Consider the following 72,089-nt stretch of genomic DNA (forward strand, 5'->3'; position numbering starts at 1 on the left):
TTCCATTGTAGTGTCCATTAAAATTTCCTGGATACAAGCGGCACAAATGTAGCCGAGATTTAAATGCACATTAAATTGTTTGCGGAAAATTGCGGTCCTTTCAAAATTCTGGCCAAAGGTGAACAAAGTATTGCCATCCACAACAAAGTCCTGCCAATCTCATGTTATCGAATTCTTTAATTAGCAGGGACTTCAACAAGTCTGTTGGGAAACAGTTGATTACAAAATTTTCAGTTTTATGTCTAGAAAATACCAAATGTTTGTTTCAGAAAAAAAATTTGCAATGAAAATTTATACCCCTCATTCTGTTTTACACATTCCCAAAATGCACTATTTTAAGGCTTCCATATAATTAGACTTCTAATTGGAAATTTTGACTGTCAGAGAAAACAAGTATATACGGCCGTAAGTTCGGTCAGGCCGAATCTTATGTACTCTCCACCAAGGATTCCATAGAAACTTCTACGAAAGACTGTCATCCACAATCGAATTATTTGGGTTGTGGTATCTTAAAACTCCCCAGTCAAATCCCCAGATCCCCAAACAAAAAAGAATACCCTCAAGCAAGAAAACTCCATTAATCTGACAACACTGATTATGAGGGCTCTCTTATAGAATCTGGAGCCATAAATTTATCTAGGAGATAAGGCCGTCATTCCCTTTAAAGTCTCCTGAACCAAATGGTTATGTGCCCTCAGCAATATCCTACGGGAAATGGATCAATCACAGGACAGGTACAGGACTAGTCCCTGGTGTATGATCCAGTCCTAGTTCTGGGCAAGGCGTATGGAAGGGGTAAATTTGGTTCATTTTGGTTATCCGAATCGCACCAAAAATGAAAAATGAATTATTCTGGTAATTCTACTTCACTAAATGCGTAGATCCAATAAGATTTGTATATAAAGCGAGTATGGAAATCATTAAATTATCATTTATACCCTCCACCATAGGATGGGGGTATATTAACTTTGTCATTCCGTTTGTAACACATCGAAATATTGCTCTAAGACCCCATAAAGTATATATATTCTGGGTCGTGGTGAAATTCTGAGTCGATCTGAGCATGTCCGTCCGTCCGTCTGTTGAAATCACGCTAACTTCCGAACAAAACAAGCTATCGACTAGGTCGGATGGTATTGCAAATGAACCATATCGGTCCACTTTTTCGTATAGCCCCCATATAAACGGACCCCCAAATTTGGCTTGCAGACCCTCTAAGAGAAGCAAATTTCATCCGATACGGCTTAAATTTGCAACAATGCAAAACTTGGTCCATATCGGTCCATACTTATATATAGCCCCCATATAAACCTATCCCCCGATTTGGCTTTCGGATCTTCTAAATTTCATCCAATCCGGCCGAAATTTGATACATGTTGTAAGTATATGGCTTCTAACAACTATGCAAAAATTGGTCCACATCGGTCCATAATTATATATAGCCTCCATATAAACCGATCCCCAGATTTGGCTTGCAGAGCCTCTAAGAGAAGAAAATTTCGTCCGATCCGGCTGAAATTTGATACAGGGTGTAAGTATATGGTCTCTAACAACTATGCAAAAATTGGTCCACATCGGTCAATAACTATATATAGCCCCCATATAAACCGATCCCCCAATTGGCTTGCGGAGCCTCTTGGTAGACCAAAATTCATTTGATTCAGTGGATATTTGGTACGTGGTGTTAATATATGGCCTTAAACATCCATGCAAAAATTGGTCGAAATCGGTCCATAACTATATATCGCCCCCATATAAACCGATCCCCAGATTTGAGCTCCGTTGCCTTTTGGAGAAGCAAAATTCATCCGATCTGTTTGAAATTTGGTACGTGATGGTAGTATATGATATTTAACAGCCATGCCAAAAGTGGTCCATAGCAGTCCATAATCATATATAGCCCCTATATAAACCGATCCCGAGATTTGGTTTTGGAGCTTGTTGGAGGGGCAAATTTCATCCGAGTCAGTTGAAATTTGGTACATTGTGCTAGTATATGGCTGTTAATAACCATGCCTAACTAGGTCCATATCGGTATATAGTTATATACATCCCTCAGATAAATCGATCCACAATCACACAAAAATTGGTCCATATCAAGTTCATAATTGTATATAAGCGACCACATTTCAATTCTGGCTCCCTACGTACAGTGCAAAACTCCATATCGATTCGTAATTATTTGTAGACTCACCTACACATACCTTCTTTGTCTAATATATACCACGTATGGATTAACTCACAATTTAGAAAACGATTTAAGATACCACCACCCAAGTAATTCGATTGTGGATTACAGTCTTTCGTAGAAGTTTCTACGCAATCCATGCTGGATGGTACATAAGATTCGGCCTGGCCGATCTTACGGCCATATATACTTGTTAAAAATTGCGACAAACTGGATCACCGGTACCAGTCCTATGATAAGTCCGCCAGTGGCAATTTGCACCATTTTCCCGTAGGGTATTTCTACATAGGCTTTAACCAGGATCTCGGTCGTCTCAGATCGGACATAGGGATTGCACTTAGGTTTGTTTGGTAGGCAATTTTAAATTGCCTACTTTTAGGCTTCACAAAGATAGATTCGTACTATATCGACCGCTGTATGAAAGTGAAGTTCTCATCACTATTTCTAAAGCGATTTTTATTAAGCACATTATTTCCAATAATAACACTACAAGCTGGTGGTGGACTTTAGTCAAGTTGCTTGGTTCAAAACTACTTTCATTCTTTCCTGTTTCACACAAAATCTCCAAGTCGACTTCGTAATACCAAGTGCTGGCCTGGACTTTACTAAGTTAGAGCTAAATAGTGATTGGAACTCGACATTCCTCAGCCCGTTTTGAATCATGCTCACTTCGACTAATCCTTCATATCATAATGAGCGGAATAGTTTAAGTGAAGCTGTAATAAAGTGAGCTTGCCACTAAAACCTAGACTAATCAGACCACACCGTGTAATTTAACCTGTCAATGAAGACTGGTTTTTTACCTCTACTCTATTGGGCTTACCTAAGGGCTAAATAAAAGTCATTCACATTTGAAGGATTTTCAGAAATAAATTTTATATAATACACAGATATTTATGACATGTCAACAAAATCTCTAAACCAAACCAATAAATAACATATTTGAGAACTGCAACAACAATCAAATGCTTGTCCCTTAATTTATCCCAAGCGACGATGAAAATCCACTTCTCTTGATGCGAAAGGAATTTGTTCGTTTTATTGCTACCAAGGAAAATCTGGTAGTTATTTCTTGTTGTTGTTGTTATTGTTTTCCTTTTCTCTTGTTTTTGTTATTGAGTTTGGATATCAAAACATACACAATACAGTAACAAAGTGTTGAAATTATAGTCACTACCAAGAGTCTTGACTAGAGAGTAAAGCTAAATAACCCCAATTCGAAGAGCATAAGTAAAGTTCTATGTAAAAAAAACCATATTCTGAAGAAGAAACAGCTCTAGAGCTATAAATTATAATTTACGAAACATGACCCATGCTCCCCGGGTTTTTTTGCTAGCTCTCATCCCTATCCTAAACAAAAGCTAAAGTGGTTCAGTTAGAGGTTATTTGCCAGTCAACTGCTTTCGCTTATTGTGATCGTCCATTTCACTTAAGAAAGAGGGCGGCGGGGAAGAGGTATGGAATGTAACAAATTTTGACACTTGCTTAGGAGCAAGAAAACCAGTCAGCCAAGAAAGAAACAAGAGCTCAACCTAATAAACTAGAGCAGGGCCAAGTTGTGTAAAGCAAAGTATAAACACTTGTTAAGTGTTGAAAGTCTTTAAAAGTGATTTGTTTATTAATAAATTGCATATAAAAAAATTTATTATGATTTATTGCTTTTTACTCTCAAGCCAAGGAATATGGAATATGAAACTGGCTCTGTTTCTGGAGACGAAAGATGGGAGGAAGGGCGAGGAAAGTAGAGTCTATCATAAAAAGCTTAAACATTTAAAGGCTTTTGCTTGTCCAATAGAGAACCTATAAAAAATATTTTTTTAAAAAATATTGCCTACTTTTAGACTGTCATATAGCCAATTGTAAATTGCTAGCTTTTAGGCTTCACATTTATTTTAAACCATCTCATATTATGTACAAGCACATAAGAGCCTTTAATAAACCACTCGTTTGCAATAAATTAAAAAAAAAACGCTACAGCTTTCACTGTTTCCAGTTGCCAGTTAGATAGAGCCTACCAACCCATTCATCCCTTCACCGAGCCAGACATAATTTATCACCGGCAATGAAATGAAATGGAATGAAAATATCCACTCATAAAAACTTGACAACATTTATGGAATCAATTAATTTAGTTATGTGTCAACGAGTGTGAAAATGTGACACATCACTCAACGGTTTTTGCACTTTTAAGTCAAACATCCATCCGGACATTTAACAGTTCAAAGTTGACTTGACCATCAAGCGAATATAGTGCTGGTGGCATCATTGCAAAATTTTACAAACAGATTTTATTTTGAAAAATTACAAAAAAAAACAAAACAGGAAATCTGGTGTAATGGTGCCATATTTTAGCAAAATAGAGAGCTCTACATAAGGAGAAGTCGTATGAACATTTGATAAAGTTCGATTTTTATCAAATTTCGTATTAAAATTCGATATTCCTCAAATTTTCTATGAAAAGTGAATTCGATATTCATTAAAGTTTATATAAAAATTCCATATTCATCAAATTTTCTATAAAAAAATTTATATAAAAATTCGATGCTAAAAAAATGTTCTATATAAATTCAGTATTCATTAAATTTCAATTAACAGTCTATGCAAATTTGTTGTTAATGAAATTTTCTATAACAATTCGATACTCATAAAACTTTCTATAATATTTAATAAATTTTTTATGAAAATTCGATATTCATAATTTTTTTTTTTTATGAAAATTCGATGTTCATCACATTTTCTATGAAATTTGGATATTTTTCAAATTTTGAATGCAAATCCTATGTTCATTAAATTTTCTATGAAAATTCAATATTCATAAAATATTATATGAAAATTCGATATTTAATAATTTTTTTTATGAAAATTCGATATTCATTAAATTTTCTACAAAAATTCGATACTCATGGAATTTTCTATAAAATGCTATATTCATAAAATTTTCTGTAAAAATTCGATGTTCTTAAAATTTTCTATAAAAATTCGATGCTAATAAACTTTTCTTTATAAATTCAATATTCATTAAATTTCAATTAAAAGTCTATGCAAATTTGTTAATGAAATTTTCCACAACAAACCGATACTCATAAAATTTTCTATAATATTTAATAAATTTTTTATGAAAATTCGATATTCATAATTTTTTTTATGAAAATTCGATGTTCATCACATTTTCGATGAAATTTGGATATTCTTCAAATTTTGAATGCAAATCCGATATTTGTTAAAGTTTCTATGAGAATTCAATATTCATCAAATATTATATGAAAATTCGATATTTAATAATTTTTTTATATGAAAATTGGATATTTATTAAATTTTCTATGAAAATTCGATACTCATTGAATTTTCTATAAAATGATATATTCACAGAATTTTCTATAAAAATTCATTATTCATCAAATTTCTATAAAAATTCGGTACTAATGAAATTTTCTATGAAAAATCGATATTCGATAAATTTCTCAAAAAGATTCGATACAAATTCAATACTCTTCAAATTTCTATGAAAGTTCGATATTTTAAAAAAGTCCATGAAAATTTGATATTGATTAAATTTTCTATGAAAATCGATATTCTTATAATTTTCTATAAAAATTGGATGCTAATAAAATTTTCTATATAAATTCAATATTCATTAAATTTCTATTAAAAGTCTGTGCAAATTTGTTGTTAATGAAATTTTCCACAACAAACCGATACTTATACAATTTTCTATAATATTTAATATATTTTTTATGAAAATTCGATATTCATAATTTTTTTTATGGAAATTCGATGTTCATCACATTTTCTATGAAATTTGTATATTCTTCAAATTTTGAATGCAAATCCGATATTCATTAAATTTTCTATGAAAATTCAATATTCATCAAATATTATATGAAAATTCGATATTTAATATTTATTTTTTTTATGAAAATTCGATATTCATTAAATTTTCTATAAAAATTCGATATTCATTAAAGTAATATAAAAATTCTATGTTAATCAAATTTTCTATAAAAATTCGATACTCTTAACATTTTCTATAAAAATTCGATGCTAATAAAATTGTCTATATAAATTCAATATTCATTAAATTTCAATTAAAAGGCTATGCAAATTTGTTGTTAATGAAATTTTCCACAACAATTCGATACTCATAAAATTTTCTCCAATATTTAATAATTTTTTTATGAAAATTCGATATTCATAATTTTTTAATGAAAATTCGATGTTCATCACATTTTCTATGAAATTTGGATATTCTTTAAATTTTGAATGCAAATCCGATATTCATTAAATTTTCTATGAAAATTCAATATTCATCAATTATTATATGAATATTCGATATTTAATAAATTTTTTTTATTAAAATTCGGTATTCATTAAATTTTCTATAAAAATTCGGTACTTATTGAATTTTCTATAAAATGCTATATACATACAATTTTCTGTAAAAATTCGATATTCATAAAATTATCTATAAAAATTCGATGCTAATAAAATTTTCTATATAAATTCAATATTCATTAAATTTCAATTAAAAGTCTATGCAAATTTGTTGTTAATGAAATATTCCACAATAAATTTTTTATGAAAATTCGTTATTCATAATATTTTTTTTTATGAAAATTCGTTGTTCATCACATTTTCTATGAAATTTGGATATTCTATCAAATTTTGAATACAAATCCGATATTCATTAAATTTTCTATGAAAATTCAATATTCATCAAATATTATTTGTATGAAAATTCCACATTTAATAATTTTTTTTTTTTATGATAATTCGATATTCATTAAATTTTCTATAAAAATTCGATACTCATTGAATTTTCTATAACTTGCTATATTCATAAAATTTTCTGTATAAATTCGATATTCTTAAAATTTTTTATAAAAATGCATTATTCATCAAATTTCTAAAAAAAATCGGTACTAATGAAATTTTCTATGAAAATTCGATATTCGTTAAATTTCTCAAAAAATTCGATACAAATTCAATACTCTTCAAATTTCTATGAAAATTCGATATTTTAAAAAAGTCCATGAAAATTTGATATTAACTAAATTTTTTATGAAAATTCGATATTCATGATATTTTTTATTAAAATTCAATGTTTACAAATTTTTTATGAAAAGTCAATATTCATCAAATTTCAAAATTCGATATTCATAAAATTTTCTTGGAAAATTCGATATTTAACTTTTTTATGAAAAATTCGATATTCTTTAAATAGTTTTATGAAAGTTCGTTATTCATCATAATTTTATGAAAATTGTATTTTTTCTATGAAAATCCGTTATTTATTTAATTGTTTTACGTAATTCGTTATTTATTAAATTGTTTTATGAAAATTCAACATTCGTAAAATTTTCTATGAAAATTCGATATTCATAACATTTTCTTGGAAAATTCGATATTTAATATTTTTTTATGAAAATTCAATATTATTCAAATTTCTATAAAAATTCATCACTAATGAACTTTTCGATAAAAATTCAATCATCATCATATTTCTATGAAAATTCGATATTCATTAAATTTTCTATGAAAATTCGATATTCATTAAATTTCCCAAAAAAGATTCGATATTCATAAAGTTTTTATGATATTCATAAAATTGTCTATAAAAATTCGATATTCATCAAATTTTCGATAAAAATTCAGTACTCACCAAATTGTCATGAAAATTTGATATTTTAACAAAAGTCTATGAAAATTCGATATTTATAACATTTTTTTTAATGAAAATTCGATATTCATAAAATGTTCTATAAAACTTCGATATTCAACAAATTTTTTTATGAAAATTCGGTTCTCATTAAATTTGTTTATAAAAAGTCGATATTTAAGTTTTATATGAAAAAACCGATATTCGTTAAATTGTTTTTTGAAATGATGAATAACATTCATTTATAAAAATTCGATTTTTATCAATTCAATTTCTATGAAAATTCGTTATTAATTAAATTGTTTTACGAAATTACGAAAAAATTATTAAATTGTTTTATGAAAGTTCGACATTCATAAAATTTCCTATGAAAATTTGATGTTCGTCAAATTTTCTATGAAAATTCGTTATTTATATTCGATGTAAATCAATTTTTTTTTTTTGAAATTCGAAATTTATTAAATTTTCTATGAAAAATCCATATTCCCAAAAATTTTCAATAAAAATTCAGTATTCATTAAATTTTCAATGAAAATTTAAATTTTCTATAAAAATTCGATATTCATAAAATTTCCTATGAAAATTCAAAGTTCATAAAATTTTACTATGAAAATTTTCTTATAGTATAGGGACATTCGTAATCATCATTTAATCCTTCTTTAACCCAAAATATTCTTCATCCACTATTTTGGGTTGATAATAAGAGCAAACAGGATATTTTTGTAGAGAATTACTATCGTACTACAACAATGAAATGTACTAAAGGGGAACATATTGCTCTCGTTGATGGTTGTCTATCTTTGGCCCAAAATTTTAACCATGGTCGGTGTTGCTTACTGCCAACATTTTTATAACGTTATTGTTTTTGTTTTTTTTTTTTCGGGTGACCGTTGTGGTAGTAGAGGCTGTGGTTGGTTTTTTATTCGAGATACTGATGTTATTTTTTTTATTTTTATTTCGGCTTAAATTCCAATTTAACTGGATTAACAGTAAAAACAGTTGAATGCCAGCCAAAGCACCAACATGCAATAGTAGCAGTAACATTGAAACCAGATGTACGAACTGTCAGATTCTCATTTCTTTTTATGAGAAAGGGTGTGAACGTATGTCCTTTTTTTATATATATGTGGTTGGTAAAATGTCTGGCCCATAGGCGGTATAATTTTGAGAGTACTATGAGGAATTGTTAGTCGTGTTTTTGAAAATGGTTGGAGTATTTTAGTAGTGAAATAGTTTATGCCAAAAAGTATTGTCTAGTTTTTGGAGGCTATAACTTGCAAAGCTCTTTACAAAAATTCTATCAAAGCATTCTTAGTGAAACCCAATGGGGAATATAAAAATTATTTTGAAAACTTAGCGAATTTTTATTTAAAACTGTTATGGAAACAATAGTATAACATACGCCAACACACCTCTAGAATTTCTTTTTTCAAACAACCAAAAAAATGTATAAGCTGTAACTAAAACATAATCATTATTTGCAAATGTTCGTATATGTCCACATATATTCGTGAATGCTACTAAACAAATGCCGCATACTAATCCACAAAATATTCCAACGTTCAAGTGAAAACCATAAGCCTTTTTAATATATTTGTTGCTGTTTGAAAAATATGTCTATGTGTGTGTGTGTAAGATAGCGTGTGCGCTAGTTTAAGGTTTTAGAATTTTTAAACATAAAACCCTTAATTTTCATATCTTATCAATCTGTACAGTTATAATCACAGTAGAGCCTTTCTCATCCTAATTCATGGCTCAATGGTAACAATACTATTTTCCCACTGTTGTGGTACTGAAGCCATTTTACTTAATCCCAATAAATGTTTTGTCTAAGATAACCCTAATCGTCTACAATTTCACACATACTCAAACAATTCAGTGAGCAAAAACAAATACATACACTGTGGAAGAGAAATTGGAAATCACAAAATTTCGAAATTGGAAATCACAAAATTTCGCTTGTTGTTTTTTGTAAATACAACAAGCGAACTTCTATTCAAAATATTGTAAGAAGCGAATTTTTATAGAAAATTGCTACAAAGCAATTGTTGATGAAATATTGGCTTTAAAAAAAAAAACAAAAAACAAGTATATACGGCCGTAAGTTCGGCAAGGCCGAATCTTATGTACCCTCCACCATGGATTGCGTAGAAACTTCTACGAAAGACTGTCATCCACAATCGAATTAATTGGGTTGTGGTATCTTAAAACTTCTTAACATCGTTTTCTAAATTGTGAGTTAGTCCATTCGTGGTATATATTGGACAAAAAAGGTGTGTATAGGTAAGTCTACAAATAATTACGAATCGATATGGACTTTTGCACGGTACGTAGAGAGCCAGAATTGAAATATGGAGGTCGCTTATATGTGGGCTATATACAATTATGAACTGGATATGGACCAATTTTTGTGTGCGTGGGGATCTATTTATCTGAGGGCTATATATAACTATAGACCGATATGGACCTAGTTAGGCATGGTTGTTAACGGCCATATACTAGCATAATGTACCAAATTTCAACTGATTCGGATGAAATTTGCTCCCCAATCCAAATGTTGAACGTGGTGTTAGTATATGGTCTCTAACCTCCATGCAAAAATTGGTCCACCTCGGTTCATAATTATATATAGCCCCCATATAAACCGATCCCCAGATTTGACCTCCGGAGCCTCTAGGAGGAGCAAAATTCATCCGATCCGGTACAAATGTGGAACGTGGTGTTAGTATATGGCCGCTAACAACCATACCGAAATTGGTCCATATCGGTCTATAGTTATATATAGCCGATCCCCAATCACACAAAAATTGGTCCATATCAGTTCATAAGCATAATCGGTCTTTTTATACCCTGCGCCACACTGTGGAACAGGGTATTATAACGTAGTGCATATGTTTGCAACATCCAGATGGAGACGAGATAGACACATGGTGTCTTTGGCAAAAATGCTCAGGGTGGGCTCCTGAGTCGATATGGCAATGTCCGTCTGTCCGTGAACACATTTTTGTAATCAAAGTCTAGGTCGCAGTTTCCAATCGACTTCAAATTTGGCACAAGTATGTGTTTTGGCTCAGAATAGAACTCTGTTAATTTTGGAAGAAATCGGTTCAGATTTAGATATAGCTCCAATATATATATATATTTCGTCTGATATGGACTTATATGGCCCCAGAAGCCAGAGTTTTACCCTAATTTGCATAAAATTTTGCACAAGAAGAACAATTAGTACTATAGTGAAGTGTGCAAAATTTTATTGAAATCATTCCCTCTCCCATATCTAGCTTTCGCCCGATTTACACTCATATGACCACAGAGACCAATTTTTAACTCCGATTTAGTGGAAATTTTGCACAGGGAGTAGAATTAGCATTGTAGCTAGGCGTGCTAAATTTGGTTGAAATCGGTTCAGATTTAGATATAGTTTCCATATATATATGTTTTTCTGATTTCGACAAAAATGGTCAAAATACCAACATTTTCCTTGTTAAATCGCCACTGCTTAGTCGAAAAGTTGTAAAAAATGACTCTAATTTTCCTAAACTTCTAATACATATATATCGAGCGGTAAATCATAAATAAACTTTTCGAAGTTTCCTTAAAATTGCTTCAGATTTAAATGTTTCCCATATTTATACCCTTCACCACTACTGTGGTACAGGGTATAATAAGTTTGTGCATTTGTATGTAACGCCAAGAAGGAGTAATCATAGACCAACCTTTTAGTAAACGAATCGGCTTAGAATTAAATTCTGAGTCGATTTAGCGATGTCCGTCTGTCTGTCTGTTGATGTATTTTTGTGTGCAAAGTATATTTAGTTGAAATTTTGCACAGGGAGTAGAATTAGCATTGTAGCTATGTGTGCCAAATTTGGTTGAAATCGGTTCAGATTTAGATATAGCTCCCATATATATGTTTTTCGGATTTTGACAAAAATGGTCAAAATACCAACATTTTCCTTGTAAAATCGCCACTGCTTAGTCGAAAAGTTGTAAAAATGACTCTAATTTTCCTAAACTTCTAATACATATTGTACAACTCCAGGACAGGTATCTATAATTGGACTGTAACAGCGTTAAGTGAAATCTCCCAGAGAAGTAAAATTATATCCAGAGAGTAAACCCAGAAATGAAAAAACAGAAAAGAAACAGGTTTCAGAATCTAGGTGGACAATTTTATTCAGCAGAGATCCTAGCTTCTTACCGCTTACAATGATGTTGCAAAAGTGAATCTGCATTGTAGATCATTAGGTCGACATACTTATTTAGTACAATTTAATCTAGATAAGGACAGCTAGATTTCGAAGAAATTGAGTGAAAGCTTTCCCTTGCTATAAAGGTAAAGCAATAGTGTTGTCGTTAGAACAGAAAGTTAAACTCTATGGGGATTCCTAGTACTTCAAGCAATATTTTCTAAAACTAGATACATTTACAGTAACTTAACTATAAATAATTCATTATCAGTTAATTCAAATTATATTCGAAAAAAGGTATTTCAAGTCTGGTGAATATATATGATAAGCTGTTGAACTAGCTTCAACATGCCGCCCGTCTTGCAGCACTGCAATATTAGAATTGGCATGAGCCAGAGATTGTCCAACCAAATATGGTACTTTGCGCAATTGGCAGGTTGGAGGACGCTTGTATGAGACCAGCGCGTAGTATTTTTGGTAAATGGTCGTTGGCAACCACAATCTCCACATTGGTTGGTTTATAAAAATGAGGGTCGGCCTGGTCGGTCAGGTGATTGTAGATAGACTTTAACTTGGGTTCAGTAGTCGAGGTCGGTAGAGCGATGCGGAAGTTTGATCGAACTGAGCACATGATTTGGATTTTAACCAAGGGGTCGTGGTAAGACTCGAGATTTATGGTACAATATTCCGTATTATCCCGTATAGTAGTTCGGAGATGAAGTCGATCGACCAACGAGCGCAACACGATCGTCTGTAACCGTCCAGAACTTAGCAGCATCCGAGCCTTTGTTGGACCATTGGGAGTTACAATGCGGGCCAAGGCAGTCGGCAAAAATACATGGGTTCGACGCCTGGGAGTCAGGCGTTCGGTAAAGTATGACTGGTTCCGATGAGATGCCTTGTTGGAAGAGGCTTGCGTCTGTCTTAGGCACTCGCGTGATTGGGAATCTCTCCGGGAAAATTTGGAACGGCTGCGTGTAGATGAAGAGTTGTACTTCGTACTTGTGTCGGTGTGAACCATAGTATGATGGTTTTTTTGACATACTACACATCTGCTTCTTGAGCGACACCATTCTCTTCTGTGGCTGGTACTGAGGCAGTTAAAACAAAATCCATTTTTCTTAATGAAGTCTCGTCTTTTCGCGACAGGCATCCCTTGGAATCTATGGCAGTACTGCACGAAATGTCTTTCTTTGCAGATTCGACATTTTGGTAAGCTAAAAAATTAGTGGGTAATGTAAGATAAAGATAGGGTGTGAACGGATTTTACTAGACCTAACGGCTAAGCAGTTGGAAGAATGCAAAGTTTAACGAGCGGACGTATCAATGTACCATTTTGTGTGCGTATCTCAGCCACGCGAACCATTGAATCTTTCCCAGGGAATACTTTCATTACCCTACCCAGACACCATTCAGTCGGAGGGAGATTGTCCTCCTTGACTACGACGAAATCATTCTCTTTTAAGTTCAACTGAGCAGATTTCCATTTATATCGACGTTGCAATTCGACAACATACTCGTTTTTCCACCGCCGTGCGAACATTATTTGCAGGGATTTAAGTTTCTTCCAGCGGTTTAAGAGAGTTAGATCTTCTGAGTGTTCTTCAGGAATGGCCATAAGTGGAGCTCCTCTAAGTAAATGTCCAGGAGTTAGAGGAACCAAATCAGTTGGATTTTCAGTCATTGGTGATAGTGGCCGAGAATTAAGAACACTTTCAATTCGTACCAGCAGAGTTGAGAATTCTTCAAAGGTGAACTTCGAGTTTGATGCAACCTTTTTCAAGTGGGTTTTCATGCTTTTTACAGCAGCTTCCCACAATCCACCCATGTGTGGTGTATGTGGGGGAATGAAGTGCCAAGAAAACGAATGCATAGCGTATTTTTCAACAACAGATTTTTCGGCCGACTTCAGAAATTCTTTGTATTCGTTACGAAGGGATCTAGCTGCACCCACAAAATTCGTCCCATTATCAGAAAAAACTTTCTTAGGAAATCCTCGTCTTCCTACAAACCGAGTAAAAGTAGAGAGGAATGCCTCAGAGGAAAGCTCAGAACATACTTCAAGATGAATAGCTCTAGTAGACAAGCAGACGAAGATTGCAGCATACCCTTTCTGTAATTTAGCGTTTCGGAGCGTCGAGGTCTTCAAGTCAAACGGACCGGCGAAGTCAATGCCGGTGTTCGTGAATGGCAACGAAAAGGTGCACCTTTCAGGAGGAAGCGCTGCCATAATCTGGGTTCGTGTTTGATGCTTATACATAACACATACTCTACATTTACGAATACATTGACGAATGATGCTTTTTAAGCGTATCACATAAAATTCCTGTCGGATAGTTCGTAACATTGTTTGATGTTCAGCGTGTAACAGTATTTTATGGCTAAATTCAATCAGTAACTTGCAGTAAGTAGACTTTTCAGGCAAAATAATTGGAAATCTTTCATTATAGCTGAGGTCGGAGTTTACTAAGCGACCATTAACACGAAGCAACTCATTTTGATCAAGAATGGGATTCAGTGAAAGAAGACGACTTTTTTTACTGATGGACTGACCTAGTTTTAGGGCGTTATACTCATCAGGAAAATTCGCTATTTGGGCAAGACGGACAAGACGATATTTGGAGAACGTAATTTCTTCAGCGGTAATGAATGCATGATTCATATTTGTGGTAGATCGCTTCTGGCATTTTCTCGCGAATCTAAACATGAAACAGACAACTCGCAGTGCACGATCAAGAGATGAAAACCGATCCAACAAATCTTCGTGTTCCGTTTGCGAGTGACAGGCAGCAACCTTCCGTTCAAGAGTTGGTTCCTGCAATGAAATTTGTTTTGGCCAAACTGCAGGAGGCTTCACTAACCACTGCGGTCCATGCCACCATAAGTGATCGGTTTTCAATTCAGCGGCAGAACAACCCCTAGTTCCAATATCTGCTGGGTTATCCTTTGTTGGAACATGTCTCCATTTTATATTTCCCACATTATCTAATATTTCTGAAACTTTATTCGCTACGAACGTTTTCCAATGAAACGGCGGTTTTTGTAACCAAGCTAACGTGATTGTTGAGTCAGACCAAAGGCAGATATCAGAAACAGTAAACCTTATATTTTCGCAAACAGTTTTTATTAGTTTTGACAGAAGTGCCGCTCCACACAATTCAAGTCTTGGCAGACTAACAGTTTTCAGTGGCGCTACTTTACTTTTTGAAACTAAAAGAAACGACGTTGTATCAGAGTGATCAAAAGTTGATAAGACGTATACACAGGCACAATACGCCTTCTCCGAAGCGTCACAGAATCCATGAATTTGAAATTCGCATTTTGGCGTGTAATGAATCCATCGAGGAATTCTTATGGTCTCGATGTCAGAAAAATTCTCTATAAAATTCTTCCATCTTTCAAGGGAATGAGGCTTAACTTCCTCATCCCAGTCAGTTCTATCCATCCAGAGTTGCTGCATCAAAATTTTGGCAAGAACGATTACAGGTGCCAACCATCCTGCTGGATCAAAAAGTTTTGCAACTATCGATAAAATTTTGCGCTTGGTTATCGGCACGCTTGGAATAGATATGGTGGAAACTTTGTAAAAGAAATGATCAGACATGGCATTCCACCGAATACCTAACGTTTTCATGTCGCTCGTCTCTTCCAATTTTAAGAAGTCTTCTGCAAGAAGATCTTCCCGGGGCAAATTAACAAGGATTGCAGGATGGTTCGCTGTCATTTTCTTTAAAGGAAACCCCGCTGTGGCCAATAAATCAATAAGTTCCAATAAATATTGTTGAGCCTCAGCTAAAGTATGCCCACCTGAAAGAATGTCATCAACATATGTTTGGCTCTTAAGGATAGACGAAGCGTTTGGATGAGTAATCTTTCCATCTGAACTTAATTGTAGAAGCGTTCTTATCGCCAAATAGGGTGCACAGTTGACGCCAAATGTCACAGTCCTTAAAGCAAAATCTTGAATTTCAGTATTGGGAGAACTTCGAAATAGAATTTTTTGAAATGACCGGTCTTCTTCATGAACATAGATTTGCCGGTACATTTTCTCTATGTCGCCGTTAAAGACATATTTGAAAAAACGCCAACGAAGAATAACACTCATCAAGTCAGTTTGTAATGTCGGACCCGTAAACAATATATCATTTAAAGAAACTCCTGTTGAAGTTTTCTTTGACGCATTAAAAACCACTCGTACCTTAGTGGATGCACTTTCTGGCCTAATTACAGCGTGATGTGGTAGATAAAACGAAAAGTAACGATCACCTCGATAGATCTCATTAGGAGAATCAGGTTCCATATGGCCCAAACTCAGATATTCCGACAAAACTTTCGAATATTCAGCTTCCAATTCAAGTGACTTTTTCAGTGTTTTCTCCATCCGTAGATATTGTCCCATAGCTGCTCGACGCGATGAACCCAATGAAATTTCAGAGGAAAGATCATTGCGAAATGGCAACCTAACCATATATTTCCCATTTGGTAATCGAGTTGTCGTCTTTCTATAAAACTCTTCGCACCAAATGTCACTGACAGAAACAGGCCTTGCAGACGGAATTTCCTCTAACTCCCAGAATTTCCTAATCTCGTCATTTATTGAATCATGTGACGTTACTAAGGTCGAGCATGATGTCACAGCTCGTGGTTTTGGTGGTCCACTAATCAGCCAGCCAAACACAGTCTCCTGCGCCATTAGGCCACCAGAAATATTTTTCAGGACCCCGGATTTAATAATAGACGGTAACACATCACTTCCTAAAAGCATATCAATCTGGCCAGGGCGGAAAAAATGCGGATCCGCCAAATCTATTCTTCTTAAAGTTGCCCAATCAGAAACGTGAGTAAATGACACTGGCATTAATTGACTCAAGCTTGAAACTACAATAGCTGACGCATGCAATACAAATTCAGACTTGCGAGACCTTAACGAAATCTTACAAGTTCTTGAGGAATTTTCCAGAACAGTTCCTCCTAGACCTGAAATCCTAGTGAAGGATTTATTTGTTGGTATGGATAGTTTATTGACAATCCTACTTGAAATGAATGATTCTTGCGAACCCTGATCGACGAAAACACGAATAGTAAAACGTAATCCAAGATGTTCAATATCAATCAAAGCTGTAGGCAAAATCGTCCCCTCTCCAGACTTGGCAAAATAAGATTGAACATTAAAGTCAGAGGCATCAGGGTCGCGTGAAGTAGTTGGTTCGTCTTCCAACTGTGTCTCAACATGAAAAGTTGATGCCTGGTGTGGTAGATTTCGTTGATTGTTAGTGACAAATTGGTTTCCGAATCTTTGGGTCCCCCTGCTATTATTTGCGCTTTCAGATTCGGGGTGTAACAGACTGTGATGACGTTGCTGACACTTTTGGCACACATTTTCGCTCTGACAATTTTGGGTGACGTGACCGTACGACAGGCAATTTTCACAAATTTTGTTGGCAGATACGAAATTTATTCTTCTAGTAAGTGGCCATGATTTAAATTTGGGACAATATCGTACAGAATGATTATTTTTGCAAACTTTGCAAGGTCTATAATTTGAATCAGAGCTGGTGTGATAATTCTGGGATTTATCACTCGATGGGTTAGAACTTGGAACTTTCCTCATGTCACAAATTGACTCCATCATGTCCAGTCTATTCGAAATAAATGCATCCAACTGCGCCCATGTTGGCATTTCTTTATGATTTGTAATTGAATTTTCCCACGCAGTCAATGTTTCATCTGGCAGCTTTGACGACACCCAGTATATGAGGAAAGGATCCCACGACAAAACAGAAATATTATAAGTTTTCAACACAGACAAACAGTTGTTAACCGTATACTGCAAATTTCTTAATCCTTTCCCTCTCTCTGAACTTACGCTTTCAAGTTCAAAAATCTTTCGCAATTGGTGGTTAATGAGTATACGTTTATTTTCATATCGGTGTTTCAAAGCATCCCAAGCAAGTCCAAAATTATTGTCAGTAAGAGCAAATTGTTTTACTATCTGGTTTGCTTCGCCCCTGGTTTTTGCTCTTAAATGAAACAGTTTTTGCGCCGGCGACAGTTTGGGATGATTTATGTAAATTGCGGTGAAGATGTCCCTGAAGCTCGGCCATTTGTCATAACCGCCATTGAAAAGTTCGGTATCACACGGCGGTACCTTTAACGAAAACCCAGAATCCTCACAAGTTATCCCTTCAATCCTTTCTGACGACTGTGCTGAGCCTTCCATCCTCCTTTTCTCAATATCCATTAATGTTAGTATGGACGTTTTACAAGCTTTATACGACTTGCAAGACTCAGTAAATTTTGAATGTACCGATTCTCTTTCCTCATTAGTATATTTCCCATCTTCAGTCATTTCGGCTCCATATATCTGTGTTAATGTATTCCAACGCCGTTCCAAATCTTCAAGATCAACTTGCAGACTGGAAACAGTATGTTCCGAAATATCGATACTAGCAAATTCCGCGCAATATGTCACCAACTGGTCGGAGAAAAATATAAACTTTTTCGTGGCCATATTCTATTTTATTCGAACGGAAATGACAACACCCGATAACAAAGTCAGTTAATTAGCAAACTTCAGCCAAAGCGCCAGTAATGCCAATAAATGAGTTATAAGTTTCGCAGTAAACAGTAATCTATGTAAATTAACAAACTCGAAGAGTTACAGTATGCCAAATCGTCCTGGTCTCAAATAAGTAAAAAACTACTATGAAGGTGGTTGAGCTCCAGATACAAGTTTATGTCAGAGAAATTTTTTATGCCACAGTATATCACTATCTAATCAAAGAGTCAATACTCCATGAACCAGATTATCTCAGACAATCATTATTGCCCTCAGAGCGGCATGAAATAATAAGAGTCAATTTGCCATATCGGCGTTAATTAGTAATTAACCTACAATTCAACCACTTCATCAAATACCTGGTAGATATAAGCTCAAAGTATAATACGAATAAATTGATTGGACTAGATAGATCCGAGTTCAGCCAAATTGAAACTATGATCTAGATCTTATTTATCGAATATATCACTTATCCTCGGGGAAGTACAAAACGAAATTACTCTCACAAAGATAAATATCAGTTAAAACCGTCACAACACATCAACCGAAAGGTGTCTATTACAGATCATTAATCCAGTCATTCAAGGTGTTAGCTAAACAACAATATGTGTTTTTCAAGGAAAATTTGCATCAACCCAGAAACCATGCGAGTTCAATAAATAGAATTAAACCCCAGAAGCACAGCCAAGACAAAGAATATACCAGGTGTAGTGGTAGATATAATCAAACACAGAAAAAAATTCCGTATTTTGCACTAAATGCAACATTAAATTTAACTTATTATTATTGAAAAAAAATATTTGCTAGCAGTTAAATTTTGTTTTTATCGAAGTTTTCCACAGCTTAATGAAATCTTACTTTTTTTAAGTATGCCTCAAAAATTTTATCAACTAAACGTGAGTATGAAGTTCAATGACCATATACATAAGTTCAATATGAACTAAAACTAGTAAGAATGAACTACTGCATGGTTAAAATGGACATGATTTGGCGCCAATGATTGTCTGCTTAACTTTTAGTTAATTTTCTCTGATATGAGAGAATGTAATTTCGTGAACTGCAGTTAAAAAGTACAAGAGGCCATTACATTTTCCTGGTTTTAAGAACGCTTTGAGGAAATCTCAAATGTGGAGTAAAAATTAGGTCAATTTTCGTGCGAGATAGTTCAGTTTTCTATAAAACAGCTCACTTTTTTTTTCTTGTGAACCAATTCTGTACGGTTCTTCTTCCGCTAAAATTTATCCCGAAGAAAATCTGGATTGTGCACTCGACGAAGCGAATGAATAAATAAGGGTTTCACGAAAACGCCAACTTTCCCTCAAAACGCAGTAAATTCTTTCAGAGTAAATAAATCAAATCGCATCGGTCATCGACAATATAAATATATCGTCATTACACTCCATGCACTGAGAAAAAACTCACAATCGTATTCCAAGAATATAAGATCGTCGGGTTCAATATCAAATTTTGACGTTATAGGCCATTCACATTAGTATCCAAATCTACTAAACGTGGATTTGGAATCCCTTTTTCATAAGACAAAGTGTAATATAAAAGCGTAATGTATGAGGTTTATCTTCACTTTATCACGATTTTCCCCTTTCCAAAGCCAACAGCACAAATTTAAATTGTCAACTAAAGATCAATTGCCCAATTGATTTAGGGACTCAGAAGACTCAAATATTCAATTCATCACAACTAAATAGTGGGATATTCAAGAGCCGACGTACCAGTTAATTCTCGACACAATATATTAACTCGCAAATCAGAATAAAAACTTTCATCAGGTATCGTGACAATTCTATATTCAAAGACTTCTATTGTCGTATAAAAACTCGAAGAAATCGTATCATACCCCGCTTATAAATCAGTATTAAGTATTATAAGGTACAATATGGTGGAATAATTACTTACAAGCACTCATTTTCCCTGCTGGACATGCCAATTATAATCATCTCCTCATTTCTCGTCACTCGAACATCCCAATAAAATGAGCACCGTTAGATCAAGCCTCAACAACTCTTCACGTTTAATCAATATATTTCTCGGATATTCCATAAATATTCTCAACTCTCCACAGAATTATTCTTCCTTAATTTCCACACAAACTGTACAATTTCGATTCACGTAATCTTTATACTGGCCTTTTTCATCCAACAAAATACTCTTCGACTTAAACTTTACAAACTCAATTATCCACTTCTTTATTGCCTCATCTCCGTATAAAATTGCATGACAGACGATTGCGGTTACTTGGCAAATTCTCCCTACCTACTTGGTGATGCGTACGAAATCGTACGAGAGCATGTAGAGATCGATTTTTATCGTCATGCGCACTTCAGTTACGAGGGGGAGGAACGATGTGATATTCGAACGATTGAATAAATAGCCGATGAGAAATCTCTCCACGCCGTGACTGCGCTGTCTACACAACGACAACCAATATCAGTGCGCAATAGACAATTTCCTCTCACCGGAGATTTTAAATTTCAAGAATGTTGAAGATTCACGAAATGCCCAAACTACGCGTTAATGGAAACGTAGGTTGTTACCAGTATGTGATGTCGATAACTTAAGAGGCACACTCGGCAATAGATGCAATAGCTCTCCTAAAAATATTAATGGAGAGCTTCAATAACATTTGAAAAATACTAAATGTATGATAGCCTGGCAAATACGAATTCAATAATGGCGATATCTTGGTTGAGCCAGGAACGGATTAATTCAGTAGCATATGAGTTCATTTAACAATCGAGTGGGGGTTCTCTTCCCGTGCCACATTTTTGTATCACAATTTGATGTGATAAAAGAAATGGACAAAATTACTTTTGGGTTCAATAATACAAACCAACATCGACAGTGGTGTGTTTCGGTTAAATCAGTCGTTTGCTATTATTCTTACGTTGGTTTGTTTTCATCATAGTTTCAAAGAGAGAAAAATGTTGTATGCATGTACGTCGAAGCGCTACAGATGTTAACTTGCAGAAATTCAACAAAGTTCGTTGTAGCAACAATTTCCTGAGATTTTAACAGACAAAAAGACGTGTGCTTTTGTGAAATCCTCAAAAAGCGAATGTACAAAGAAGCGGGTTTTGTATGTAAAATTGAAATGTAACAGGGTTTCAAATTTCGACTCAAACAGAAAATCATCAAACAATAATCGCGGAATTTTCCACTAATTCTTCTAACTGAAAAGCCCTAACCGTTCACACACTAAATATCTTACATACCTGTTTCCCATGATAAAGCAGTATGAAGTACAGATAAAGCGGATGACTTTCAATTGTTCTTCTCAGTATTCTTAATTAAAGCGGTGGACGTAATCCCAAAGAATTGAATCTTCCTTCTGGTAATTTTGGAGGCTCGAAAGGACCATGTACAACTCCAGGACAGGTATCTATAATTGGACTGTAACAGCGTTAAGTGAAATCTCCCAGAGAAGTAAAATTATATCCAGAGAGTAAACCCAGAAATGAAAAAACAGAAAAGAAACAGGTTTCAGAATCTAGGTGGACAATTTTATTCAGCAGAGATCCTAGCTTCTTACCGCTTACAATGATGTTGCAAAAGTGAATCTGCATTGTAGATCATTAGGTCGACATACTTATTTAGTACAATTTAATCTAGATAAGGACAGCTAGATTTCGAAGAAATTGAGTGAAAGCTTTCCCTTGCTATAAAGGTAAAGCAATAGTGTTGTCGTTAGAACAGAAAGTTAAACTCTATGGGGATTCCTAGTACTTCAAGCAATATTTTCTAAAACTAGATACATTTACAGTAACTTAACTATAAATAATTCATTATCAGTTAATTCAAATTATATTCGAAAAAAGGTATTTCAAGTCTGGTGAATATATATGATAAGCTGTTGAACTAGCTTCAACACATATATATCGAGCGATAAATCATAAATAAACTTTTGCGAAGTTTCCTTAAAATTGCTTCAGATTTAAATGTTTCCCATATTTATACCCACCACCATAAAATGGTGACGGGGTATAATAAGTTTGTCATTCCGTTTGTAACACATCGAAATATCGATTTCCGCCTATATAAAGTATATATATTCTTGATCAGGGAGAAATTCTAAGACGATATAAGCATGTCCGTCTGTCCGTCTGTCTGTCTGTTGTAACCACGCTACAGCCTTCAATAATGGCGCTATGATCCCGAAATTTGACACAGATTAGTTTTTTGTTTGCAGGCAGGTCAAGTTCGAAGATGGGCTATATCGGTCTAAGTTTTGATATAGTCCCCATATAGACCGATCTCCCGATTTTGCTTCTTAGGCGTCTAGAAACAGTATTTTCTATTCGATTTGTCGGAAATTGAAAATCTAGAGGTATTTTAGGACCATAAGGAGGTGTGCCGAAAATCGTTCGTATCGGTCCATGTTTTCATATAGCCCCCATATAGACCGATCTCTCGATTTTGCTTCTTGGGCGTCTAGAAACTATATTTACCATCCGATTTGCCTGAAATTGGAAATCTATAGGTATTGTGGGACTATAAAGAGGTGTGTCGAAAATGGTCCATATCGGTCTATGTTTTGGTATAGCCCCCATATAGACCGATCTCCCGATTTTGCTTCTTACGCGTCTAGAAACAATATTTTCTATCCGATTTATATGAAATTGAAAATCTAAAGGTATTTTGGGACCATAAAGAGGTGTGTCGACAATGGTCCGCATCGGTCCATGTTTTGATATAGCCCCCATATAAACCAAACTCCCGATTTGGAGTCTTGGGCCTATAAAAACCGTAGTTTTTATCCAATTTGCCTGAAATTGGATATATAGAGGTATTTGAGGACCATAAGAAGGTGTGCCAAAAATGGTGCTCACCGGTCCATGTTTTGGTATAGCCCCCATATAGACCGATATCCCGATTTTGCTTTTAGGGCTTCTAGAAAATATATTTACCATCCGATTTGCCTGAAATTGGAAATCTAGAGGTATTTGAGGACCATAAAAAGGTATGCTCATCGGTCCATGTTTTGATATAGACCCCATGGAGACTGATTTCCCGATTTTGCTTCTTGGGCTTCTAGAAACTATATTTTCTATCCGATTTTCCTGAAATTGAAAATCTAGAGTTCTTTTGGGACCATAAAAAGGTGAGCCGAAAATGGTGCCCATCGGTCCATTTTTTGGTGTAGCCCCCATATAGACCGATCTCCCATTTTGCTTCTTGGGCTTCTAGAAACTATATTTACCATCCGCTTTGCCTGAAATTCTTGAGCTACAATAAACTGTATTTATTACATGATTTGCCTGAAATTCGAAATTTAAAGGTATTTTTAGACCACAAATAAGAGTGCCGAAATTGAGGTATATCGGTCCATTTTTTGGTATAACCCCTATATAGACTGATCTCTCGATTTTTACTTCTATATTTTCTGGCCGATTTGTTTGAAATTGAAAATCTGGAGGTATTTTAAGATCACAAATATGTGAGTAGCAAATGGTGCCTATCGGTCTATGTTACATATACACCGATCTCCCGGCTTTATTTCTTGGGCTTCTAGAATCCGTAGTTTTTATCCGATTTGCTGGAAATTAGTAATCTATAATAAAATTTTAGACAAAGGAAATTTCTTTTTCTTATAAAGTGTTTTCGTTTTTTCAACGATTGTCTAAAATTAAAACTCAAACAAAATTGGTTCTCATAAATCCAGAATCTTATCTGGTCTTCATAGGTAGAATCTTTAATGTTTGTCTTCGGGAGCTGGCTCGTTTGGGAGAAGATTTGTCATCAAACCCCCTACAATTCTATATATTATCAAGTAACCCACTACGACGAAGAGTTTTCATAATAAACTATTATACTTGATTTATGGTGGTGGGTATTTAAAATTCGGCCCGGCCGAATTTACTGCTGTATATACTTGTTTTTTACTAACATTGTGTTCCACCCTTCTGCATTAGCCGACTTAAATTTGAGTCTTTAGATTTTGTATAAGTCTATCAAATTCTGTCCAGATCGAGTGATATTTAAATGTATGTATTTGGGACAAACCTTTTTATATAGCCCCCCCAACACATTTGACGGGTGTGATATGGTATCGAATATTTTAAGGTGGTGAAGGGTATAATATAGTCGGCCCCGCCCGACTTTAGACTTTCCTTACTTGTTTAATTTAATAGATGAACTTACTTACAATTTAGAAGACGATGTTAGGAGGTTTTAAGATACCTTGACATCGGCAAGCGTTATCGCAACCCAAGTAATTCGATTGTGGATGGCAGTGTTTAGAAGAAGTTTCTATGCAATCCATGGTGAAGTGTACATAAGCTTTGGCCTGGCCGAACTTACGGCCGTATATACTTACAGAAATTTTAATTTGCATTTTCATGGAAAACATTCATTGAAGCGAATTTGTATAGAAAATTTTCTATGAAGCAAATTTTGGTAGAACATATTCGAGGCAAATTCTTACAGAAAAGTTCCTTTGAAGGGAATTAAAAGAAACAATTGATGAAAATAATTTTCATAGAAAATTTGTTATGGCTTTAAGTTTCATACAGAATTTGATATGAAGCAAATTTTTACAAAATAATCTTTGAAGGGAATAAAAAAAAATATATATATAAAAATTATTTTCATTGAAAATTTCTCTGACGATAGTTTTCATAAAAAAATTTTGCCATGGCTTGAACTTTCATACACAAATTTGGTATGTAGCAAATTTTCATAGAAAATTAGCATAAAATGAAGCAAAATTGCATTTAATTTTCTGTAAAGCAAATTTTTATAAAACATTTTCTAGGAAGCGAATTTCTATGAATGGAATTTTCATAGAAAATTTTTCGTGAATTGAACTTTCTGGGAAATTTGCTGTTGGATATTGAACATAAAAAATTGCTAATACTTAATTTTTTTATAAAAAAAATTGTTAAATAAATTTGTGCAAATAATATGTTATGAAACGAAACTTTTTACCCTACTGTATATTAGACATTTGTTGAAGTGCTTATCTAGTATTAGAGCATTTGAATGTTTTTTGTTTTTTGTTTGCTCTAAACAGATACTTGTGTGGGCTTTTACGTTGTTTGTATGTATGTGTCTCATCGTCTATTTTTTGTGAGTTGTTTGGTATATCTATCAGGATTTTTCTGTAGCTATTGGTATTGGGCAAAAGTGTCAGTTAACTTACTCACATTCACACATATACAAACACCCACACACACACGCGCATTCTCTTACACACAAAATGATGCTTTAATCCTAACAAAATTACTTTGGTAATGCTATTTTGACATTTCATTTTAACTTGTATAGAAAACAGACAACATGGCAACTGATAATGATGACAACGACTGTGTGACAATGACACCCGACATCCAAAAGCAGAAGCCATTATTAGACATCATTGGCCCATTATTGGCTGTATTAATAGGCGAAAATTTATGAGTTTGTAAAATTGTTGCCTATAACGATAGCAACATCTTATGGTCTTTAAATGGTTCTCTATCCCAATTTCTTTGGGTTAAGGAAAAATCGAAACATGAAATTTTAAATTCTTTGCTTGTGGCCCCATTTTTTGGAGAGTTGTTTCATTTTGGAGTGTGTGTGTGTGTGAATGCGTATGCTAGACTGTGATAAAAAATAAGCTTACCATTTTCAGCATATGGCAACTTATATAAATTACATGGAATATTGACAATTACGAGTATTCGGAGTTGAGAAACTAAATTTCTATTGCTATTGAAAGAAGGAGTATTTTAAAGACACACTCAAAAAAAAGTGAACTCTCTATTTCACTAAAGCCATATTAACTTTATATTAGTTCATAGAATCATTATGTTTGGAAAAAGTTTATTTTAGTCAAATAATTTTTTGCGTATGTTAGTTAAATGAACTAAAAAACGGGAAAAAGTTATACACAAATAAAGCATAAAGATTTCCTAATTTCGTATTTCTTACAAAATAGTTCATTATTTCTTTAAATTTGTAAATTTTACCAAAAATGTGTCCATCGTGAACTTCGTATGTCACTAAAGACATTCTTGCAATTTTGAACTCCAAGATTTCTCTTAAAACTACAAAATTTTCTTTAACTTCTGAAAAAATTTAGTTATGTCTAATAAATTTTCTTGAATTTGTCGAAAAATATTTACTTATTTTTGCCATATCGGAGTGATGCCAGCGCTTGTAATACCGTTTAGTTAAAATTTTCTAAAAAAGTTCAAAATTTTCTAAAATTAATCGAAAGTTATCTTTCGTGGTGGCTTCACTGTTTTTTCAGTGCATAGTTTGGGTAATACTCAAGCAAAATGAAAAAAGGCGATTTTTAACATCTTTAATAGTTAAAACATCACACAAAATTTATGTAAAAAACTCGCCAACGAAAATTTTGTCAACTTTTTATTGACTTTTAATTAAAAAATTTAACCGAAAAACTCACTAACACTAGTTTACACTAAAAATGTACACTTGATGAGAGTCTAATTTTCTTATGTATTTTGATCTGCTGAATTCAAAACAAAAAAAAATTTAAATTTTTTTATGGAACAGTTTTTGAGATATCCCGTTATTTCATCTTATTATCGTCATCTTTAATACCTTTCATTTGAGTATCAACAACGATATAATCGGACATTTCTAACTCGAAATATAATTTGTTTAGTGAAAAAAGAGCGAAAAACTAAAAATAAAAATAACTGTCCCATAAAAAAATTTAAAAAAAAATTTTTCGAATTCAGCAGATGAAAATACATAAGAAAAGTTGCCTCTCATCAAGTGTACATAAAATTTTTTTTTTAACTAGTTTAATTATCTGAAATGACATAATCAATTATTTATTGTATCATTATGCATTTATTGATAATTTATTGGCAATTGTATGAAATAATTTTCCTTGGAATTTTCATACGATTCATCGATTTTTTTAATGAATTTTCTGTTTATATTTGGATTTTTCTTTGAATTTGAGCCAAAATTTAATAATTCCACTCTGTCTATAGAAACTAATTATTTTCGAAAAGAAAATTAAATAATGTTTTAATTCAATTCAAAAATTAATTGAATCAAATAATTTCGTGATTGAAAAATTTTATCTGGGGTCCTACAATATTAATTTACAGTCTAATATCATCACTGTTACCATAGTTGTTAGAATTCTACCAAAAATTTTAGATTTTTTACTGTTTGGTAGATTGGTAAAAATATTTTGATAGATTTTGCAAAACTTTCCTCTCCAACTAACTGGTAATTAAATTTCTTTATATATAACAAAATTTTGACCAAATTTTCCATAGACATACTTTTTTTTAGAAAATTTTCTATAAAAATATTTTTTTTTTAGAAAATTTTCTATAGAAATAAAATTTTTACTAAATTTTCTATAGAAACAAAAGTGTGATAATTTTTTATACAAATAAAATTTTAACCAACTTTCCTATAATTTTTTTTTCTATAAAAAAAATTTGGGGAAATTTTCTATAGAAATAAATTTTTAGACAATTTTCTATAGAAATAATTTTCCATAGAAAAAAAAAATTTACAAAATTTTCTATAGGAATAACTTTTTTTATGGATGTATATTTTTTTTTAGAAAATGTTCTATACAGATATATTTTTAAGAAAATTTTCTGTAGAAATAAAATTTTGACTAAACTTTCTATAAGAATAAAATTTTTACCAAATTTTTGTTAGAAATAAAAATTTTAGATAATTTACTTTAATATAAAATTTTGACAAAATTTTCTACAAGACTAAAATTTTGACAAAGTTTCCTATAGGAATAAAATCTTATCCAAATTTTCTATAAAAAAATGTAACCAACTTTACTATGGAAAAAAAATTAACCAAATTATCTATAGAAAAAAATATAACCAACTTTTCTATAGAAAAAAACTTAACCGAATTTTCCTTAAAATAACATTTTGAATAGAAATTTTTTATAAAAATAAAATTTTGGAAAATTTTCTATAGAAATAAAATTATAAGAAAATAGGAATAAAATTTTTAACAAATTTTCTTTAGAAATAAAATTTTCCATGAAAATAAGTTTTTTAGAAAATTTTCTGTTGAAATACCTTTTTGAGGAAATTTTCTATAAAAATAATTTTCCATAGGAAAAAAAACTTGACAAAATTTTCATTAGGAATAACTTTTTTATGGATATCTTTTTTTTTTGAAAATGTTCTTTACAAATATATTTTTAAGAAAATTTTCTATAGAAATAAAATTTTGACTAAACTTTCTATAGGAATAAAATTTTACCATTTTTTTCGTTAGAAATAAAAAATTTAGCAAATGTTCGTTAAGATAAAATTTTGACAAAATTTTGTATAAGACTAAAATTTTGACAAAATTTCCTATAGGAATAAAAAATTTGTCCAAATTTTCTATAAAAAAATGTAACCAACTTTTCTATAGAAAAACAAATTAACCAGATTTTCTATAAAATAAAATTTTGAATAGAATTTTTTTATAGAAATAAAATTTTGGAAAATTTTCTATAGAAATAAAATTATAAGAAAATAGGAATAAAATTTTGAACACATTTTTTTTAGAAATACAATTTTCCATGAAAATATGTTTTTTAGAAAATTTTCTGTTGAAATACCTTTTTTAGGAAATTTTCTATAAAAATAATTTTCCATAGGAAAAAAACTTGACAAAATTTTCTTCAGGAATAACTTTTTTATGGATATCTTTTTTTTTTGAAAATGTTCTTTACAAATATATTTTTAAGAAAATTTTCTATAGAAATAAAATTTTGACTAAACTTTCTATAGGAATAAAATTTTTACCAATTTTTTCGTTAGAAATAAAAAATTTACCAAATGTTCGTTAAGATAAAATTTTGACAAAATTTTGTATAAGACTAAAATTTTGACAAAATTTCCTATAGGAATAAAAAATTTGTCCAAATTTTCCATAAAAAAATGTAACCAACTTTTCTATAGAAAAAAAAATTAACCAGATTTTCTATAAAATAAAACTTTGAATAGAAATTTTTTATAGAAATAAAATTTTGGAAAATTTTCTATAGAAATAAAATTATAAGAAAATAGGAATAAAATTTTGAACACTTTTTTTAGAAATAAAATTTTCCATGAAAATTTGTTTTTTAGAAAATTTTCTGTTGAAATACCTTTTTCAGGAAATTTTCTATAAAAATAATTTTCCATAGGAAAAAAAAACTTGACAAAATTTTCTTTAGGAATAACCTTTTTATGGATATCTTTTTTTTTTTGAAAATGTTCTTTACAAATATATTTTTAAGAAAATTTTCTATACATAAAATTTTGACTAAACTTTCTATAGGAATAAAATTTTTACCAATTTTTTCGTTAGAAATAAAAAATTTAGCAAATGTTCGTTAAGATAAAATTTTGACAAAATTTCCTATAGGAATAAAAAATTTGTCCAAATTTTCTATAAAAAAATGTAACCAACTTTACTATAGAAAAAAAATTAACCAAATTTTCTATAGAAAAAAACTTAACCAGATTTTCTACAAAATAAAATTTTGAATAGAAATTTTTATAGAAATAATATTTTGAAAATTTTCTATAGAAATAATATTATAAGAAAATAGGAATAACATTTTGAACACATTTTTTTTAGAAAATTTTCTGTTGAAATACATTTTTGATGAAATTTTCTATAAAAATAAGTTTCCATAGGAAAAAAAAAACTTGACAAAATTTTCTATAGGAATAACTTTTTTATAGATATATTTTTTTCTATACAAATATATTTTTAAGAAAATTTTCTATTGAAATAAAATTTTGACTAAACTTTCTATAGGAATAACATTTGTACCAAATTTTCGTTAGAATAAAATTTTCGAATAAAAATTTTAGCAAGTTTTCGTTAGTGATAAAATGTTGACAAATTTTTCTATAATACTAAAATTTTTACAAATTTTCCTATAGGAATAAAATTTTGTCCAAATTTTCTATAAAAAAAATTTAACCAACTTTTCTATAGAAAAAATATTTAATCAATTTTTTATATAAAACAAATGTAACCAACTTTTTTATAGAAAAAAACTTTCTATGAAATAAAATTTTGAATAGAAGTTTTTTATAGAAATTTTATAGAAAAAAAATTAATTATATTTCATGTTAGCCTGATACCGAAACAGGCAATTGACGTCCAAATGCATTATATCTCATTATAAAATTATTATTTTATTATACTAAAGGCTGTGGAAAGATTCATTCTCCCGAAACGAAACATGTACAGTCCAGGCGTGTATAGATTTGTATCTGGCGTTTTCTTTTCAATGGCTCTATTAACCATGTTCCTTAATCTATATCTGTCCATAAAGCTCGAAAAATAATTTTATAATGAAATAAAATAATAAGAAAATAGGAATAAAATGTTGAACAAATTTTCTTTGAAAATAAAATTTTCCATGAAAATACGTTTTTTTTAGAAAATTTTCTATAGAAATAAATTTATGAAAGAATATGAACAACGTTTTGACCAAATTTTCTATATAATTAAAATTTTGAACAAACTTCCTTTAGAAATATAATAAAATGTTGATATAAAAATTCTATAGAGATAAAATTTTGAAAAAAAAAATTTTTAGAAATACAATTTTGATATAAAAATTCTATAGAAATAATAATAGATAATAATAATAAAATATAGAAAAAAAAATTGGAAAAATCTTCTATAGAAATAAAATTTGGAGACATTTGAGAAAATATTCTATACAAATAAAATTTGGAGAAATTTGACAAAATTTTCTATAGAAATAAAATTTTGAGAAAGTTTTTTGTAGAAATAAAATTTTGAGAAAATTTTCTATGTAAATAATTTTTTTTTTAGAAAAATTTTTATAGAAATTAGTTTAGAGGGAAATTGGGAATTGAGTTTGTCCAAATTTTCTTTAAAAATACAATCTTGACCAAATTTTCTAAAATTTTGAAAAATTTCTTATAATTTCTATATAATTAAAATTTTGAACAAATTTCCTTTAGAAATATAATAAACTATTGATATAAAAATTCTATAGAAATAAAATTTTGAAAAAAAAATTCTTTAGAAATACAATTTTGAAATAAAAATTCTATAGAAATTAATAGATAATAGTAATAATAAAATATAGAAAAAAAATTGGAGAAATTTTCTATAGAAATAAAATTTGGAGACATTTGAGAGAATATTCTATACAAATAAAATTTGGAGAAATTTGAAAAATTTTCTATAGAAATAAAATTTTGAGAAAATTTTTTGTAGAAATGAAATTTTCCATAGAAATAACATTTTGAGAAGATTTTTTTTAGAAATAAAATTTTCTAAGTAAATATACCATGCGTTGCTTATACGCACCCATAGTACAGTGTATTAATTAATTTTTAATTAATTTTCACATCAAAATATTTGTCTCAGATCACATAAAGTATATATATATGCTCGGTACGTGGTGAGATTGTGAGTCGATCTAATGAAGTCCATCCTCCGTCCATCTGTTGAAATCACGCTGACTTCCAAACGAAACAAGCTTGCAACTCCTCACAAGTAAATATGTAAATATTTTTTTTTTTAGAAAATTTTCTATAGAAATTATTTATAAAAATTCTATAGAGATAAAATTCTGAAAAAAAAATCTTTAGAAATACAATTTTGATATAAAAATTCTATAGAAATAATAATAATAAAATATTAAAAAAAAATTGGAAAAATTTTCTATAGAAATAAAATTTGGACACATTTGAGAAAATATTCTATACAAATAAAATTTGGAGAAATTTGACAAAATTTTCTATAGAAATAAAATTTTGAGAAAATTTTTTGTAGAAATAAAATTTTTCATAGAAATAATATTTTGAGAAAATTTTCTTTAGAATGAAAATTTTCTATGGAAATATTTTTTTTTTAGAAAATTTTCTATAGAAATTGGGTTATGAGGAAATAGGAAATTAAGTTTGTCTAAATTTTCTTTAAAAATACAACCTTGACCAAATTTTCTAAAACACCAAAAAGTTTTTCAGCCCACCTCATTACTGCTGGTGACATTTCTGAGGGTCTCAAAACTTCTCTAAGTGGTTTCACTGCAATGTGGAACGCCGTTCGGACTCGGCTATAAAAAGGAGGTCCCTTGTCATTGAGCTCAACATGGAATCGGGCAGCACTCAGTGATAAGAGAGAAGTTCACCAATGTGGTATCACAATGGACTGAATAGTCTAAGTGAGCCTGATACATCGGGCTGCCACCTAACCTAACCTAACCTTGACATTTTCTATAGAAATAAAAATTTAAGAACATTTTATATTTCTCTATAAAAATTTGACAAAATTTTCTGTAGAAATAAAATGTTGAGATTTTTTTTTTTTTGTAGAAATAAAATTTGGAGAAATTTTCTAAAGAAATAAAATGTTGACAAAATTGGCTATAAATTTTAATTTCTGTGTAATTTCATACATTCAAGTCCAATATGAGTAAGTTGTCTCTTTGTGTAGAAGTGGTTAATTTCCCTTGTTTGGTACAAGCTAAAATCTTTAAACCATTTAAGGTTCGACAAATGTATAATCTAAGGGATATTTATGCACCCAAAAATTGTAAAGATCATTCATTCAGTCAAAGAAAACATTTTGTTTTTGCACTAACCACAAAAATGTGACCAAAACCTTCAGAATAATGTATTTTAAATTTCGTACATGTTATTTGTGGTAAAATTTTCTTCAAATTTTGGTATATTATTTTTTGCATGAGTGGCAACCGTGAATATCATTTGTTATCACATTGGACATATCAGTGTATCTGTAGCCCCATGCATCCCCACCACACCTAACCCATCCTATGTCCATATTTACTTGTTAACTTTTAAATTACATATAATTGAAAAATAAATAAAAAAAGTTAACTTTATTTACCCAGTTTTCGTACTGACTCAATTGAAAGTGTCTTAAGTAAATTACCAAAAAGTTTTCTTTTCTTTATGAAAATATTTTATAGAGCGAATTTCTTTTCTTAAATAAACACTTTATTACCTCCTTTCGCAGAGAGGAAACAAAAACCAATGCTTCTAAGGGTAATTTCCTTTAAAGATAGCAAGTGAGGTCTCCTATCACCTCCTGTATAGAGGAGCCATTTTTGCTCCTTTTGTCCAGTACTTTAACAAAGATGCAAAAAATATTTTACAATCTCACCGCCTGTCTGTCCGTCTGTCGGCGGCTATCTTACCCATTTGGTTAAATGTAGACTAAAGAACATTCGGAAGATAAACAAAAAGTGTCTTCACGGGACCAAAGGCTGTTGCTATACTGGGGGAAAGACATTCTTAAGCTGTTATGCTCCTTTTTGTGCAGGCTCTAGACAAAACACAGCAGGCATTACTATGGAATGTAAATGCCATAGTAGTCGTCGGTAAAGGAGTGCATAATTTTCAAAGTTTTTCATGCAAAGGGACACCCGGCCACTGCTATTATTTTCTAAGATATCGCATAAAGTGCCAAGATACACCACACGGCTGGGAGGTGTTTGGGCCATGCATACTATACCACTAAATTTGCTTGGAACTTTCTTTTCCATTGGAGAATATTACTAGACGACAAGGAAAAAGTCTTAAATTTATTCCTAACACAAAAATTTCAATGCAGGAAAATGTAAAGGAGGACATAGAGATCAGGCATTGATTTCGCTTTTTATATTCTTCCAAACCATAGAATGGTTGGTATATCAAATTTGTCATTCTTTTTGTCACATGGCAATATCGGATGCCAACCTTAAAAGATACACTTTCTGCTGATATCAAATCCACTGTACATTTGACTGGAATTTTCATTTTGGTATTTCACAATATAACAATGAATTCCTTAAAAATTTTGGCACATGATTCAAGCATATCTATGTCGATTTATGCAGCGTTCATATAAAGCGATTTCCAGATTGACTTTTCAATCCCCTATAGTAATTGTTTATCGTCGAGACTAGATAATGAAAAAGGGTACTCACAAGAGAGTATTGAGTACTAATAAGCAAAAATGAAATCGTGTGTAAAATATCTCTCTCGATAAAATATCTAATCTCAAAACGTTGTTCATGCCCATGAGACGTATGATTTATGAAATGCAATATACCATGCGTTGCTTATACGCACCCATAGTACAGTGTATTAATTAATTTTTAATTAATTTTCACATCAAAATATTTGTCTCAGATCCCATAAAGTATATATATGCTCGGTACGTGGTGAGATTGTGAGTCGATCTAATGAAGTCCATCCTCCGTCCATCTGTTGAAATCACGCTGACTTGCAAACGAAACAAGCTTGCAACTGGTCACAAGTAGTTTTCATTGATGTAGGTTGGATGATATTGCAAATGGGCCCTATCGGAGCAACCATGCAAAAAATGGCTCCTGTCGGTCTATAATTGTATTTAGCCCCCATATAAATCGACCCCTGATTTGAATTGCGGAGCCTCTGGGAGGAGTAAATTCATCCAATCCGGTTGAAATTTGGTACGTAGTGTTAATTTATGGCCTCCAAAAAAACTATCGATCCGTATTTATATATAGCCGCAAAGTAAACCGATCCACAGATTTGATTTCCGGATCATCACAGTCAAATATTACACATACTGTTAACCAAGTAGGCGGGAATGTGACGGCATGCAAATGGCATTGGCAACCTCATATTTCTTGAAGAAATATTGCTCTAAGACCCCATAAGGTATATATATTCTGGGTCGTGGTGAAATTCTGAGTCGATCTGAGCATGTCCGTCCGTCCGTCCGTCTGTTGAAATCACGCTAACTTCCGAACGAAACAAGCTATCGACTTGAAACTTGGCATAAGTAGTTGTTATTGATGTAGGTCGGATGGTATTACAAATGGGCCATACCGGTCCACTTTTACGTATAGCCCCTTATAAACGGACCCCCAAATTTGGCTTGCGGAGACTCGAAGAGAAGCAAATTTCATCCGATCCGGCTGAAATTTGGTACAAGGTGTCACCATATGATCTCTAACAACCATTCAAAAATTGATCCACATCGGTCCATAATTATATATAGCCCCCATGGTTAGGTTAGGTTAGGTTATGTGGCAGCCCGATGTATCAGGCTCACTTAGACTATTCAGTCCATTGTGATACCACAGTGGTGAACTTCTCTCTTATCACTGAGTGCTGCCCGATTAATTGTTAAGCTCAATGATAGAACCAAATAAACTGATCCCCCGATTTGGATTTCGGAGCCTGTAAGAGAAGCAAATTTCACCCGATCCGGCTGAAATTTGGTACATGGTGTAAGTATATGGTCTCTAACATCTATGCAAAAATTGGTCACATCGGTCAATAATTATATATAGCCCCCTTATAAACCGATCCCCCGATTTGGCTTGCGGAGTCTCTAAGAGAAGCAAATTTCATCCGATCTGGCTGAAATTTGGTACATGGTATAAGTATATGGTCTCTAACATCTATGCAAAAATTGGTCTACATCGGTCAATAATTATATATAACCCCAATATAAACCGATCCCACGATTTGGCTTGCGGAGCCTCTAAGAGAAGCAAATTTTAATCCGGTCCTGCTGAAATTTGGTACATGGTGTTAGTATATGGTCTCTAACATCTATGCAAAAATTGGTCCACATAGGTCCATATTTATATATAGCCCCCATATAAACCGATCCCCCGATTTGGTTTGCGGAGCCTCTAAGAGAAGCAAAGTTCATCCGATCCGGCTGAAATTTGGTACGTGGTGTTAATATATGGCCTCAAACGTCCATGCAACAATTGGTCGAAATCGGTCCATAATTATATATAGCCCCCATATAAACCGATCCCCAGATTTGATCTCCGGTGCCCCTTGGACGAGCAAAATTCATCCGATCTGGTTGAAATTTGGTACGTGGTGGTAGTATATGATATCTAACAACCATGCAGGAATTGGTTCATATTAGTCCATAATTATATATAACCCCCATATAAACCGATCCCCAGATTTGACCCCTGGTGTCTTTCGGAGAAGCACAATTCATCCGATCTGGTTGAAATTTGGTACGTGGTGGTAGTATATGCTATTTAACAGCCATGCCAAAAGTGGTCCATATCAGTCCATAATCATATATAGCCCCTATATAAACCGATCCCGAGATTTGGTTTTGGATCCTCTTGGAGGAGCAAATTTCAGCCGAGTCAGGTGAAATGTGGTACATTGTGGTAGTATATGGCCGTTAACAACCATGCCTAACTAGGTCCATATTGGTCTATAGTTATATATAGCCCTCAGATAAATCGATCCCCAGTCACACAAAAATTGGTCCATATCGAGTTCGTAATTGTATATAGCCCCCATATAAGCGACCCCCATATTTCAATTCTGGCTCTCTACCACGTATGGACTAACTCACAATTTAGAAAACAATGTTAAGAAGTTTTAAGATACCACAACCCAATTAATTCGATTGTGGATGACAGTCTTTCGTAGGAGTTTCTACGCAATCCATGGTGGAGGGTACATAAGATTCGGCCTGGCCGAACTTACGGTCGTATATACTTGTTTTTTTTTTTTTTTTTGCAGTGGTGCAAAATTGGTGCAGATGCGATTATTTTAACATGGGCTTGTCATAGGACGAATGTCCACCAATTCAACAGCCGTTGGACTGAATTGGAATCACTTTTTAGTGTGTGATCTGAATTCAGTGTTTTGAATGTGAAAAAAAATTTGGTTTATTTTGCCAAATAATAAATTTTTATAATTTTTTATGATTTTTAATATATTCTGAAATGTTTGACCTCAAATAATTCCAAAAATTTCCAATTTTTCTAGAAAGGATTTAGCATTTTTACCGACAAAATTTGAATAATTTATTAATTCTTACTCTGTTTCTAATCTATTTGCAAAATGTTAAAATTACCCATTAAAAATATGGGAAAGACAACTTATAAAAATTGAATTAAAAGAACTTCCTGTGTAGATAAAATAAAGAACATCTTTGGGAGGACATTTTTGGAAGTGCTTTTAAAGTTGTGCCATTAGAAGAACTTCCAAATTTGTTTTGCTGGGATGGGCTTCTCATAGGATGGATGTCCACCATTTCAACAGCCGTTGCATTGAATTTGCATCACTTTTTAGGGTTTGATCTGAATTCAGTGTTTTAAATGTGAATTAAAAAAATTTTGTGATATTTTGCCAAATAAATAATTTTTATAATTTTTTTATGGTTTTCAATACACTAAAGCTTGTCTGAAATATTTGACCTCAAATATTTTTTAAAAATTCGCAATTTTTCTAGAATCGATTTGGCATTTTTATCGACAAAATTTGAATAACGAATTTTTACAAAAAAATGGGTTTTTCTTTGTTAGACCGGGGACTTATCAGCCATAAGTCCCCGGTCTTACAAAGAAAAACACATTTTTTTTTTTAAAATTCGTTTGTATTATTCAACATAGTTCCCTTCAAGAGCGATACAACGATTATAACAACCTTCCAATTTTTTGATACCATTTTGGTAGTACTCCTTCGGTTTTGCCTCAAAACAGGCCTCAGTTTCGGCGATCACCTCTTCATTGCAGTCAAATTTTTTCCCTGCGAGCATCCTTTTGAGGTCTGAGAACAAGAAAAAGTCGCTGGGGGCCAGATCTGGAGAATACGGTGGGTGGCAATTCGAAGCCCATTTCATGAATTTTTGCCATCGTTCTCAATGACTTGTGGCACGGTGCGTTGTCTTGCTGGAACAACACTTTTTTCTTCTTCATATGGGGCTGTTTTGCCGCGATTTCGACCTTCAAACACTCCAATAACGCCATATAGTAGTCACCGTTGATGGTTTTTCCCTTCTCAAGATAATCGATAAAAACTATTACATGCGCATCCCAAAAAACAGAGGCCATTACTTTGCCAGCGGACTTTTGAGTCTTTCCACGCTTCGGAGACGGTTCACCGGCCGCTGTCCACTCAGCCGAATGTCGATTGGACTCAGGAGTGTAGTGATGGAGCAATGTTTCATCCCTTGTCACATATCGACGGAAAAACTCGGGTGTATTACGAGTTAACAGCTGCAAACACCGCTCTGAATCATCAACACGTTGTTGTTTTTGGCCAAATGTGAGCTCGCGCGGCACCCATTTTGCACAGAGCTTCCGCATATCCAAATATTGATGAATGATATGACCAACACGTTCCTTTGATATCTTTAAGGCCTCTGCTATCTCGATCAGCTTCATTTTACGGTCATTCAAAATTATTTTGTGGATTTTTTTGATGTTTTCCTCGGTAACCACCTCTTTCGGGCGTCCACTGCGTTCACCGTCCTCCGTGCTCATTTCACCACGCTTGAATTTTGCATACCAATCAATTATTGTTGATTTCCGTGGGGCAGAGTACGGAAACTCATTATCAAGCCAAGTTCTTGCTTCCACCGTATTTTTCCCCTTCAGAAAACAGTATTTGATAAAAAACACGAAATTCTTTTTTTTCAATTTTTTTCACAATAACAAAAATTGCTTCACAAAAGACGCTCTATCTCACAAACTATTTGACTTACAGACGTCAAATTTTGACACGAATCATTTGAAGGTTGGTACTATATAAAAATAATACTAGCGACGCCATCTATGTGCCAGACCGGGGACTTATCAGCCAACCTGTTAATTTGTTCCATTTTATTAATTTTTACTTTGTTTTTAATCTATTTGAAACAAAAAAGGTTAAAATAACCCATTGAAAATGTGAAAAAAAAACTAGTTATAAAAAATTGATTTAAAAGAACTTCCTCTGTAGTTATACTAAAAACCATCATATCTTCATTGCTAACGCACAAAGGCCACCAGAACTTCCAGATCTGAATCGATTGCTCCTAGGGCACTTTTAAGAGTAAGGTTGGCACAAAATAAAAATTAAATGTGGCGATAATTTAAAGACGGCGCTTCGCCGGTAATCGGTCAAAATACCATAAAGCCACATTCGTACAACGTTTGATGGTTTTATCGGCCATTTGAAGACAATAGTTCGTACCAAGGTTTCCGATAGTTTTGCTTTTGAACAATAAAATTAGATAAATAAATAAATAAATTAACAAATAAATAAATAAATAAATAAATAAAACATAGCGCTTTACTTTGTTGTATTAGCTATAACCCACTCTTTAAGTATGAATACATTTCCTGTAATTTACATCCTATTTCAGCGATTCTTAGTCCGCAGAGTGTGAAAATTTTCCAAATCACAATAGTACATTTTCTTTAAAACCACTTTAGATAATCACAGTTCATAAGGTAGGGTATATACAAATTCGACCATTCCCTAATACGCAATCCTACCTATTTACCTTCTTATTGTTCCAATGCAGTTGGCAGGCAGATAGATTCATGGAGGTGTACGAGCATTCGTAGAAATGAACTTTCATTACATTTAAATACATAATAGAGTTCAGAGCAATGGATGCGGAAATACCAGAAAGACGAAATGAAGACGATGCGCCAGATGAAGACGACTCGGTAAAACAAAGCTAATTTATGGCTTAACTTAAAAAGTAATTAAATTATGTAACAAAGTATTTACAAAAGAAATAAAAAAAACAACAACACGACCAAGGAAAGGACAAAAAGAAATCACAGCAATACCAAAAAAAAAAAAAAAAAACAAAAAAGAAATATTGTGAATTTACTTTTACTCCCAACACTTTATAGGACTCGTATAGTGAAGTATTTGGTAGCAAGGGAAAAAGTTCACTTTTTTCGGATGGGATTTAAATTAGAAAATTTTCTCTTGCAATTTATCGGCTCAATTACCATTGAATATCATATAAATCTTAAAAATACAATGGAATAAGAAATGGTGATACTATCACCATTATACTATGGGATATCCTCCTGCATTGTTATTCCATTTCTATTTACCTTATGGCTCCTGTTGATGAAGCTTCTCCCTCCGATTCATTTCGAAGCATACAGAGATCCCCTCCTTTGGCATACAACTATTATTACTACTACTTTAACTTCTTCATCATCTTCATCGTCTTTGCAGTACTGTTGAAAGTTCTTGTGTCTCAAGGGTCTGTGTGAGGAGAAAAGCAAATATCGAATGAGAGCAAAAGCTTCGCCGAAAAGTAAATTAACATAATGAGTGAAGGTCCTTAAGGGACATTAAATAATTGCAATTTAAATACAGTACAGTAAAAAGGAGAGGAGATAATATCACCATACTCATCGACATCATCCTATCGGTAGTTTAAACCGTAGACATATTTTTGTTAATAATGCTAGAAAATTGCTTTTTGCTGGCTATCATTATGTCATATGCGAGGTGTGGTCAGAAGGGGGAAGGGGAGATTATTGGTTTCCATAGCGAATAATTGGTTTTCAGTCAACCCATAGATAATCGCATTAATTACTTTTATTTAAATTTTATGCGTTTCTCGATGGAGCCTTTAATGGGAGGCATTGTTGGTCGTTATAAGGAAAAGAGATTTTACAGATTATTTTTACGCGTTTTATGGGAGCTTATTTTAAAGAAAGTTAAATAAAAACTGTAAGGCTATGGTATACCTGCATAACCCTATATACCAATACTTTGGGGATATATCGCAAAGCAAAATTATACTTTTTGAAACAAAAATGTTTGAGGAAAATAAAAAATATATGTAAGATTTTATATTCAATTAAGTCTGTTAGTAACTGTACACAGAAAAAAAAACATATTTTTTGATTCAATCACGAAATTAATTAATCTAATTATTTTTTCATTGAAATGTCATTAATTACAAACACAGTAGTATCAATCACCGTTTTAATTGGGCATAAAAAATGCTTGAATAAAAATTATTTGATTTCATTAGTAAATTAGAATTAATGGTTTTATTGATTTAATTAAAAATTTAATGGATGTTTTTTTTTTGTAAGACAATATTGACTTAGTGTTTTTGTTGATTGTCTCAATACATTTTTAATTAAAAATTTAAAAAAAAATCCAATCATTTTTTAAATGGTCTTTTGCTCCAAGTTTGGTTAAAAAATTAATTATATCATCTTTGTTTAGTTAACAATTTAAACATTTTCAATCCTTAACTTAATTGACATAATGTTTCAAGTTTGTTTCAATCAAATTATTAATGTTATATTTAATAATCAGTTGTTATCTAAAAGTAAAGTAAGTAAAACTCTATATTTTTATTTTTTTAATTTTTCACAAACAAAATATGTCGGAGATAACAGCACCCTTGTCACGACTTATGATCTTCGAATGTCCCACAACAGCCATTACATGCTGCACGAAAATGTCTCTATCCATTTTGGCTTATTTTCTGAGAAACGGCGTCGTAAATTTTTAATCTAATTTTTGTGTTTATTATAAAAAAAATGTTTTTTTCTATTTTAGAAGTTTATTTCAGTATTTGCAGTTATATATGACCTCTCCTCCTCATATCTGCGGAAGTTTTTGGGGTGTATAAATTAATAAAAAAATAATATTTTATTTCGATGGAAGATTTGTAAAAACTTTATTTCTATAAAAAATGTTATTTAAAGAAATTTTTGCAAAATTTTATTTTTATGTACAATTTTGTCAAAATTTTATTTCTATAGAAAATTTTGTCAAAATTTTATTTCTAAAGAAAATTTTGTCAAAATTTCATTTCTATATAAAATTTTGTAAAAATTTTACTTCTATAGAAATTATGTCAAAATTTTATTTCTATAGAAAATTTTGTCAAAATTTTATTTCTATAGAAAATTTTGTCAAAATTTTATTTTTATAGAAAATTTGGTCAAAACTTTATTTCTATATAAAATTTTTGTCAAAATTTTATTTCTATAGAAAATTGTGTCAAAATTTTATTTCTATAGAAATTTTTGCCAAAATTTCATTTCTATAGAAAATTTTGTCAAAATTTTATTTCTCTAGACATTTTATTCAAAATTGTATTTCTATAGAAAATTTTGTCAAAATTTTATTTCTATAGAAAATTTTGTCAAAATTTTATTTCTGTAGAAAATTTTGTCATTTTATTCAAAATTTTATTTCTCTAGAAAATTTTGTCAAAACTTTATTTCTATAGAAAATTTTGTCAAAATTTTATTTCTGTAGAAAATTTTGTCAAAATTTTATTTCTACAAAAAATTTTGTAAACATTTTATTTCTATAGAAAATTTTGTCAAATTTTTTTTTTTATATAAAATTTTGTCAAAATTTTATTTCTATAAAAAATATTTTAAACATTTTATTTCTATAGAAAATTTTGTCAAAATTTTATTTCTATAGAAAATTTTGTAAAAATTTTACTTCTATATAAAATTTTTGTCAAAATTTTATTTCTATAGAAAATTTTGTAAAAATTTTATTTCTATAGAAAATTTGGTCAAAATTTTATTTCTATAAAAAATTGTGTCAAAATTTCATTTCTATAGAAAGTTTTGTCAAAACATTATTTCTATAAAAAATTTTGTCAAAATTTTATTTCTATAAAAAAAAATTTGGTCAAAATTTTATTTCTCTAGAAAATTTTGACAAAATTTTATTTCAATAGAAAATTTTGTGAAAATTTTATTTCTATAGAAAATTTTGACCAAATTTTATTTCAATAGAAAATTTTGTGACAATTTTATTTTAATGGAGAATTTCATCAACATTTTTTTTGTAGAAAATGTTGTCAAAATTTTATTTCAATAGAAAAATTTGTCAAAATTTTATTTCTATGGAAATTTTTGTCAAGATTTTATTTCTATAAAAAATTTTGTTAAAATTTTACTTCTGTAAAAAAAATTGTCAAAATTTTATTTTTGTAAAAAAATTTGTCAAAATTTTATATCTATAGAAAATGTTGTCAAAATTTTACTTCTATAGAATATTTTGTGAACAATTTCGTTTTTATAGAGAATTTCATCAAACTTTTTTTCTGTAGAAAATTTTGTCAAAATTTTATTTCTATAAAAATTTTGTCAAACTTTTATTTCTGCAAAAAAAAAATTGTCAAGAAAGTGGTCAAAACCTTATTTATATATAAAATTTTTGTCAAAATTTTATTTCTATAGAAAATTGTGTCAAAATTTTATTTCTATAGAAATTTTGCCAAAATTTTATTTCTATGGAAAGTTTTGTCAAAACATTATTTCTCTAAAAAATTTTGTCAAAATTTTATTTCTATAGAAAATTTTGTCACAATTTTATTTCTCTAGTCATTTTATTCAAAATTTTATTTGTCTAGAAAATTTTGTCAAAATTTTATTTATATGTAAAATTCGTTCAAAATTTTATTTCTCTAGAAAATTTTGCCAAATTTTATTTCTATAGAAAATTTAGTGAAAATTTTATTTCAATAGAAAATTTTGTGAAAATTTAATTTTTATGGAGAATTTCATCAAAATTTTTTTTTTGTAGAAAATTTTGTCAAAATTTTATTTCAATAGAAAAATTTGTCAAAATTTTATTTCTATGGAAATTTTTGTTGTTTTTTTGATCTCAGCTTAAAGCCATGCATTGACTAAACTACAAGTGTAGCTTAACCAATAGAGGAAAAGTATGCTTGTCAAATTTATTTGGGCAAAGCCCTATAGACTGCAAGATGGTTGGATGTACAGCTGTTTCGGAATTACCACATTCCTCATCAGCATCCCCTACTTGCAGCAAAACTATCAACCAATTATCAGAATAAATTCGGGTAATTCACTCAACCCAAAGTGAACTACACTTGAACCTCCCGAACTATCAAACCCTTTTTCGGGAGGTTCAAGTGTAGTTCACTTTGGGTTGAGTGAATTACCCGAATTTATTCTTATAATTGGTTGATAGTTTTGCTGCAAGTAGAGGATGCTGATGAGGAATGTGGTAATTCCGAAACAGCTGTACATCCAACCATCTTGCAGTCTATAGGGCTTTGCCCAAATAAATTTGACAAGCATACTTTTCCTCTGTTGGTTAAGCTACACTTGTAGTTTAGTCAACACAATGGTTTTAAAGCTGAGATAACAAAAAAACAACAATAACGATTGAAGAGAAGCCAACAATAACAAACAAAACGAATATGGAAATTTTTGTCAAAATTTTATATCTATAGCAAATTTTGTCAAAATTTTATATCTAAAGAAAATTTTGTCCAACTTATATTTCTGTAAAAAAATTGTCAAAATATTATTTCTATAGAAAATTTTGTGAACATTTTTTTTATAGAGAATTTCATCAAAAATTTTTTCTGTAGGAAATTTTGTCAACATTTTATTTCTATAAAAGATGTTGTCAAACTTTTATTTCTGCAAAAAAAAAATTGTCAAAAAATTATTTCTGTAAACAAATTGGTCAAAATTTTATTTCTATAGAAAATTTTATCAAAATTTTGTCAAAATTTTATTTATATACGATAGAAAATTGTAGTACCTTTATTCGTTTAATAGCTCAAGTTCAATGATTGTCAATATATATGGCTAGAGTAATATTAAATGGTTTATTACTCTTTGATTTTACACAAAATGGACAAAAGGGTGATTGATTATTTTCCGACACATTTCCATCAAGAACACAACGCTAAAATTTTGCAAAACATTGGTGTTAGCATTAAAACGCCATCATCAGTCTTCTTCTACCACCCGCTTCCGAAAATTGTTCAAAAATCTTTCAACTTTAGCTATTCAAGTGAATAGAGACGAATCCTATCACACTTCATGCCATTGAATGCCAATCTGACAAAGTTTATTTGTAAATTAATGGTCTGGAAATGCGTTTGTAAATGATGCTAACTCTCTAACCCTTTAGCCAGACCCAATTCGAGCTATCTCTTGGGATAGGAAACAACGAAGCCAATAGTGAACATGTACACATGGATATGGAAGGATATCAAAGGATATCGAATGATATGTTCACAATACAAATCCTCAATGCACCACCCTCATGGTTATGTGTGAATGATGAGTGTAACGCATTTTCACATGATTCCATCGAAGTGAAGGCATTGCTTTTGGAGTACATTCATCTAAATGGGGGTGTGCATATATCAAATTGTGGTCCTGTTTGGCACCCAAAGACGCGTATCATCCATTCATGAAATGTCACGAAAAAAAAAACGAATACTGGATTGATTCATGCTAAGTTTATTGCTGGGGGAAAGGCTTACTCCATACCAATCGATGATACACGTAGAGAAGAAAAAGGTTTGGTCATGCTTGTCGTAACCATTTAATGCTAATTTTGAATATTTAATTGTTTCGAGAACCATATATTTTGTCTTTGGGAGAATAGTTGTTTTTTTGCGAGAACAAAATATGGTGGCAATAAGAATTTAAATAGTTCTCAACTGCAACAAACATGTTCTATTATTTATATGATAGAATTTGAGGCCAATATATGGTTGGGAAAATCATGACCACTTTTTTTCTTTTTTTCAGCGAAAGGTGTATTTTTTTAGCATTAACGTACACATATGTCTAGAACCATTTCATGGTCACAAAAACATTTACCTTTCATTCGTGACCATTTAGTTTTTCAACTTGTTTGCGCGGCAAATATGTTTGATACTTGGGAAATTTACATTTTGCGCCTCAGTCAACTTCTGTTCTCATTTTGCGCCTCAGTCAACTTTTAGTCGTAGCCAGAGATGGTCTGTCGAATACTTTGATGTATTTTACATACATTTACGACGATTGTATCAAAACTTGGACAGATATACATACCAAATACATCATATCTCCTTATAGAACTAAAACACCTCTAGATTTCCAATTTAGGACAAATCGGATAAAAATAGCAGCGTCTAGATGCTCAAAAAGGCAAATCGGTGGATCAGTTATTGGGGGCTATATCGAAACAGGGGTCGGTCGGTATAGTCCGCTTTCGAACTTGAACTGATTGCAGACCAAAAAACAAAAAAGTTTGTGCAAAATAATAGAGCCTGGACTAAAACCATCAAAGTTCCAAAAAGTATAAGAGCTCACCGATGCCCAAAAATTTTAGACGAAAGTGATCGGTTACTGAATTTGGTTTTCTCTTCACTCTAAATTTAGCAGTTTGTGAACTAACACTATTACCGGGATTACTTGCCATAGAGGACGTCTGAAAATTTACACCTTCGAGTGGAAGTCTAGAGCCGTCGACAGAAATTGTATGGGTCGTCATAACGGTAAAAACTCGCTCCCTGCTTGAATCCATGTACCGTGAGATTAAAATAAATGCCGAATACTATTGGGAAAATATCCCAAGGTATTGGAGCAGACAAACATTTTGGCCACAGACCATGGATATTCCATTAGTACTCAGCACCACGGTTGCCACTAGAGTCAAAAATAACCTACCAAAATTGGGAGAAAATTTTACCATAATACTACCAAACAGAAAAATCTTATTTTGTTGGGTGGTCACGAATTGAGGTCCTTTCGCTATAGGATGCATATTTAAGGAGTTATTGCTAAGATAATTTTTTCGTATAAAAATTTGATTTTTTCGAGGATTTTCATCAAAATTTAAATTTTTTGAGAGTGGTCACGACGCATAACGAAAATAAATTTTTTCATATAAAAGTTTTTTCGAGGATTTTCATCGAAATTTTGGGGGTGATCTTGCATTAATGTCCTTTTCGCTGTAAAACGCATATCTAAGGAGTTATGGCCAATATAATTATACCCTTCACCTCTACTGTGGTACAGGGTATAATAAGTGGTCATAGACCCATCTTTTAGTATACCGATCGGCTTAGAATTAAATTCTGAGTCGATTTAGCGATGTCCGTCTGTCTGTCAGTCTGTCTGTCTGTCTGTCTGTCTGTCTGTCTGTCTGTCCGTCCGTCTGTCTGTATATGTAATTTTGTGCACAAAGTACAGCTCGGAATTTAAGTCCGATCGTCCTCAAATTTGGCATAGGGCCGTTTCTTGGGACAGAGACAATCGCTATTGGTTTTGGAAAAAATCGGTTCAGATTTAGATATAGCTGCCATATATATTTATCCCCGATGTGGTCATAGCTAGCGTGTTTATCAACCGATTTTCTTGAAATGCCGTACATCCAAATATTTTATGAATCTCGAAAATCTTGCGAAATATCAGCCAAATCGGTTCAGATTTAGATATAGCTCCCATATATATCTTTCGTCCGATTTAGACTCATATGACCATAGAGGCCAAAGTTTACTACCGACCTTCGCGAAATTTTGCACAGAGGGTAGAATTGCCATTCTTCCAATGGTTGGTAAATTTGATTGAAATCGGTTCAAATTAAGATATAGCTCCCATATATATCTTTCGTCCGATTTAGACTAATATGACCACAGAGGTCAAAGTTTACTACCGATCTTCGTGAAATTTTGCACAGAGGGTAGAATTGACATTCTACAAATGCTTGGTAAATTTGATTTAAATCGGTTCAAATTTAAATATAGCTCCCATATATATCTTTCGTCCAATTTACACTAATATGACCACAAAAGCCAAAGTTTTGCCGTGATTTGCTTCAAATTTTGCACAAGGGGTATGTTTAGTAGTATCGTTAAGTGTGTCAAATTTTGTTAAAATCGGTTCAGATTTAGATATAGCTCACATATATATCTTTCGGCCGATTTGGACTTATATGGTCTCAAATTTTGCACAAGCGGTACTTTTGTATGTGCCAAATATGGTCAAAATCGATTCAGATTTAGATATAGCTCCCATATATATGTTTCGTCCGATTTGAACTTATATGGCCTCAAAATCCAGGGTTTTGCCGTCATTTGCTTCAAATTTCGCACAAGGAGTACGTTTAGTAGTATCGGTAATTGTGCCAAATTTGGTTGAAATCGGTTCAGATTTGCACTCATATCACCAGGGGGCCAAAGTTATACTACCATTTACGTGAAATTTCGCATAGATAGCAGAATTATTATTCTAACTATACATATCAAATTTAGTCAAAATCGGTTCAGATTATATATAGCTCCCATATGTACGTACACCAGATTTGGGGAAATATGTTATTGTAGACTGTTACATATTTAAGATCCATTTTCAATGGAATTTTCCTCCAATTAACTGGAAAGCGTTAGCCGAATTAAATTTTAATTCTAGAGATTTTGTAGAAGTAAAAAAAAATTGTCTCCTTTATATAGGTTCCAGCAAATGTGAAGTTGTCGAGATGGTAACACAAATTTTGGTCTACAGAGGGGTGAAGGGTATAATATAGTCGGCCCCGCCCGACTTTAGACTTTACTTACTTGTTTTTTCATATAAAAGTTTGAATTTTTCGAGAATTTCCATCGAAATTTTGATTAGTTTGGGGTGGTAACTAATAGAGGACCTTTTCGCTCTAGGACGCCTAGTTAAGGAGTTACGCCTAAAATATTTTTTTCATACACAAATTTTAATTTTTCGAGGATTTTCATAAGAATTTTGATTTTTTGAGTGTGGTTATGAATGAACGTCCTTTTCGCTCTAGGGTGCATATTTAAGGAGTTATCGCCAAAATAAGTTTTTCTTGTAAAAGTTTGAATTTTTCGAGGATTTTAGTTTGTTGTTTTGATTTCGACTTAAAACCATGCGTTGACTAACTTAAAAGAGTAGCTTAACCAACAGAGGAAAAAGTATGTTTGTCAAATTTATTTGGTCAAAGCAAGGTGGACCGCAAGATGGACTGCAAGATGGTCGGATGGACGGCCGTTTCGGCATTGCCATGTTCCTCATCAAACAAAAAAAAAAAACACTTTTTTCTATGTGATCGCCGCAATAAGCCCTAATCATATTATTTTGCTCTTTGAATATGATCATGGCACCTTTGTTTCTTTTTTGCATGTATATGAATATCTAATCGATATGCTAAGGGTATATGTATAGCATTTTTCCCACAATGTTTGTGGAGTTGTACTAACACAAGACCGTAGGAATGTAGTGAGACTCCATTGAAGCAATTGAACTTCAATTCCAAGTTGCGAAATTTATAACAACCGCTACGAGTATGTTCCATGAATTCATCATTTAAGTAACTCCCCTTTGGATTCTATGTAAATGGCTCGTCGTTCAAAATTTCAAAACCCTTTGCATTGCTGACTGGCCTTTTGATGATTCCTGCTCCACATGGTTTGCCCCAACCTTAGAGTTGTTTAACGCACGATTCTCTGATTTTTTCTTCATTCGGGAAAAACTAACTTCACCAATTTCATTGAAGAAATGACAAGTATGTCATATTTACTGGACACCATAAACTACAGAATGAAGAGGGTGTCTCATTTTTTTCATTTTTGTATTTGATGTTATAGTACAACAACATATGTATTTGAATGGCAAATCTTTCTGCTGGGGTTGTTGGAAACGTATGTATGGTATTTGCTTAACTTATCACACTGGCATAATCTAAAATGTGAAAAAATATGCTCTAAAATGGGAGCATTGGAACATCATGCACAGTGGGATGATAGTTGAAAAGGACCGATAATCTAAATCCAAAACTTCGTACACACAAAAGTTTGTTTTTATACTCTCCACCATAGTTGAAATATTTCGATGTATTACAAACGGAAGGTCAAAGTTAATATACCCCCCATATATTAACTTTGACATTCCGTTTGTAACACATCGAAATATTGCTCTAAGGCCCCATAAATTATATATATTCTGGGTCGTGGTGAAATTCTGAGTCGATCTTAGCATGTCCGTCCGTCCGTCTGTTAAAATCACGCTAACTTCCGAACGAAACAAGTTATCAACTTGAAACTTGGAACAAGTAGTTGTTATTGATGTAGGTCGGATAGTATTGCAAATTGACCATATCGGTCCACTTTTACATATAGCCCCCAGATTTGGCTTGTGCAGCCTCTAAGAGTAGCATATTTCATCCGATCTGGCTGGAAATTTGGTACTGATGTAAGTATATGGTATCTAGCAACCATGCAAAAATTGGTCCATATCGGTTCATAATTATATATAGTCCACATATAAAACGATTCCCAGATTTGGTTTGCGGAGCCTCTAAAAGAAGCAAATTTCATCCGATCCGGCTGAAATTTGGTACATGGTATTAGTATATCATCTCTAACAACCATGGAAAAGTTATCGGTCCATAATTATATATAGCCCCCATAACATATAAACCGTTCCATAGATTTGAACTACGGAGCCTCTTAGAGAAGCAAATTTCATCAGATTGGGCTGAAATTTGGTACATGGTGTTGCTATATGTTCTTGAACAACCATGCAAAAATTGGTCCACATCGGTCCATAATTATATATAGCCCCCATATAAACCGATCCCCAGATTTGACCTCCGGAGCTTCTTAGAGGAACAAAATTCAAAATTTTATTCCTATAGAATTTTTTTTCAAATTTTATTTCTAAAGAAAATTTTAGCAAAATAGAAAATTTTGTCAAAATTTTATTTCTATGGAGAATGTTCTCCAAATTTTAATTCTATTGAAAATTTTGTCCAAATTTTACTTCTATAGAAAATGTTGTCAAAATTTTATTTTGTGAAAGTTTTATTTCTATAGAAACTTTTGTCAAAATTTAATTTCTATAGAAAATTTTGTCAAAATTTTATTCCTATAGAAAATTTTGTCAAATTTGATTTCTATAGAAAATTTTGGCAAAATAGAAAATTTTGTCAAAATTTTATTTTTATAGAGAATGTTGTCAAAATTTTAATTCTATAGAAAATCTTGTCTATAGAAAATGTTGTCAAAATTCTATTTCTATAGAAACTTTTGTCAAAATTTTTGGCAAAATAGAAAATTTTGTCAAAATTTTATTTCTATAGAGAATGTTGTCCAAATTTTAATTCTATTGAAAATTTTGTCCAAATTTTACTTTTATAGAAAATTTTGGCAAAATAGAAAATTTTGTCAAAATTTTATTTCTATAGAGAATATCAAAACTTAATTCTATTAAAAATTTTGTCCAAATTTTACTTCTACAGAAAATGTTGTCAACATTTTATTTTGTGAAAATTTTATTTCTATAGAAAATTTTGTCAAACTTACATAATTATATTCGTATTTAAACGGCCTTTTTATACCCTGCGCCACACTGTGGAACAGGGTATTATAAGTTAGTGCATATGTTAGCAACATCCAGAAGGAGACAAGATAGACACATGGTGTCTTTGGCAAAAATACTCAGGGTGGGCTCCTGAGTCGATATAGCCATGTCCGTCTGTTCGTAAACACATTTTTGTAATCAAAGTCTTGGTCGCAGTTTTAGTGCAATCGACTTCAAATATTGCACAAGTATATGTTTTGGCCCGGAATAGAACCCTATTGATTTTGGAAGAAATCGGTTCAGATTTTGATATAGCTCCCATATATATATATATATATATATATATATATATATATATATATATATATATATATATATATATATATATATATATATATATATATATATATATATATATATATATATATATATATATATATATATATATATATATATATATATATATATATATATATATATATATATATATATATATATATATATATATATATATATATATATATATATATATATATATATATATATATATATATATATATATATATATATATATATATATATATATATATATATATATATATATATATATATATATATATCGGTTCAGATTTAAATATAGCTCCCATATATATCGTTCGCCCGATTTACACTCATATGACCACAGTGGCCAATCTTTTACTCCGATTTGATTGAAATTTTGAACAGGGAGTAGAATTAGCATTGTAGCTATGCGTGCCAACTGTGGTTGAAATCGGTTCAGATTTAGATATAGCTCCCATATCGTTCGCCCGATTTACACTCATATGACCACAGTGGCCAATTTTTTTATTCCGATTTAGTTGACATTTTGCACAGGGAGTAGAATTAGCATTGTAGCTATGCGTGCCAAATTTGGTTGACATGGGTTCAAATTTAGTTATATCTCCCATATATAGCTTTCGCCAGATTTACACTCATATGACCACAGAGGCCAAGTTTTAACTCCGATTTGGCTGAAATTTTGCACTAGGAGTACAATTAGTAATATAGTCATGTGTGCCAAATTTGATTGAAGTCGGTTTAGATTTAGATATAGCTCCCATTTTTTTCTGATTTCGACAAAAATGGTCAAAATACCAACATTTTCCTTGTTAAATCGCCACTGCTTAGTCGAAAAGTTGCAAAAATGACTCTAATTTTCTTAAACTTATATTACATATATATCGAGCGATAAATCATAAATAGACTTTTGCGAATTTTCCTTAAAATTGCTTCAGATTTAAATGTTTCCCATATTTTTTTTACTAAAATTGTGTTCCACCCTAGTGCATTAGCCAACTTAAATTTTGTGTCTATAGAGTTTGTAAAAGTCTATCAAATTCTGTCCAAATCGAGTGATATTTAAATGTATGTATTTGGGACAAACCTTTATATATAGCTTCCAACACATTTGACGGATGTGATATGGTATCGAAAATTTAGATCTACAAAGTGGTGCAGGGAATAATATAGTCGGCCCCGCCCGACTTTAGACTTTACTTACTTGTTTGATTTAAAAATTTCATCATTGATTTAATGTTTCTAGTTTGGTTAAAATTTTTTGATTGAAAAAGTTTTCAACTTCAACCAACTTTTTAATTGGGAATATTTTCATGTTATTTTTTCTGTGTATGCACACAAAAAAAATTTTTTCTGATTCAATTGAAATGTCTTCAATCACAGAAATGATAGTATAAATTAAAAAATTAATTTAAAGTGAATTAAAAAATTAATTGATCCAATTAAAAAATTAATTGATACTTTTATTTTTGTGATTGAGTTTTGTTTCAATTAAAATATTTGTTGAATAAATTTTTAATTGAATATTTTAAACTCAATTAAGATTTTAGTTGGAAAAATGTTCGTGAAATTTTTTTCTGCTTATTTTAAATAGAATTTTCCTAATAAATCCGCACAGATGTTAATCGAACTAGACATATTTCAATATTGGGGTACTTCGATCTAAATGGACCATAATATCACATGGCTTTCAAAGCTTTTTATAGAAGTTCTTGGGGCCCACATATGTATGAGTCTGTTTACAAAACTGGGGAAAAAATAATGAAATCCTCTTTAGTTTTCCACATTCGTTTTTTACTAATGAAACTCCCATCTATGGTTGGATGTTTAATAACACAAATGCCACAAATGACTTTAATCTGAAGCAATAGATAGTAGCACCCTATATCTTACTACTCCTACCTACTCCCGCATATGTACTCTATCATCCTGTCATTCTACTCAGCAATTCGTTGGTTAGTCCCTTCCATCCATGAAGCTTATCCCCAGTAATACGTTTATATTTTCTAATATTGAGGAATATTTCAAGTCACGTTCCACTTTACGCATGTATTGAGCATATATCCTGTTTAAGAAAATATTAAGGTATGACAGGCGGGCGGTCGATGCTATGACTACACGAGTGTGCCAGAATTGCTTTCTATGTCAATATCCTGTAGTAAACCATAACACGTTAGCCATTCCATTCTATGATGCCATGGTGTGTTATCTGGATGGCATGAAATTCCTCTGCAATGCTGATGTGAAAATGCGTGCAACGTTTTTTTTGGTCAAATGAAGTTTGTTTGCGATTTTTTTTTGCCAAGAATATATGCGTATAATTTTAAGGCTTAGAACACATACATGCGAATATTAACGCAAATGTGAAGGAGAAATAGAAAAAAAAATCCAATACACATGTGACCGACAATATGGCGAGACAGTATCGGAATGTTTCATTATAAATTTGGATGACTTTAAGGACACTAGAGCATTTCATTATTCCATTCTATGGTGAAGGGGGTTAAATTTGTCACTCCTTATGTGACACATCGATAAGTCGATTTCCGACTATATAAAGTATATACCATATATTCCTGATCAGGAAGGAATTCCAAGACGATATAACGATGCTAGTCTACATTCTTGAATAATGAAGCTTTCGTGCTGAAATTTCGCATACACGACGAGGTCAAGATCGGAGATGGAATATATATGTCCAGAATTGCATGTAGCTCCCATACAAACCTACCCCTCCATTTTGAGTGTTACGCATCTAAATACCTCAATTTTTATCCAATTTGCCTGAAAATCGAAATCTAAAAGTATTTTGGATATTCAGAGCAACTATTGGACTTTACGACAGTCCACACTGTTGCCAAAGGCGACGCTTGAGTTCTGATAGCCAGCCAACCGAAGGTGTCAATATTCAGCTGACCTCAATAAAATAAACTGTCACTGGAATACATCTGTCAGTTATCAGATAAGTGGCTAAGAAATCATAGCAACCTGAAATCGGTGAATGTGTAAAATTAAATTTTACTTTGTTATTTCTCAAAAATTTCGTCGTCTTTCCTTATATATGGCCATATACTGTCTGTTCTCTTTATATAAAGTCGCCAACAAAAAAAACTACCTTTAGTGACTTTTTGTTTTGTAGTTTGCATTCATTTTTCGTGAAATCATTTGGACATGTTTTTATTACCCAAACATTGACAAATCTATCACTAACACCTGACACATCGAACCGAACATGGCCAAAGGTGGCTTTCTATGGCTTTGTGTATGCGGGTGTGTGTGTATAACAACAACAACACAACTATCTCCTTCAAGGATTTCTCTTGACATCAACTTCCCTTACCATGTTTGGTTTAGGTTTCCCCGGGTATTCGATTTGTCTCTGCTGTTTGGTGTAGACAATAGGCCTGAGGCTAGTTGCGTTTTCTTATCACGCATAGCTATTTATTCTTAATAGCCACCGTAAAATCAAGTTAAGAAAAAAAAACCAAAACTTGTTTGCCTTCTTCATTTCCTCTCTCTCTCTCTCTTGAAATGGTGGTCTATCTCAAGGCAAAAGAATGATCCGGAAAACTCCGGGACTTTTGTTGAGTACGGGCATGGTGGTCATCTATGCGAATGATAATCGTTCAGGTGATTGTGTTGGATGGGAAAGGTGGTGTGTGGGGGGTGGGGCGAAGGATAATACTCAATTTTCTTAGTAGAGTAGTAAAGCGTATGCATATCATGATTTGAGGTTTTTTGCTTATACTCTACTCGTGGGATAAGAGGTATATAAATTCGATCATACCATTGGCCAAGATATTATTCCTAAACAAGAGAAAGGATATAATTTGTTTGCAATTTTATTTTTAAAACAGCAGAATAATGGTTTTGTTTCAAAGACAAACAAACATTTTACATTATAGGGTTTTCCAATAAGAGATGTAAGAGATATCCGCTTTAAAAATGAATTATTTAAAATATTTTCTTAACTGTTTAACAATCTTGTTCACAATATAAAATACTGCTAACTTAACGAAATATTCAATAAAAAAATTGTTATATTAAATAAATTTTCATATTTATATTTATATTAATATTTATATGTTTCCTCCTACACCAACACATTTACACATTATTTCTGATAAAACATGAATCTAGTACTGTAATTTATAAGATGTATCATCTTGTTGTACTAGTTTTACAAATTATTAAATAAATAAAAATAAATAAAATAAAATGTCTTTAATTGGAGGTTTATGCTTTTCACCTCTTTCAAAATTTTGGCAAATATTACATTACGAGATACTGGCTAACACATAGAATTTTAGGGGGGTTTGATGACAGATCTTCTCCTACGCAGATAAGTTAAACCAGTACGCTTCCCGAAGATGTATTATGAAGGATAGATCAGATTTTGGATTTATAAGAACCATTTTTGTTTGAGTTTTAGAGGAATCACAAAAAAACTCATGTAAGAGTTTTTTGATGTAATTATGCCTTGATTTGAAATCTAAAATCGGTAGATTTTTATCCCCATTATTTAGATGATTACGAGAAGTTAAATCTGGAAATTGTACATTCAGTTTGAGGCAATTTTCATGATCAGTGTGCCTTCTATACCCTCAAGAAGTGAAATCGGTCTATACAAAAAAAAAAAAAAAAAAAAAAATCAGATTCAATCACAAACTTATTTAATCACGAAATTGAGAGTATCAATCACAGTTTTAATTGAGAATCCAAAAAATACTTGATTAAAAAATTAATTGATTTTATTAGCAAATTTCAATTAATTTTTTAATTGATTCATCTAATTATACCCTAAACCACATAGTGGTCAGGGTATAATAAGTTTGATCGGCCAAAAAATGTGCCTACCAGCAATATTGATTTTAGACCCCATAAAATATATACCGATCGACTCAGAATCACCTCCTGAGTCGATCTAGCGCTTGGTGTCCGTCCGTCTGTCCATGTATTTGTTGTTCACAGGATTCCGGTCGCAATTATAAACCAATTTTGATGAAATTTGATACAGGGAGTTTCTTGGACACAAGGACGAACTCTATTGAATTTGGAAGAAATCGGATCAAATTTAGATATAGCTCCCATATATATGTATCGCCCGATTTCGACAAATGGGGTCACGTTGCGCGTTTTTTCAAACGGATCGTCACCAAATTTGGCAAAAGGTAATCTTTTCCAGCGCCCTTTAAGTCTGAAAAATTTCATCCAAATCGGTTCAGATTTAGATATAGCTCTCATATATATGTATCGCCCGATTTTCCCAAATTTGGCCACAAAACCTTTACTTATCAACCGATCTTACTCAAAGTTGGCTGAATATAATCTTCTATATCACTAACTATATGTGCAAAAAATCATCGAAATCGGTTCAGATTTAGCTATAGCTCCCATATATATGTACCGCCCGATTTTTCTAAATTTGGCCATAAAACCCTTATTTATCAACCGATCTTTCCCAAATTTGGCTAAATGTAGTCTTCTATAGCACTAACTATATGTGCAAAATTTCATCGAAATCGGTTCAGATTGAGATATAGCTCCCATATATATGTATAGCCCGATTTTCCCAAATTTGGCCATAGAAGCCTTATTTATTAACCGATCTTACTCAAAGTTGGCTAGATCCAGTCCTCTATAGTACTAACTTTATGTGCAAAATTTCATCGAAATCGGTTCAAATTTAGATATAGCTCCCATATACGTATCGCCCGATTTTGAAAAATTCGCCATTATAACCTTATGTTTGACCATACAGGCCTCATTTCGTAACTGATCTTACTCAAATCTTGCACATGGTAACCTTTTGTGGTATTAATCAAACCCGCAAAATATTGTGCAAATTGGTTCAGATTTAGATATAGCTTCCATATATATGCATCGCTCGATTTTCCCAAATTTGTCCATAGTACTCTTATTTATTAACCAATGTTACTCAAATTTCAAATTTTGATCGTACTTATACGTACTTGTAGCTCTTACATAAGAATATTGCCCGATTTTTACAAATTTGTATTTATTACTCACACTAATTTAATGATTTTCTCTTTTTTTATTAATAATGGACTCAATATTAGTGGCATACTAAATCTTTTGGTGCAAAATTAACATGTATGTTCTCCAAAACCTATACCAATGATACCCCACAAATACTTATGTTTACTAATTCAGTAGAGGTGGTTTAGGGTATGATATAGTCGGCCCCGCCCGACTTTCTACTTTACTTACTTGTTTTTTATTAAAAACGACACTATTTTTAATTGCTATACTATATTTCAATCACTTTCTATAACCAATTTTTAAAACTTTTTAGTTTGATTCCAAAATTTATAGTTTCAAAAAAAAAAAAAAATAATAATAATAATAATTAATTAAGAATTAAAAAAAAAAACTTATAATTGTTTAACCGTCTTATGCAATGGTCACACTGGGCAAATATTTGACAGAAATCAAAAAAGAATCCGTCGCACAAACAAACCAGCGGACATTTTTAGCTCATATTGGATATATAACATCATGGTAGGATTATTTTTCAAAAACCGTATCCAGATATTTGGAAAATGGTTCTGGAAAAATGTTTGACACTCATTTTGGTGAAATATTTGCCTAGAGTGCTCATAGCCTTACTCTTCCGAGTTTGATTAAAAAGTTAATTGTACCAATTAATTTAAAAATTTTCAATCATTGAATGGTTTGATTAAAAGTTTAATAGTATCAATTAATTTTTTAATTGAAAAAGTTTTCAACTTCAATCAACATTTTAATGGGAATATTTTGGTGATATTTTTTTCTGTGTGCGAAAGCCTTACCAAATGGACCGATAAAAACTAAATACGATACAATTTCAGCCAAATCGGATAAAAACTACGGTTTATATAAGGCGAAGCAGTTAAATTTGGGAGATCGGTCTATATGGGGCCATAGCACCCATGCCAAAAACATGCACCGATACACACCTAATTGTGGTTCTGAAAAACCTGCAGAATCTGGACCCCAAATATGGAGGGCGGGTTTAAAAGGCGGATATACATTGGGAACACCTATTTACGATCCTAAAAAAACTTCTAGATTTAAAATTTCAGGCAAATTGGATAAAAACTACGGTTTATAGAATCTGCAGAAGTTAAATCTGGAGATCGGTCTAACATATATGGAGGCTATAGCAAACCATAGACCTATACACACCATATTCCATCCAACAATACCTCTACATTCCCAATTTAAGGAAAATCGAATAGAACTATGGTTTCTAGAAGCTCAAAAAGAAAAACCGGGAGATCGGTCCATATGGGGGCTATACTAAAACATCCCATAAGCGACAAACCTATTTGTGGTCTAGATTTCAAACTCAAGATTTAAAATCGGGAGATCGGTAAATAGGGGGGTTATACCAAAACATTGACCGACAAACCTATTTATGGTCTAGATTTCAAATTTCAGGTAAATTGGATAAAAACTACGCTTTCTAGAAGCTCAGGAAAAAATCGGGATATCGGTCTATTTGGAGGCTATACCAAAACATTGACCGACAAACCTATTTATGGTCTAGATTTCAAATTTCAGGCAAATTGGATAAAAACTACGGTTTCTAGAAGCCCAAGAAGTAAACTCGGGAAATCAGTCTATATGAGGGCTGTACCAAAACATGGAGCGATGCAAACCATTTTCTGGTCTAAAAAAAAAACTATAGATTTTAAATTTCAAATCGGATAAAAACTATGGTTTCTAGAAGCCCAGGAAATAAAATCGGGATGTCGTTCTAATGGGAGCTACACCAAACCATAGACCGATACACCCCATTTTCGGCATAAACATTTTGTGGTCCCAAACCTCTAGATTTCCAATTTCAGACAAATCGGATAGTATTTTCTAAAAACCAAAGACCCCGAATCTAGGGGTCGGTTTATATGGGGGCTATATCAAAACCTGGACCGATATAGCCCAACTACGAACTTGACCTGCCTTCAAACAACAACTGAATCTGTGCCAAATTTTTGGGACGATAGCGCCATTATTGAAGGCTGTGGCGTGATCACAACAGACAAACAGGCCAACAAACGGGCATGGTTATTTCCAGAGATGGTTTGTATCAAACTTTTTTAGGTTTGCGACTGTCGCAAAGTTGTAAACGTCGTGAACGACACATATGCGTAGTAAATGTACAAAAAGTAACAAAAGTCCCAAACTGAAAATACTTTAGTCGCGTCGGCTAGGCAGCGAATTCGATGATATCCAAGACGATGGTAGGTGCGAAGAAGTTTCAATTCTTAGGAATGTTCACAATTTTCGGTTTTAGTCCCCACATTTTCCCTATTGCTTTTGCACGAGTACAGGGTAACCGTGGATTTTCTCGTCCTTTCTTAGCTTTAAGTTCAGTCTCCTGTCCAATATAACTCCAAGGTATTTTACACACTCACTAACGGGAATTTCGATACCACCTAAGAAAATAGGCTTGACCATGGGAAAACTTTCACAAATTTCTGCAGAAACTCACAGCAAATGCTGTCAAACTAAATTAAAAAATGTTCAGGATTTCTTCTATTCAAAATTTGGTATTGCACAGTCGCAAAAGTCACAGTTTGTGACAGGCCAACCCTGGTTATTTCGTCTTAGAATTTCTCCACGATCAAAAATATATATACTTTATAAAGTCGGGGGCCACCGTGGTGCAATGCTTAGCATGCTCGACTTGCATACACAAGGTAGTGGGTTCGATTCCTGCTTCGACCGAACACCAAAAAGTTTTTCAGCGGTGGATTATCCCACCTCAGTAATGCTGGTGACATTTCTGAGGGTTTCAACGCTTCTCTAAGTGGTTTCACTGCAATGTGGAATGCCGTTTGGACTCGGCTATTAAAAGGATGTCCCTTGTCATTAGCTTAACATGGAATCGGGCAGCACTCAGTGATAAGAGAGAAGTTTACCAATGTGGTATCACAATGGACTGAATAGTCTAAGCGAGCCTGATACATCGGGCTGCCACCTAACATAACCTTTATATAGTCGGAAATCGCTATTTCGATGTGTTACAAACTGAATGACAAACTTATTATACCCCCATCACCATTCTATGGTCGTGGATATAAAAATTGGACAATTCTTTTTATACCCTGCGCCACTCTGTGGAACAGGGTATTATAAGTTAGTGCAGTGTTTGCAACACTCAGAAGAAGACGAGATAGACACATGGTGTCAGGGTGGGTCCCTGAGTCGATCCAGCCATGTCCGTCTGTCCGTCCGTCTGTCTGGCTCTTGTTTTGGGTCAGAATAGAACCCTATTGATTTTGGAAGAAATCGGTTCAGATTTAGATATAGCTCCCATATATATCTTTCGCCCGATATGGACTTAAATGGCCCCAGAAACCAGAGTTTTACCCTAATTTGCTTGAAATTTTGCATCAGGAGAACAATAAGTACTATAGTCAGGTGTGCCAAATTTGATTGAAATCGGTTCAGATTGAGATATAGCTCTCATATACATCGTTCGCCCGATATCGACTTATATGGCCCCAGAAGCCAGAGTTTTAGTCCAATTTGGTTCAAATTTTGCACAAGAAGTACAATTAGTAGTGCAGTCAAGTGTGATAAATTTTATTGAAATCGGTTTAGATTTAGATATAGCTCCCATATATATCTTTCGCCCGATTTTCCGTCATACCACAGAGTTCAAAGTTGTAGTCCGATTTACGTGAAATTTTGCACAGGGAGTAGAATTAAAATACTAAGTATGCATGTCAAATTTGGTTGAAATCGGTTTAGATTTCTATATAGCTTCCATATATATGTTTTTCCAATTTGGGCAAAAATGACCAAAATACCCACATTTTCCTTATAAAATCGCCAATGCTAAGTCGAAAATTTGTAAAATTGACTCAAATTTTCCTTTATTTCTAATACATATCTATCGACCGATAAATCATAAATACAATTTTGCGATGTTGCCTCAAAATTGGTTCAGATTAAAACGGTTCCCATATTTTTTTGTTACTAACATAGTGTACCATCCCAGGGCATTAGCCGACTTAAATTTTAAGTCTATAGACTATAAATTGTGTTCAGATGGAGTCAGATTTAAGTGTATGTATTTGGGACAAAAACCTTTATATATAGCACCCAACACATTTGACGGATTTGATATAGTATCGAAAATGTGGATTTATAAAGTGGTGCAGGGTATAATAAAGTCGGGTGGACTTTAGACTTTCCCTACTTGTTTTTTTTTTTTTTGAAATTTTTAAAAAGCTCTCCAATTTAAGGGCAATTGCCCAAAAATGCCAATACAAGTAGATTTGAATGATATTTCCTTTCATTACTAACGTCATACTTTCTTATTTATTATAAAGTAAACATCCGACCATTAACCCATTCCCTGCCATGGTACTCGCTTGAGTACAGAAAATTGGGAACATTTAATCTCGCAGAACTTTGTTATAAGTGAAATTAGGCAACGTTTCGGTTTGCTTTTTATGTTTTTATTTTTTATATTATTTTACTGAAGTTAAGTGTAAATATATAAATTAAATTATCTTTTTTATTTTAAATGGTCTTGGCGTGTAATGGGATAATTAAGCACTTCTTGCTGGATAATTCTTACTACGGTCCAAAAATCGAGAAAGAGCTCACATTAATTAACTTCCTATCTATTATCCAATTCGTTGACTACAGACTAAACTTTTAAGATCCCCAGCAGTAGCTAAACTTCACTTCGGTTATTTCTCTCCATAACTGGCTACTGTCATTGTACACTTATGCTTATGTGTGTCTCTGCCTCTGTGTGTGTGCGTTTTGGCATGTTTCCGTTTCCTATATCTTATGGTTTGCTTGGCTTAAAATAAATTACCTAATTTCAGCTGGAACTCACCCAAAACATACCTGCTACCTAGCCAGCAAGACATTCAACTTACCAGCCCAGTCAGCATTAGATGCCAATTCACGATTTCGATTCGAATGGCTATTGTGTCCGTGTTTTGTGTAATAGGCTCAACTATGTTTGGAATTGTTTTGTGAATGTTGTCCTTTGGTCAGTTTATAAATGTTGTCAATTTCTATGTTAGGTGGCAGTGTTCAGTTTTTTTTTTATTCTTCGGGATTTCTTTTTTATGTCTATTTAAAGACATTGGCCAGAAGCCACATAGCCACCACTATGTAAGTAGTGACCAGGTTACTTTCATCTTTTAAGGAAATTCAATGGGGGTCTTTCGAAACTTCTCTCCCCTTCCCCACCACTCTTCTTTTCATGCTTCTGTTTTATTTAAGTCACGTGCATTGGCCATTGAATTCATTGGCATAGGAATGACCTGTTCAAGCGTTAAATTGCATACACGTGTGTATGTGTTGGAATTTTTCTTTTTTTTGGTTTCTGATATCTCTGGCATGGGACTTTGTTGGATGGTAAGTTGGTTGGACATCAACCATTTCAAAAAGACATTTTGGTTGACTGTTTCATTTTGATTTGGTAAACATGCTTGGATTTCGATTTGAATAACTAATATATCTTAATATCATACGGATTTTAGTTGTCCACAATCAGGGATGCTCTTAAAATATTGAGTAAGCCACACAAACACATATACATACACACTTTTTATATATTTCATAAATCAATTTATTCCACTTACACTAGGTGGAGGCGGGCTATGGTGAGGTATTTTATATTTCTTTCTTTTCTTAGTATAAAAAAAATACTCGATTATCTTTTTGTAGTTTACTTATAATTACTCCACATTAAATATAAGACAAAAAAGTCCTAATTCATTGAACATATCATGAAAAATTTTATTATATTTAAGCCAAGAGCTCGAATTATTTACGATATTTTCGAAGATACGATTTTTCGATATTTTCATAGATTTCGTTTAGAATTTTTATAATATTAAACTCGATATGGGCTGATATGGACCACTTTTGGAATGGTTGTTAAATATCATATACTACCACCACGTATCAAATTTCAACCAGATCGAATGAATATTGCTTCTCCAACAGGCACCGGAGGTCAAATCTAGGGATCGGTTTATATGGGGGCTTTATATAATTATGGACTGATATGAACCAATTCCTGCATGGTTGTTGGATACCATATACTAACATCACGTACCAAATTTCAACCGAATCGGATGGATTTTGCTCTTGCAAGGGGCTCCGGAGGTCAAATCTGGGGATTGGTTTATATGGGGCCTATATATAATTATGGACCGATTTCGACCAATTTTTGCATGGGTGTTTGAGACCATATATTAACACCACGTTCCAGAACCCCGGACCATGGTATTGTTCAGTCTGCCGAAACCTGATCCACCACCGTTCGGTTTCGGTCAGGTGTAACCGGAGCTTGGAGTGAGTGCATTACCGGAACTGCTCCGGCTTAACATCGCTGCGGGAGTATAGTCAAACTGACTACGTGGCAGGGTGCTGTGCCAGCGATAACAGCAGTGGGTCGTCTGACTATGCGACCCCCCGGACATCTCCCGTACAACAATATTCTCCACCGCAGCATCTTACACCCAATATTGTTGTTCCAGTTCCGAATAGTGCATCGTTTTTGCAATGTAATTGCAATGGGCTGCGAGGTAAGACTAGCGAAATCGTGGACTTTATGAATCGGAAAAAGAAAAGGGTCGCGGCGATCCAGGAGACTTAGCTGAATTCCACCTGCAGCCTACGCCATTGTGATGGATACAATGTGCTTCGAAAGGATCGCACAAGAAGTGGAGGTGGTGGCCTGGCTTTCATAATACACCGTTCTGTGCAGTATAGACCTATCCCGCTTGTGGCAGACACTAGTGACCCGTATATGGAATGTATGGGGGTAGCCGTCAAGTCTGGGGCTGCCGAGATAGAGCTATACAATGTGTATATACCGCCGGTTGGTAGCTGTACTCCAGGTTATTGCCCACACATTGAGTGGCTATTGTGCGGACATAACCGATTGGTTCTAGGAGACTTTCAGATGAATTTTGGTCATCCAAGAGGCTCCGAGGTCAAATCTGGTGATCGGTTTATATGGGGGCTATATATAATTATGGACCGATGTGGACCAATTTCTGCATGGTTGTTAGAGATCCTATGCTGAGACCATGTACCAAATTTCAGCCCGATCGGATGAAATTTGCTTCTCTTAGAGGCTCCGCAAGCCAAATCGGGGTATCGGTTTATATGGGGGCTATATATAATTATTGACCGATGTGGACCATTTTTTTCATAGTTGTTTGACACCATATACTTACACCATGTACCAAATTTCAGCCGGATCGGATGAAATTTGCTTCCCTTAAAGGCTCCACAAGCCAAATTTGGGGGTCCGTTTATATGGGGGCTATACGTAAAAGTGGACCGATATGGACCAATTTTTGCGTGGTTGTTAGAGACCATATACTAACACCATGTATTAAATTTCAGCCGGATCAGATAAAATTTGCTTCTCTTAGAGGATTCGCAAGCTAAATTTGGGGGTCCGTTTATATGGGGGCTATACGTAAAAGTGGACCGATATGGACCAATTTTTGCGTGGTTGTTAGAGACCATATACTAACACCATGTACCAAATTTCAGCCGGATCAGATAAAATTTGCTTCTCTTAGAGGATTCGCAAGCTAAATTTGGGGGTCCGTTTATATGGGGGCTATACGTAAAAGTGGACTGATATGGCCCAATTGCAACACCATCCGATCTACATAAATAATAACAATTTGTGACAAATTTCAAGTCGATAGCTTGTTTCGTTCGGAAGTTAGCGTGATTTCAACAGACGGACGCACGGACGGACATGCTCAGATCGACTCAGAATAAAACTAAAATTTTAACCCCTGCGGGGATTTGAACCTGTATCTGTTAATTTTTTCAATTGCAAGGAATTTCATTTTCAAATTACTAGAAATTTGAATTAATTTTTTTTTTATTGAGTTTAAATGAAAAAATATATATTTCTACAAATATATACGCCGAAAATAATAAAATAAAAAATAAAAAAATCTTTTGAAAAAATACTTGATAAAAAAATGTTGCTGGTGCGTTCTTTATTTTTACATTCATACCAATTCACTGTAGATGATCCAAGTTTGCACTACTTCCGCATCACAAGTTGGGAATCGAAACTACTTTTTGGGAAGCTCTTTTCTGAGTATGAAAGCACGTTTTCAAAATATATCCTGATAACAACGTTGCACTCAAGAAAGCTTTAGGTGTAATTATTGCAGCAATTATTGGCTGCAGTTAAAAACACAACTAATAGACACTTTTAGAGCAGTGGTTTACGTTGTTTAAGGAAATCCGTGAGTGTTTCTTCGTCGTTTCGTCAACAAAACATCTTCTGATACACATCGGAGTTTTCCCAAGTGCTAGAAGTCTGACCGAAAAAGGAGAAATTAAAACGACCTCTAATTTGAGAAAAAAAAAAACCATCGCAGGTGCCGAAGCACAAAGTGCTCTGAGCCGGTACTCATTCCTCCATGATCAAATTGGTTAAAGTAGTTTACAACCAGATAGGTTGAGGTATAGTGGTATTCTGCTATTTCAAGCTAACTTAGACTATGGAGTCCATTGCGATACCACAGTGCTTAAATTCTCTTTTATAACTGAGAGCTGTCCGATCCCAATCTCGATGATTCGGTTTTTTACCTTCACCGTTTTAACTTGCATCGCACTACAAAATGGCGGACGCAACTCTAGCTCGTGGTGGTTTTCGTGTAGATTTGATTCTCGTGGTGGTAGGGGTCGTGAACTTGTTGCCAAAGAAGACTCCAAGGAATGGATTCCAGTCACCAAATCGGGCCATTTGGTTCTCGATGGAAAAATTAATTCATTGGTCGAAATCTACCTGGACACCCTGTCTATAAAACAGTTCGACATCATTGATTCTTTCCTGGGATCGGCCTTGAGCGATTAAGTATTGAAGATTATGTCCGTTCAGAAACAAACTAGTGGTCAACGTAGCCGCTTCAAGGATTTCGTTGCTTCTGGTGACAACAGCGGAGAGTGTGTTATGTGCATCATTGGCGTGGGTGTTAAGTGCACCAAGGAAGTTGATACTGCCATTATCTTGGTAATTTTGTATGCAGTGTCTATACCTTGTGGTTACTGGGCAACAAAATCGGTAAACACCATAGAGAATCATGTAAGGTTACCGACAAGAGGGGTTCCATCTCTATACGTTTGATTACTGCTCCTCGTGGTACCGTGGTATCTTGAAATCATTTATCACCAAATTAACGGAAAACCGGAAAGGCTGAGCAATTCCCGATCACGTGTATCGTAGTGAAGTTGCCAGTTTCTGTTCAATCTTGCACAGAAAAAAATTTCACGAACATATTTCCAATTAAAGTCTTAATGGAGTTTTAAAAAATATTCAATTAAAAATTTAATGATTCAACAAATTTTTTAATTGGAACAAAAATCAATCACAAAAATAATAGTATCAATTAATGTTTTAATCGACTCTCAATTAATTTTTTAATTGACTCTCAATTAATGTTTTAATTGACTCTCAATTAATTTTTTAATTGATACCATATCATTTCTGTGAATGAAGACATTTCAATTAAAAAATTAATTGGATCAATTTTCAGAATTTTTCAGAATCAGATTTTTTTTTTGTGTGTTAATCTTCGTTAAAAATTTTGATAAAGGCCACAAGGTAAAATTTTGATCATCGTTTGCAATAAGAGATTTCCCTATTTTGGTCGTGTCGGAAAGGTGAGTGACACCTTATTAAAAAATAAAAATTGGAAGTTGTTCCAAAGGTAAAATTTTAAAAGCACCTTAAAAATGTCCTCCCAAGGATGTTCTTTATTTACAGGAAGGTTTTTAAATTCAATATTTTATAACTCGATTTTTTAATGGGTAATAGTTAAAATTACCCACTAAAAAATCGATTATTAAAATTAATAAAATGGTACAAATAATTAAAGTTTTGTCGGAAAAATATTAAATCCAATCTATAAAAATCGGGATTTTTTTAAAATATTTGAGATCAAACGTTGAAGACAAGCATTAGAATTAGGGCTGCCGTTCCCAAAATCTCTAGATTGTAGGAACGGGAATGCCAGTTTTTTTTTTTTTGGAATCCAGGAGTTTTTCAGGATCCCAAAACAAAATTATCCAATAGACGAAACGTCGGGAATCGTGTAACTAAAAATTGTTTTTATTTACATTAATGCGATAAGCCTAAGACGGCTTCGGAAGAATTTAAAAATAAAACATAAAATAATCCAATTTAGTTAAATTTGTGGCTTTCAGGATTTTTTTTAATAAATTGGTGTCTTCATTCAGTATAAACGACTCTTAGTGTCGACTGTGAGAGATGTTTTTCATCTGCAATAAGATAAGATCGCGTATATCTGATTAAACTGTTGATGCCTTGATATCTTTAAGAGGTTACTTAAAACGACGAAAATCTTAAAATATTTTGTTGAGTACGAAAGCAATAAAAATAAGAAAAATTTCGCATTTAGTAAATTAAAGACAATTTCTTTGGGCTCAAATTCTAACATTCGATTGACATTAAATACTCTACCTTTTTTAGGATATTAATAAAATTTTCTTGCTTTAATTTGCTGACCATTCCATACACAATCATCACCTTCAATTTAATGAATGAAATACTAGAACATCTATATATTTTCCAAGAAAAATATGCCTTTTGTAATTACATATAATGGAATATTATGATTTTATTGTAATTCTTCTAACAATATTGGCATGGTGAATTATCATAAAATGAGAATTAGTGTTAATTTAACCCCTTTTAAGCTGCGAGAATTTCAGTAATTCCATTTTTGTGTAATTTAAATTACAACAATTAATCATAATAATTTAGGACAAGCATTCATTCATTCATTCGTTTATCCATTTGTTTCCTTTATGTTAATGGCTATAGAACACAAAGCTCACATACACACGTAAACATTTGTTCTCAGAATCACATATGCTTGTGTGTATATGGAGATGGAGTAGTCGTCAAACACTATAGCAATACCAAAAGGCACCAAGAGAGAGAGTCACAACAATCTGCAAACAAAGCCTAACAAATTATTTGCACACAATGCTAAAAACAAAAGCAAAAACAACTCATAAAGAAAAAAAAGAGCGAGTATCGAAAAAGAGCCTCAAAAGAAGGAAGTTAACCACAAAATTGCCAATATACATGCGATTTTAACATAAACGAAGTTTAAGTGAAAAATATTCTTTTGTTTAATGTGAGGAGTTAAACAAATGGCACAGCTCAACAGAAACCATGAATGAGTGGATAACACAAAAGGCATGCATATACCACGCATTGTTAAATATTTAATACCAATTAAATAGTAACACTAACCTTTTTTTTTGTTGAGCAACTGACCAGAAAACAGTGGCACAAAAGCTCAAGGCTATTGAAAATGGCTGCCATGGTGGAGATAGTGGATCGTACACTCAAAAACCCAAGTGCAACGAAAATTTTAGTTATTTTAGAAAATTTTAACTAAATTGTATTGCAAACGACAATATCACGCCGATAAGTAAATATTTTGCGAAAAATTCAAGAAAATTTATAAGAAATAATTATTTGATTTTTACTTGTTAAATAAAAGTTCGTATGCACAAAGAAAATTTCATTATAAGTCAGCCAACGAAACATTTTCATTGATATAACGAAACACTTTCATTAATACTATGAAAATATTTGTTAATAGTAAGAAAGGTTACGTTGATTGGCAGAAAATTCTTTATATTAACGAAAAAATTCGTTGTATTAACGAATTTGTTTCATTGACTGACTTTTAAAGACACATTTCGTTAATATAACGAAACTTTTTCAAAATTGTAAAACTGTGTTTAAAAACAAAAAAATTTAAGAAATTATAACTCATTTGGTGGGAGACGGGAATTTAGTAATTCTTTATGCTACATTTGTTTATATTTGTCCCCCTTTCCCCCCTTTAGATTATTAAAAAAGTTTCTTTGTGCAAAAATTTTTTGATATTAACAACATTTTGTTTCACACTGAACTGAGAGCATTCGCATCAAATGTGTACATAAATATTTCTTTTAAGCGCATTCCGAGATCCTCTATCAATTTTTATGCCCTTCACCACTACTGTGATATAGGATATAATAAGTTTGTGTATGTAACGCCAAGAAGGACCAGTCTAGGACCCACCTGAAAGACCAAATTTCATAAATCTTTTCTGCACTCGTTCAATTCTCTCATTGTGAGTTTTACAATAAGGACTCCAAATAATTGAAGCATATTCGAGCTTCGCTCACAATATAGAAGTGTAAACAACCCTCCCAGTATAAGGATCTCAAAAGTCCTTACAATTTCTTTTTATTAAGGCCAGGTTTGAATAAGCCTTAGGGATTAAGGTATTAATATGATTTTCAAAGGTGAACTTACGATCAAAAAAAGTCTAAATTTTTGTAAAGGGTGGTTAAATTGTAAGGGCCGATGTTGAATGTGAACCACACCTAAACGCCAAGTTTTTTTTTCCGAATTTTATTTGACATTTCTCTATTTCAGACTTACTCAATTTGAACCATGGAGAGATACACAATCCAACAATGTGTTAAATGGTTCCAAGAAATGGCAACAATGGATGATCAATTTTCGAAAAAAATCATCTTCAGTGATGAGGCACATTTTCACCTCAGTGGATTCGTCAATGAACAGAATTGCCGCATTTGGGCGAATGAGAATCCCAGAGTGATTGTCGAAAAACCAATGCATCCACAAAGACTGACTGTTTGGTGCGGTTTATGGGCTGGCGGCATCATCGGGCCGTATTTTTCCCAAAATAAGGCCGGTCAGGCAGTTACTGTGAATGGTGTTCGCTATAGTGAGATGATAACGAACTTTTTATGGTCCGAATTGGAAGATATGGATGTGGACAACATGTGGTTTCAGCAGGACGGTGCCACTTGCCACACAGCTAACGAAACAATGACTCCTTTGCGCAACAAATTCAATAGCCGTGTTATCTCACGTAATGGCGATGTCAATTGGCCGCCATGATCATTTGATTTGACACCGTTGGACTTTTTTCTTGGGGTTATTTGAAAGAAAAGGTGTACGTCGATAAGCCAGCAACAATTCAAGAGCTAAAGGATGAGATAATTCGGCACATTAACGGCATAGAACCTCCATTATGCCTCAGCGTCATCGAAAATTTGGACCAAATGATGAAGGTGTGCCACCTAGGTCGCGGCGCCCATTTGGCCGATATTTTGTCCCTTACATAATTGAGTAATACCAATATATCATAATAAAATAAAATTAAAATAATTTCCTAAATAGTTTGTGTTTTATTCAAAATCAATATCGGCCCTTGAAAATGTAACCACCCTTTATGAAACCATTTTGTCACCTTCATATAGACCCCAATAAATTTGATAGATTTGAGATAGTACCAAAAGATGGGTCTACACAATGGTGAGGGGTATAATATAGTCGGCTCCGCTCCACTTTAGACTTTTCTTACTTCCCAGCAAAAATAGTTCTTCAAAAGGCACAACTTTAAAAGCACATCCAAAAATGTTCTCCCAAAGATGTTCTTTGGGAAGTTATTTTAATTCAATTTGTTATACCCATTACCATAGAATTGTGACGGGGGTATAATAAGTTTGTCATTCCGTTTGTAACACATCGAAATATCGATTTCCGACTATATAAAGTATATATATTCTTGATCAGGGAGAAATTCTAAGACGATATAAGCATGTCCGTCTGTCTGTATGTTGTAATCACGCTACAGTCTTTAATAATAGAGCTATTGACCTGAAATTTGGCACAGATTCGTCTTTTGTCTGCATGCAGGACAAGTTCGAAGATAGGTCCAGGTTTGGATATAGCTCCCATATATAGCGATCGCCCGATTTGGGGTCATGGGCTTATCGAAACCGTAGTTTTTATCCAATTTGCCTGAAATTGTATATCTAGAGGTATTTTAGAAACATAAATAGGTGTGCCAAAAATGGTGAATATTGGACCATGTTTTGGTATAGTCCCCATATAGACCGATTTCCCGATTTTATTTCTTGGGCTTGTAGAATCCGTACCTTTTATCCAATTTGCCTGAAATTGGATATCTAGAGGTATTCGAGGACCATAAATAAGTGTGCCGAAAATTGTGAGTGTCGGTCCATGGTTTGATATGGCCCCCTTATAGACCGATCTCCCGATTTTACTTCTTGGGCTTCTAGTATCCGAAGTTTTTAACTAATTTGCCTGAAATCTGGAGGTATTCTAGGACCATAAAAAGGTTTGCCGAATATATTGTGTATCGGTACAGTTTTTGATATAGCCTCCTTCGCAAAATATCACAAAATTTTTTAATTCACATCCA

General features: G+C 32.6%; 1 protein-coding gene and 1 pseudogene across 1 annotated transcript; one reads left to right on the top strand and one right to left on the bottom strand.

The window, feature by feature from the left end:
* Positions 1–13,078: 13,078 nt before the first annotated feature.
* On the bottom strand, positions 13,079–18,545 carry LOC142225270 (uncharacterized). The gene is made up of 2 exons (XM_075295044.1): positions 13,367–18,545; positions 13,079–13,251 (listed from the first exon to the last, which is right to left on the bottom strand). The coding sequence occupies exons 1-2, from the start codon at positions 18,543–18,545 to the stop codon at positions 13,079–13,081; spliced, it is 5,352 nt and encodes a 1,783-aa protein (XP_075151159.1).
* A 47,877-nt stretch (positions 18,546–66,422) lies between these two features.
* Positions 66,423–66,960, top strand: LOC142225271 (small ribosomal subunit protein uS5-like; annotated as a pseudogene).
* Positions 66,961–72,089: the final 5,129 nt, after the last annotated feature.

Source organism: Haematobia irritans, chromosome 2, assembly GCF_050003625.1.
Source record: "Haematobia irritans isolate KBUSLIRL chromosome 2, ASM5000362v1, whole genome shotgun sequence".
NCBI classification, from domain to species: domain Eukaryota; kingdom Metazoa; phylum Arthropoda; class Insecta; order Diptera; family Muscidae; genus Haematobia; species Haematobia irritans.

Bases quoted from the DNA above. Each gene is read 5' to 3' on its own strand.
- LOC142225270 (XM_075295044.1), bottom strand. From the start codon at position 18,545: ATGGCCACGAAAAAGTTTATATTTTTCTCCGACCAGTTGGTGACATAT. The intron at 13,252-13,366 runs GTACATTGATAC...CTAATTTTTTAG, and splicing joins TGAGATACGCACACAAAATG to CTTACCAAAATGTCGAATCT.